General features: G+C 36.8%; 4 protein-coding genes and 1 pseudogene across 4 annotated transcripts in view; 2 read left to right on the top strand and 3 right to left on the bottom strand.

The window, feature by feature from the left end:
- Positions 1 to 24,557, bottom strand: part of LOC120356789 (paired box protein Pax-9-like) — a 25,192-nt gene extending 635 nt beyond the window's left edge. Inside the window, exons 1-3 of the mRNA XM_039453160.1 lie at positions 24,534 to 24,557; positions 17,352 to 18,021; positions 1 to 10,417 (exon numbers count right to left, since the gene is read on the bottom strand). The exon at positions 1 to 10,417 is cut by the window's left edge and continues 635 nt beyond it. Of these exons, the coding sequence (XP_039309094.1) occupies positions 9,927 to 10,417; positions 17,352 to 18,021; positions 24,534 to 24,557 (1,185 nt within the window). The 3' untranslated portion in view covers positions 1 to 9,926. The remainder of the gene's footprint in view (positions 10,418 to 17,351; positions 18,022 to 24,533) is intronic.
- Positions 24,558 to 47,221: 22,664 nt separating this feature from the next.
- LOC105194390 lies at positions 47,222 to 48,720 on the top strand. The gene is made up of 3 exons (XM_026139663.2): positions 47,222 to 47,331; positions 47,628 to 47,977; positions 48,074 to 48,720. Exons 1-3 carry the CDS (start codon positions 47,222 to 47,224, stop codon positions 48,718 to 48,720), a joined length of 1,107 nt encoding a protein of 368 aa, XP_025995448.2.
- A 473-nt stretch (positions 48,721 to 49,193) lies between these two features.
- LOC105194391 (neurofilament medium polypeptide-like) lies at positions 49,194 to 50,175 on the bottom strand (the record flags this gene model as incomplete). Its single annotated transcript, XM_026139664.1, has 2 exons — positions 49,194 to 49,799; positions 49,887 to 50,175. Coding segments are annotated over 2 exons (726 nt in total), but the record flags the coding sequence as incomplete, so codon positions are not given.
- LOC113002656 lies at positions 50,151 to 51,298 on the bottom strand (annotated as a pseudogene).
- A 17,749-nt stretch (positions 51,299 to 69,047) lies between these two features.
- Positions 69,048 to 70,499, top strand: LOC105194392. Its single transcript, XM_011159274.2, has one exon. It carries the CDS (start codon positions 69,048 to 69,050, stop codon positions 70,497 to 70,499), a length of 1,452 nt encoding a protein of 483 aa, XP_011157576.2.
- Positions 70,500 to 72,089: the final 1,590 nt, after the last annotated feature.

Here is a 72,089-nt window from a genome sequence, read left to right as displayed (position 1 = left end):
ATGTAACACAAGTGAGATTATTCTTTTATTAACTTTTAATGATTAAAATAGTGGAATACGTATTTTTTGGTATTACCGGTGTTACTTATTCAGTATCGCGCCTTTTAATCTTTTTTTGTTACCAGTAATTAACTACGCAAGTTTAGATACAATACGACTTTAATCCGAGATGATTGTACGTTTTTTTTTTACAGAAAAAATTATACAATACATTAAATACGATTATCACAGATTTTTTAAAATGTTTTTTGTACTTGTTAGAGATAAGCAGAATGAGATGAGACAACTATAAAGCGGAAAGGCCGCGTAGGAGAAAAAATGAGACAGAGTAAAACTTTATAAAAATTTATTTAAATATTAAATATTAATTCTAAATATAAAGTAACTATTTTGATCTAGATAAGTTTGTAATAAACAAAACAAAAATAAAAATAATAATTGCTCAAAAAGAAAAATTTACGAAGTCTTTTATAAGAAGAATGAGAATGAAGATTAGAAGTATTCCCCGAATAGAGAGAACAATAACGAGAACGAGAGAAAGGATAATAGTTTCAAGAATTATTTCGATTCGAGAATCGTTCAAAATGCAATTAAAAGAGAGAAAGAGAGAGAGAGAGAGAGAGAGAAAGAGGGAGAGCAAAGTGAAAGAGTAAAACCACGCAGAGCGAAAGCTAGTGAGTGAAGGAGAGTGAGACAGAAAGAGATAGAGACTTTGCTACTTGAGTCACATGACCGCTTGAACGATTCAAGATATCGTCACTTCTATCTCAAGATTAAACACGTGGCAAGAAATTATCTAAACGACTAGAACACTTTGAGAGATTGATAGTTATGTCTGACGGATCTTGCAGATCCTCAGACAAACTCTTCAAAAAGTGAATATTAGTAAAACCGTAAGATCTTCTAACGAACGTTTGCAGTAATTTGTTTGTAAGACCGTATAGTTCTTCAGACGAATGAGAAAGATGGCGACAGGTGTTTGTCAGACCCTCGTGTTTCGCAAACGAACTACTGACCTGGTGAAAGAATTGGAACAATTCTTTCTTTATTTTACTGCGGGAGATTTTCGTATATAGTTGAAATTTGCCACCTTCTATAGAGTCATGTAAGGATCTCTAATTCCTTTTGAATGAAACTTGCATGCACAATCAAGAATTTCACAGTAGAGAGAAGTTTGGATGCGATCCGCCAGCCATGAAAGTCATCGAGAGAGAGAGAGAAAGAGAGAGAGAGAGAGATTTTTGTGACGGCATGAGTCGCTAACCGAGAATTAGCACCACCCTCGTTGAGGCAACCGAAGCGCCTCTTTAGGCGTTAACAGATTGCTGAGCATGCTTTTTCCCGACGCAGCATCGAAACGCTTCTTTTTTAAACATTTCCGCCAGCCTTCATTAAAAATTGATTAAAGAATGAATTACAGAGAGGAGGTGGAAATTGGAAGTGGGCAGAACTTCACAAGAGGTCAAGTAAAAGTCCAGGTTTGAGTGCGGACTGTGACTGCGCGAACTTTTCCATCCTTGCCTGGATGACAAGTGAGAACTCGACCTAAAGGCCACTTAGACGGAGGATATCGCTCATCTACCACGAGAACAAGAGCGCCTTCAGGAAGTAGAGGATTTTCTTTATTCCATTTGTACATTGCTAGATAACGTTGTAGACACTCTTTAGACCAATAACGCCAGAAGCTTTCGAGCATTTGTCGAGTCAATTGCCAGCGAGAAAGATGTGAAACTTTGATGGTTTCAAGCAAAGGCTCAGGAATAGTGGACAATGAATGTCCAACTAGAAAGTGTGCAGGTGTTAGGACGTGTAAATCGTCCGGGTCATCCGTCATAGGACAGAGAGGACGAGAATTCAAAACAGCTTCTACCTGTGTCAGAAAAGTTGACATCTCTTCATAGGTTAGTAGGTGCGTTCCAATGACTCTTCTGATATGGTGTTTTACTGACTTCACTCCCGCTTCCTATTTTCCACCGAAATATGGAGCGGAGGGAGGGTTGAACTTCCATTGAGTACCGTTATTAGCGAGTAATGAAGCGAATTTACCGGCTTCCTTAAAGGCAGCGTTAAAAAGATTTTTGAGCTCGACATCAGCCCCCTTTAAATTTGTTCTGCAATCACTGGTAAGAGTTGCACAAATTCCTCATCTGGAAGTGAAGCGCTTAAACACAGCGAGGAAGGCTTCGGAAGTACAGTCCGTGACAAGCTCAAGATGAACTGCGGATGTTGACAGGCATACAAACAGGGAAATCCAAGTCTTGTATGTTCTTGAGTTTTTTCCTTTCCAATTCTTGATGTATAGTGGGCCAGCATAATCGACGCCTGAATTTAAAAATGGGCAAGACGGACTCACGAAGGAGTTGTCCCATAATTTGCTTAGCTCGGTTTTGCCTATATCGGGCACAACGAATACATTTTAAAATAAAGGATCGGACTGGTGCTCGTCCTCCAATTATCCAATAGGTATCTCGTATGAATGAGAAAGTACTTTGGATGCCTCCATGCATAGTGCGTTAATGAGCATCCGCAATTATTAAGGAAGTTAAGGGAGAGTGTCGAGGTAGAATTATCGGATGTTTGCTTTTAGATAGGAGAGAAGACGAGATTGAAGACGACCTCCTACTCGGAGAAGGCCATCTGAGTCTAAAAAAGGAGTGAGACGGATAAGATAATTAGAACGAGGAAAAGCGTGACCGAGAAATAGTATTTTATGTTCTTGATGGAACCATGATTGTTGAGTTTTGATCCAATAAGTTCGTGCCTTTTCTAATTTTTGATTAGTGAGAGGTGTGTTTGAGGCTGCTATTGGGGCCTTTCGGAAGTGAGAGATAACTCTGAGGCATAAAATTGTAATGCGCAGTAAAAGAGTAAGGCTGGAGTATTTAGATATGAGATCCTACTGTTCGGGATGGCTGACCTTTGAAATGTAAACTAGATTTGGACGTTCTTCAAAATTTTCCCTTTGAGGTACAATTAGCGGTGCTTGGGGCTATGTGGCAGAATCTTGAGTAAGCCAAGTTGGTCCGGACCACCAACTCGTGTGTTTAATCAATTCACTAGGTGAAAAGCCTCTTGTAGCAAAATCGGCTGGGTTGTCCACTCCGGAGACAAATTTCCACGTTGCCTGAGGTAAGGTCTTGTGAATATAGCAAACTCGATTGTGTACGAAATCTCTCCATCTAGATTATTAATCCACGTATAGGTAATAGCGGAATCGGTCCAAAGAAAAATAGAGTTTTCCTTAAGCTTCAAAATTTGTAAAACACTAGAGGTGAATTTGGTTAAAAGCACTGCTTCAGCGAGTTCCAGACGTGGGATAGTTATCCTTTTTAGAGGCGCAACCTTTGTTTTGGAACAGATTAATTGAGTAGTAACCTCTCTATGTTGATTAACGGACCGGAGATAGATGGCCGCGCACATAGCCTTTTCGGAAACGTCACAGAATCCGTAAATCTCAAGAGGATGCTCAGAATTGAAATAAATCCACCGTGCGAATTTTAACTTTGGTATGTCCTGAAGAAGTTCGACGAATTTAGTCCATTTCGTTACAATAGATGAAGGCAAAGGATCGTCCCAGCCAAGCTTGAAGGACGAGAGTTCCTAAATAAAGATTTTGGCTGTAATGATAACAGGAGAAAGTAATCCAAGTGGATCGAATATTCGGGCAATGGTTGATAAAATATTCCGTTTGGTTAAGACTGTTGGCATTGAGGCAGTAACGGAAAAATGGAAAGTATCTATAGAAGGATTCAAGTTCAGTTCTAAGACATGAATCACAGGAGAATTATCAAATTGTACGAGCATAGAATTAGCGTGTCTCTCAGGGGGAATCGATTGGAGAATTTCTGTGTGATTACTAATCCATTTTTGCAGTGGAAAGCCGCCAGCCTTGCATAAAGAGTCTACCTGTTTAACAACTTCTTGGATTTGAGCTATTGAATCAGCGCCGCCAAATATGTCATCTACATATCGTCCGTGAGTTAAAGGAGGAATGGCTAGCGGGAATTTTGCGCCTTTGTCTTCTATAAGTTGGGCAAAAGTGCGTAACGCTAAAAAGGGAGCGCAGCCGAGTCCATAAGTTACAGTTGTTAATTGGTAATCGATAATATCCTAATTTTGATTCATCCAGAGTGCGTCCTAGAATGCGTTGAAAGGTCCAGTCGTCTTGGTGCACTCGAATTTGCCGATACATTTTCTCAATGTCACAAAAGAAACTGTACCGGGATTGTCGGAAGTAGAACAGGACATCGAATACGTCTGTTTGTAGTTTCGCTCCAGTGTATAATACAAAAGGTCATTAAGAGAAATGTCAGTAGAAGTGCGACTGGAACCGTTAAAAACAATTCTTAGTTTAGTGGTTATACTACTCTCTTTAATGACTCCGTGATGAGGAAGATAATAAACCAGGTTAGGAACTGGTTGAGAAGCAGGAACCAATCTCATGTGATCCAGCTTTTCGTATTCTGATAGAAACTCAGAGTAAGCCTTTGAGAGAGAGTGGGATCATTAGACAATTTTTTAATAAGGTGAGTAAGGATCTTAAGCGCTCGAGTCCTTGAATTTCCTAATTCAGTTGGCGATCGTTTGAACGGAAGTCTAACGATGTACCTTCCTTGCGAATCACGTGAGTGTGTCCTTTTGTAATGTTGTTCACAGACTTGTACACTGATGGATAAGGATGAAGAAGTCAGTGGTGATATCTCTTCGAGTCTCCAAAAGAGATAGATTAAGAAGATTATGAAGTTCATTATCAACTGCAATATGATATTTGTGAACGGCTTTTCTTTCTGCGTAAGGACCAGTAGGGCCGGAGACAATCCATCCAAGTTTGGTGCGTTGGGCGATAGGTGAATTTTCGTCGCCTCGAGCGATGCCGTTCTCAAGTATGCGAGCGTGAACAGCGGCTCCTAAGATGATATCAATAGGTCCAGGAGTAGTATAAGTATTATCAGTTAAAGTCCTTGTAAATGTGGCTAGTTATGCTGATGAACTTGAACAGATGGCAGAGATGTAGTTAATTTTGGAAGGATGTGAGCTGAGACAGAAACTTCAGAATGATGATCATAATGAGCCCTTACTGTGAATTTAATTGAACCTTTAGTGTGGCAAGACTTAGCACTACCAACTCCGATTAAAAAATCGAGGAATGCTTTCTTGAAAGGTGAAGAATTTGTACTAGACGCTCTGGTATGAGTGAGATTTCAGAACCTGGATCAATCAATGCTCGAGTTTGGATGGTTTCTCCATTTTCCTTGGTAATTGATACTTGAGCGGTCGCTAACAATACGGTTTCGTTAAATGATTGATGTTCTCTTGCGGAATGAAGCACGTGATTTTCTTTTGAATTCGTTTTCGTAGCAGATGTTGCAGAAGCTGACGGTGTAGTTTTAGAAATCTTGTTTTGGTGAGTAGTAGTATGATGTTTTTGTCCGCATTTAGTACAGCGTTTGGTGACCCGACAAGCTGATACTCTGTGTTGACCGAGACAATTGTAACAGTTGTTTTTGTTTAATAAGAACAATTCGTTGCTGTACCGATTTCGCAGTATATTGCGGACAATTGCAAATGTAATGACTTTCGGAGCATAAAAAACAGGAACTTGGTTTAGAGGAGTGAGAATTTTTTACTTTTCCTCGGAAGTGAGATTTTGCCGTTGTCGGATATAATAAATTGGAAGATTTTCCGGTTCGAGATTTTTCAAAGGCTTGGAGAAAAAGAAGCCGTGAAATTAGAAATTCATTGAATTGAGTCCAGGTAGGCGGAACTTTTGACGAACCTAAATGGTGCTCCCAAGCCTTGACAGATTCAGAGTCAAGTCGTTGCACTGCAATGAAAACGAAAACATCGTCCCACGTATGAACAGGTCTCTTTAGTGTTTTGAGAGTGCGATAAATCTGCGTAATATTAGTGTATAGCTGCTTTATCTCAATAGCCGATTCCTTTGTCATACGTTTGAGTGTAAATAGAGAATGTAAAGCAGAATGTACAAAAAGGCGCTTGTTCTCGTAGAAAGAAACTAGTGCGTCTTTTGGAAATTATCAGCGGTGAGCACAATGTTTTTTAATAAGTGAGAGGCAGATCCAACTAAACTTGTTTTGAGATATTGCAGTTTCTCGACTGAGCTTAGTATAAGATTGGTTAAAATAAGAGAATTGAATAAGTCTTTGAAAGAGAGCTAATCGGAAGGTGAACTGTTGAACTTTGGGATATCGATGCGTGGAAAGCGAGCATGTTGAAAGAAAACTGGAATACTTGAATTTTGAGAAGCAGCCGGAAGTAAAGGTAGCTCAGTGAGGCTTTCAGAATCATGCTCGATCATTGAATTCATTTTCTCTACTGCTTCGAGATACAATTCATAAGTTGTTAAGTAAATGCTTTCAGAAAAATACGGATCTTGTCGAAGTTGCAATCTATCGTCTGTGTTTAATTTCGTAATTGCTATATTAATAGCATCGTTCATGACGGAAAATTTCTCCCAAGTCTCATGAAGCGCGATCAGACGAGCTCGTATGCGTTGAGGCGTTACATTTGATGGACCGATTTTTACGAGATTTTCAACTGAATTTGAAATAACGTCCTTTAAATTAAGTTGTTGCTCTAAACGAGCTTCTATGTGGCTGAGTCTCATCTTTAGGAGTGCGTGCCGAATCCGGCTCGAAGGACAAAATGTTAGAGATAAGCAGAATGAGATGAGACAACTATGAAGCGGAAAGGCCGCGTAGGAGAAAAAATGAAACAAAGTAAAACTTTATAAAAAATTTATTTAAATATTAAATATTAACTCTAAAAATAAAGTAACTATTTGGATCTAAATAAGTTTCTAATAAACAAAAAAGAAATAAAAATAATAATTGCTCAAAAAGAAAAATTTACAAAGTCTTTTATAAGAAGAATGAGAATGAACGTTAGAAGTTTTCCCTGAATAGAGAGAACGATAACGAGAACAAGTGAAAGGATAATAGTTTCAAGAATTATTTCGATTCGAGAATCGTTCAAAATGCAATTAAAAAAGAGAAAGAGAGAGACAGAGATAGAGAACGAAGTGAAAGAGTAAAACCACGCTTGAACGATTCAAGATATCGTCACTTCTCAAGATTAAACACGTGGCAAGAAATTATCTAAACGACTAGAACGCTTTGAGAGATTGATAGTTATGTCTGACGGATCTTGCAGATCCTCAGACAAACTCTTCAAAAAGTGAATATTAGTAAGACCGTAAGATCTTCTAACAAACGTTCGTATTTGCAGTAATTTGTCTGTAAAACCGTATGGTTCTTTAGACGAATGAGAAAGATGGCGACAGGTCGGACTCTCGTGGTTCGCAAACGAACTACTGACCTGGTGAAAGAATTAAAACAATTCTTTCTTTATCTTACTGCGGGAGGTTTTCGTAGATAGTTGAAATTTGCCACCTTCTATAGAGTCATTTGAGGATCTCTAATTCTTTTTAAATGAAACTTGCATGCACAATCGGGAATTTCACAGTAGAGAGAAGTTCAGATGCGATCCGCCAGCCATGAAAGCCATCGAGAGAGAGAGAGAGAGAGAGAGAGAGATTTTTGTGACGGTATGAGTCGCTAACCGAGAATTACCCCCACTCTCGTCGAGGCAACCGAAGCGCCTCCTTAGGCGTTAACAGATTGCTGAGCATGCTTTTTCCCGACGCAGCATCGAAGCGCTCCTGTTTTAAACAGTACTTTATGTGTATTATGAAAAGTATTTAAAAATTTAAGGATAATATTAAAGTGCAAGTATGTCTGTTCAGGATTCGACAAGAAGCGATGCTCCTCGCGATCTCTGTCTCCGCTGCCGGAGCACCGGACTGCTCCGCCAAGCGGCAGCATTTATCATCGTCGTTATCACGTGGCGCTATCAGTAGATCGCGCAGCTCGTTACCCGTTTGCACAGCCGATCGCCAGCCAATAAATCACTCCGTAATTTATGAAAGGGTGACGTCACGCCCAATTGTAACGTTCGGTTTGCGATGTTGAACGTAACAATAGCCGAAACCGGCGCAATTTTCATTGTTGTTTTCATTGTTCACGAAGACGGTCGTGTGGTGCCATCTTTCCATCTTGTAAGGTGATCGGCGGCGTACAGCCTCGGTGATGAGGCGCACGTGTGACAACATCGTGCGTTATAATTGAATGCGCGCCGAAGTGCCGAACGTGAGAGATTATGCTCCAAAATTCCGGAACCAAGCAAACTGCGCCATAGAAGCACGCAGTCAAGTGCTCGCGCGCGAGAGCAGCCACGCGGTCAATATTTCCGCCGTTTCGCGTTGAAGATCTCCATCGTGAGGATTAACAAGACCATTAAGCTAAACCGAAGATTTCTGATCGGTATGAAGCTGCACTCAATTGCTCAAGATCTCCGTTTCTTGCTCGCACGTGCTGTGTTCATGATCATCTCGATACAAGGCACACTGCGATTCTAGAAAAGCCGACATTTCCACCGGCCGGTTTTCAGAGTAATCATTCTTGCTCCGATTGAATCGCCATAATCGTGACCGATTGCAAGTGATAGTTTCTGTAACAGTGCCATCCGGAGTACACAAGTGCTCCGGCGAGTATATTGCATAATTCTGATTTTCGAGACTTCGTGGTGCGATTCTCGAGAGAAGGTGCGAAGTCGCATAGCGCGGTCGCCGAATTTCGCCCTTAAGGCTTTGATCTCTTTTTTTTCAAATGTGTTAGTGCACATTCCGCCTAAATTTGTTATTTAAAATCAAGTGCTCCGCAAGAAATAAAAGTCTGTAACTGTTTGAGTGTGAAATATAATCTGCAGTACCGATATCGAGGAAGTTTCGTTACTTTAGCATCCTCTTAAGTGTTTAAGTGGAGAAGGTCATTAATAACTTAAATATAAGAAATACACTTTTTAAATCGGAATTAGTGTATTATTCACTAAAAGATAGTGAATAATATAATTTCAGTATGTTTAGAAACATATCAATTAGTGATATATGCATTGTCTTTCATTGACAATACTTTTGGTCAATGTGAGCAACCCCTTCTTGATCGAAGTCACTGAGAAACAATAAATAGTGATTGATAATCACAATTATAAGTACAGCATTCAAATCAGTAAGATTTTACTAATTCACGTTTAGAGAGTAGGTTCTAAAGTGATAATACCTTATTTTTTGTAAACTATTCTGATAGCACAAAAAGATTTCCACAACTTTGCAGTGACATAACAGCGAAACGTTGAAATTATTGCATTTACATAATTGCTGTCAAATCAAAACTTTTACATGAATCACTCTAAAATTTTGTATAAAGTTTGAAAGATGGTAGTACACGATGGTAACACCAGTTTGTATCAGCAACACCGCCTGCCTTTAAACAAGGGTACTTATTGATTTGCCCTCGTGTATAATTATGTATTTAAAAATTATCCATGATTATACATATAATTATATATAAAAATTTTTTTCCGAGATGGAATAAGTGCATTTGTGTACAAGGGAATTATGTTGAAAAAGTGTAACTTTTTTAAAATAAATTACTATATTAATTATATTTGTCTATTTATTAAACTACTTTCGTAATTATAAGTACTAATTTGTATTACTTTTGCTGATCAATTATTTTGTTGAAAGAGTGAATGCAAAATTATGTTTATATTTCAGTTATTATATTAGCTGTTCAATCATAAAATCTATTTATAGATGAACAATAAAAAATCTAGTTAACTATAATTTTTTAAATAATTTATTCTTGTAAAATAACGATGATAATGACATATGTATAATTTATCATTTTTACTTAAACTACATTTTAATGCAAAAGCCTCATTCTAATACTCTCTACTACAATGCATATAATAAAAATATATTAAAAAAATTTCATTCTCATACACAACAAAAACATTGATTATTTGATTATCTATTATTTATAATTCATAAAATAATATTATATTATCTAATTGCAAGGGCTAGCTGGTTGACTTGCTGTTCCTGACTGCAACATAATGGACTGTACAGAGAGCGTAGATGATATGGTAGCTGCAGTCACAGCATCTGTATGATGATGATGATGATGATGATGATACAACGCTGATGCATAATACTGTTGATGATGCGTTAGATGAGGGTGATGATGATGAAGATAACCGCTCGATACTCTATGGTCATTATTATTTTCATTATTACTGTTGTTATTATTATTATTAACAGAATTGTCTTCATGACGGTTATGATGGTGATGATTGTTATTAATTGTGGAGCATAATGACGAAGTTGGTGAAGAAGATGATGACGAGTTCTGTACATTACAACTATTAGCTAGAATGTCATGTACAGTGTGAGGACTTGGCCACTGCAAAGCGTTGTTGGTCGCTGTTTGATGTCCACCACTATCATGAACAGCTGGAGGCGACGATGGTGGCATTTTACCCGCCGACGATGTCCCAACTAGAAATGCAATAATAATAAGTAGTTAGGATGAGTTTTTTAAAATTCCGATACAAGTGATATCTAACAAGGAAACACAGGGAAGTGTCCGCCTCAGATTTAAACAAGTTTTTAATATGTTGTAGTACAGATAAAAATAAGGGACACGTATTTTTTTATACATGCCCAATCTCAATTTTAGGGGGTGAAATACCCCTTTGCATAAAATCGGTTTTTTTCTTTCGAATCGTTAAAACTAGAAGAGATAGAAAAAAATGTTTTAAATAAAAGTTGAATGGCTCGAAGAGTACTTTATAACAATGAAAAAAAAGTTTTTTAATTGTTTTTATACTTTTCCCTATCACTTACCTATTTTTTTTTAATTTTTATTTCTCTTTATAAGCAAAATATAGCTTATTTTATTACAAATTCAACGGTATCTGATAAAGTTACAATGCAACATTCCCATTTTCCAAAAATAATTAAAAACTCCTCTATACGCATAGTATGCGCTCATGTCCACGTGTTCATGCGCTACGGAAGTGACTTCTTTCAATTTTGTCGTGTCTTTAATAAGTTGTACAGATAAAAATAAGGGACACGTATTTTTTTTTATACGTACCCTAATGCACTTTTAAGGGTAAAATACCTCTTTGAAGAAAATCGGTTTTTTTTTCGAAGCGTCTATCGTTGAAACTATAAGAGAGAGAAAAGAATGTTTTAATTGAAAGTTAAATGGCTCAAAAAGTACTTTATAACAGTGATAAAAAAATTTTAAAAAGTTTTTTTAATACTTTCCTCCACCACCTACCTATTTCTTTCAAAATTTTTATTTCTTATTATAGGCAAAATTAAGCTTATTTTATTACGAATTCAATGGTATATGACAAAGTTATGTTGCGACATTTACATAACACTTAAATGTATACATATTAAGGTCAATACAGCCGAGACGTAAAAATTAAATAAGAGATGCATCCAGAGACGCATCCAAAGTGCATGAGCCAAGTGATGTCGTTGTACATATTTCTACACTAATCAAATTTTGTATATAATAAACACATAAATTGAATTGTATAAATGCAGTATAAAAAGTGAAATTTCTAACTAATTTTTAAATTAGTTTTATGTAAGTTCTCTTGTTGTTAGTTGATGAGCTGGAATTAAATAGTAAAGGTATGGAATGTGTGAGTAATAATTTTTTGTAAACCAAGTCTCTTTGTCTGTAAAATGCTGAAGAGAACAAATGTCGAATCATGTAGACCAGTAAATAAATGTTTAACTTCTATTAATTATATTTATTATTTTGTACACAAAAAATTAATGTCTTACAGTCTTACAACACTGTAATTGTTGTCATTCTTCAGTTTGGTGTCATTTTATTTTGAAGTAACAAAAAGAAATATTTGCAATTAAAAACAAGTTATGAATAAATAATAATTTCTTTATTCATAATTTGTTTTCCGTGCATACTCTAACATATTATCAAAAAAATTTTACTAATTTTAGCGGTTTAAAAAAAGTCAATATTATTTTATTATTACTATTATTATTATAAAATTGTTATTTCAACATTTATTGTATTGTATTGATTTATTTTCGTGCTCTTTCGCGCAGTCAATGCCATATAAAACAAATCTATTTTATTGTGAAGTAATATCGAACGCACGGATGAGTAGGCGGTACTATGCGTTATGAAGTGGTTTTTAATTATTTTTGGAAAATGGAAAAGTCGCATCATAACTTTGTCATATACCATTAAATTCATAATAAAATAAGCTTTATTTTGCTTATAAAAAATTTTGAAAAAATAGGTAAGTGGTGGAGGAAAGTGTAAAAAAAATAAAAATAGAATTTTTTACCACTATTATAAAGTACTTTTTAAGTCATTTAGCTTTCAAATAGAACGTTTTTCCTTATCTCTTATATTGTAGTTTCAACGATACACGCTTTAAAAGAAAAAACCGATTTTCTTTGAAGGGATGTTTCATCCCCTAAAAGTACATTAGGACACGTATAACAAAATACATGTCCCTTATTTTGATCTATACAACATATTAAAGGCACATTGAAATTGAAGGGAGTCACTTTCGTAGCGCACAAACGCGCGGACGGGTGCGCGTACCATACGTATAGAGAAGTTTTTAATTATTTTTGGAAAATGGAAATGTCGCATCGTAACTTTATCAAATATTGTTGAATTCGTAATAAAATAAGCCATATTTTGATTATAAAAAAAAAGAAAAATTTTGAAAAAAGTAAGTGATGTGGAAAAGTATAAAAAAAAAATTTTTTTAATTTGTTGTTGTTGTTATAAAGTACTCTTCGAGCCATTCAACTTCTATTTAGAACATTGTTTTCTATCTCTTCTAGTTTCGACGATATACGCTTCGAAAGAAAAAAACCAATTTTCTGCAAAGGGTTGTTTTATCCCCTAAAATTGAAATTGGGCACTTATAAAAAAATACGTGTCTTTATTTTGATCTGTACAACATATTAAAGGCACGTTGACTTCGGAGGAAGTCACTTCCGTAGCACACAAACGCGCGAACGGGTGCGCGTATAGAGAGGTTTCTAATTATTTTTGGAAAATGGGAATATCGTATCGTAACTTATCAAACATTGTTGAATTTATAATAAAATAAGCTTTATTTTGCTTATAAAGAAAAATAAATATTAAAAAAAAAATAGGTAAGTAATGTGGGAAAGTATAAAAAGAAATTGAAAAAATATTTTTTGTTGTTGTTACAAAATACTCTTCGAGCCATTCAACTTTTATTTAGAACTATTTTCTCTAGCTCTTCAAGTTCTGACGATATACGCTTCGAAAGAAAAAAACCAATTTTCTGCAAAGGGGTGTTTCACCCCCTAAAATTGAAATTGGGCACGTATAAAAAAATACGTGTCCCTTATTTTTATCTGTACTATTACATATTAAAAGCTTGTTTAAATCTGAGGCGGACACTTCGATGACTTTCCTTGTCAATATGGCGTATATCATATAAATGCTGAATTGTTTTTTAATACTTTGTATAAGTTGTAAATTGTTGACAAATTATTTATCAATAATTTCATGTTATAGAATAATTAAGAAAACCAACTTTTATTGACTTTTGTTTTGTATTTTTCTTTTGGTCAATGATTCATGTGATTCCATATAATTATTTTTTATTTCAAAATAATTTCAAAAGTTGTTCAAAATAAAACATTTAAAGATGTCTTAAAACGTCCTAGGCTCGATTTTTTATTACTTGGTTAACTTATGGTTAAATTTGATGTTTTACCTAATAAACTTCATTTATGGCATCATTATAGGTAAAGCTCATCGAGAGGCGCGGTCGCATCTTGCGCTTATGTCCCTTTTCTCTGAATGAACGAAACGAGAAAGACCGAGCCTCTTTTACGCGAGTCAGCAAGTTTTACATATACGAGATTATCAGATCTCAGTAACGGCTAAACCAATCAAGTTTTGAGTAGTCTCAATTCGCTTTGGGACGAATTGTGTAATAAAAGTATATTTATTTTTTCTCTTCGTGCCCTACGAGCGGAGATATTGTAAATGCAAAGTCTAAATCTCAACTTTTTCATGTAAGATACGTCAGTTCAGTTAAATTTTTGGTACAGTGCGTTGCATTGATGCCTGAGGTACCGATTTTGGAGACCACGTTTCTTTCTTGATTATTTTTATGTTCATGATTAAATGCTGCAGGGATAGTTGACAGCAGCATTTGGCCATGAACGCAAAAATAACTAAGAAAGAAACGTGGTCCTTAAAATCGGTACCCCAGGCATCAATGCAACGCACTGTACTCGTCCTCAGAATTACGGGGACGTTACGACCATTACACAAAAACCGTATTAGAATTAATGCACGAGGACAACAACGCTGTCCCGGCGGCCGATTGTGATGCAACCTCGTGGTATATTGCAATCGACGGTTAGAAAAAATATCAGCAACGGGCGAACACGACCGAACATGTAGAAGGCCCCAAACGGACTGTCTGTCGTTCTCATTGTCTCAGGAATTCCCCCTTTCACATTTTTGACGCACTGGGGGGCTGGCATACATTAGCCGTGAGCGACTTGTGGTGCACTTGTCGTGTATGTGGTGTAGTACTTCTTGATCATCATGGCCGCCATGACAGATTTTCAAACCTGAATTATATTAACCTGGCGAGTCCGTGGCGGAGTGCGACATACCCCATCTGTTGTTTTCATTCGTATGTTTTTTATTTTTCATTGCGACATTTTAGCAACTTCGAGTAGCTAGATCTTAAGGCGATGCCACAGATATCTATCTAACAACTAGATCGCTACCTTCGGCTGAATAGCTGTGTCCGGCAGGATATCCGGATTCGGCCATCTTACCCAACAAGAAAATGGCGTCTACGCGTAGATTAGGTTAGTGCGTATGTGTTTGACAGGTTTGACAACTAAACCGGTTAACCGCTGAGCACCGTTGAGCATATTAATTGCGATTATCGAGTGTGTTTTTTCGATATCGTGCCATAATGACAAGCAAGAGTGGCATTAGAGCGGCATTGGAGCTGCCATTTTGTTGTAGGTAACATGGCTGAAACCGGATATCCTTCCTGCCTCAATACTGTCATATGCTAATGCCACAGGTTAGCGATCTAGTTTAGTATAGATATCTGTGGGCGATGCTGAACTGACGGTGGAACTCACTTAACGTCGATACTGCAGATTGCTGTAGATTTTTTTTCGGCGAACTGTGGGTCGCGCGTGAGGCGAAGAGTAAGGGGAATAGACTAGCGCACTTTGTCAAACGCACTCATCTGTCCTTGTTTTTTTTACTTTAGCGCCTCTAATGCAAGATCTCTGAACTACAATGAACCCAATTTCTGCTCTTTGCACCAATACACGTGCAAATTACATAAACAATTTTCAGACATCCATTTCTCTCATACTAGAGCTTCTAGGACCATTCTGCAAGCGTCGTATTGTTCTTTTATTTAATTCATACGCAATAAACTACTTATTTCATACATACAAAGTCTAAAACTTTTATATAGGGCACATGTTGTCACGAGTCGGCTGCAGAAGCCGATAATTAAATTATAATTTTTTAATTTACTTTTATTTTTCGTACTAAATTATAGTTTCCCGTGTATGTTTTTGTTACTACTTTAATTGCGGAGAAGGATTTTGCGATCTGTAAAGCCAGTTACGAGAAATGCCTGTCCAAAAATATGCACGTATAGAAACTGGTCCAGCATCGCCTTAATATTATTTGCTTTTTATTGAAATTGCTTCTTATATTATCCCTTTTTGTAATATATTGCAGTTATTTGACGTGATTATGGCGTAAACAAAATTTTATAGACATTATTGTGTTGGGATATGTCACACCCCGCAACATATTTAAAGTAATCTTTTTTCACTACATACTCGCCGGGTTAATATCTCGGTTCGCCTTTGGCGGGCTCGTTTGATTGGTCAATTATATTCAAGTAGGCAGTTTTTGAAATTTTAGACTTTTTGCTTCTATTGTATGTATGTTTGTATGTGTGTATGTTGTATGTATGTGTGTGTGTGTGTGTGTGCGTGCGTGCGTGCGTGCGTGCGTGCGTGCGTGCGTGCGTGCGTGCGTGCGTGCGTGCGTGCGTGCGTGCGTGCGTGCGTGCGTGCGTGCGTGCGTGTGTGTGTTATCAGGGAAAATGTGGTTCGCTTTTTTAAATCTGCCTCCAAGTCATAATTTTTTAACTCTAGCATTAATGTAAATGCATATTTTGAATAATTTGACGTTTGAAACAAGTGTCAAATGATTGAATGAAGATATAAAAATAATTTTAATGCCTGTTGTATGTACAATGCCTTTTCTGTAACATTAACACAAAAGGAAGTTTCTTATAACTTTCTAATGTTTTTCTTCATATTTTTTAGATAATTTTCTAACAATTTCAGCAAAAAACAAAAAACGTAAAAAAAATCGATTCCAAAGTAGGTTCCCCCTTTAATAAGTATGGTAAGTACCTTTTTAATCTTCTTTATTAAAGTTAATAAAGTTGTATGTAACTTTTACATTGTATATAGAATTTACTGAACTAGTTAAAGTAATACATGATATTAAATATGCACGCTATGTTACCAAAAAAATAAATGTTAATTCTAATTTAATTAAATGTGTATTGATAATTCTGTGTTACCTAATATTTAATAATGTTTCTGAGCCTCTTATAAAAGGTATTATCTTTTATAAAAGATAATTCATTTTTTAACACTGCGAACATATTTAATATCATGTATTATTTTACTAATTCAGTGAACTCTGTATACATTGTAAAAGTAACACTTGACTTTATTAGCTTTAATAAATAGGATTCAAAATGTACTTATTAATTAATCGATACAGTTACATATTTTTTAAACCAGAGAGAACACGCAGCGTTGAGGCCTCTACGACTTAACTTTTAAAATTAACTGTAAAACAGGCATTAGAATTATTTTTATATCTTTGTTCAGCTATTTGATACTTGTTTCGAACGTCAATTTATTCAAAATGTATATTTACATTAGCTAGAATTAAAAAATTATGACTTGAAGGCAGATCTGAGAAAGCAATTAGGTAAACATCAGGTTAAGTTTAATCATAAGTTAACCAGATGAAAAACCAGATCTTATAAATGTCACAATATTGTCTAGTAGTTTCATAAGATGTTTTATAAATACATAAGAAAACATAATGTTGCTCGAGGTATTTTTATGATACATAAATAATAAAACTGAATAATATTTCGAATTATCTTATGTGGATTCAACATTTAGACTAAATTAATCAGTCTTTCTCAATTAATAGGAAAGAAATTAATAAAAGTGAGTAAAACAATTTCTCAAATTCAATCTTTCGGAACATTTATTCAAAATTTTTATACTCAAATTATCACTTAAGTTAAATAAATTACTTAAATTGTTTAATCATATACAAAATACTAACCTTGATGATGATGATGTGTGATGGAAGGCGGCGCTGTTGGATGATAAGGTGTCGGTGTATACGGTACTGGACAGAGGGCTGCACCAGCCGCTGCGGCGGCTGCATAGAGATGGTGATGATGATGATGATGATGATGAGCTGAATGATGTGGATGATGATGCATAGTTGTCGTTGTGCCAACTTTATTTCTTAATATCCTTGATATACTGGATACTGATGGGACGTTATATTTGTCGCAAACGCCATCAGATAATAATCGATCTCTGATCTCCCAGGCAAAGATTCCTGGATCTTTTAATTTCAATTGCTTAATGTATTGCACGACTTTTGGTGTTGTCACACGTGGTTTGCTGCCACCAATCGCGCCCGGCAGAATACTACCCGTTTCATGATAGCGTGCTAGTATCTTACTAACACATCCGTGACTGACACGTAATTGTCGCGAGATATCGCATGGTCTGATACCCAATTGTGCAAGCTCGACTATTCTTAATCTGACAGCATTGGGCAGTGGTCTTCCATTAACGAATACACCGCCTAATTGATTTACTTCTCCATATTGTTGTTGATGTTGCTGTTGCTGTTGATGTAATTGTTGCGGTTGTGTTCCAATTTCAGTGGTGTTGTTTTCTGTAACATAATTGATATTCAACAATAATAAGATTGAGACCTATGAAAATGTCAGTCATAAAGAAGAGAGGTAATAAAAGTGATCCGCAACAGAGCTTGGTGCCCAAAAATAATTTCTGTGCCTATTGAGTTGGAATGAAAGTAATGCCGTATTTTCTCAGTACATATTTTGTTTTCTTAGAAAAAACGTTCATCTATAATAGAATAAATATATATTTTAATGTGATAGCTTACACTCCTAAGTGTCACTTAGTGTGCAAAATTTGTATGTAAAAACATTTGTGTTCATTTGAGATCGAGTAAAAAAATAGAGAAGCTGAGATCGAGAGAAAAATAGAAAAAAAACATAATATTTTTGTTTTATTTAATGTTGTTTTATTTCCGAAATGAAAAAAGAAACGTTAACTCAAACGAAAAAAATGCGTGCTGTGTATAGAGACAAAGTAAACATATGTATCAAAGATGGCTTGTGCAGATATGTGAATCATCTTGATATCTGGGTGCCGTATGATTTGTCTGAAAAAAATTCAATCGCACTTCCATCTACGATTCATTCTTTAAACACAACGAAGCAAAATTCAGATTTAAAATAAATCATAATGAGCAATAAAAATTAGTTATCCTTAACAACATAGTAATAAAACTTTGAGATCATTCAAAAAAGTCATTAAACACTTCAAAATCGGAGCTTTATTTTAAGAAAGTCGTGTTCTGTATTTAATGGAACTGAAAAGATGCTGTGTATTATGAACCCTGTATTCTTTCAAAGAATGTACTGCTACAAATAAGTACTGCGTTTAATTAGACAAACTGAAGAAAATCATTGCAGAAAAGTACTCAAAACTAATAAATAAAAAGAATGTTTTAACTGTTTTATTCCATTAGAAGACATAGGCCTCATATTTCATTATAGTCAGAAAAAATATTGCAACTCGACAAAAATATTCAATCGCAGTATATTCACTGGACCTTGCTCTTTTGGATTACTATTTGTTGAACAACCCATTACGTTATTTTTAAATATGAACATATTTTCTTCAATTTTAATTTAAAACTTACATTACTTTCCTTACAATCTAATAATTTCTTCCTAATATAGCGGATCTTGTTTTATAAACTTTAAAAGCTCTTTAACCTATTCTTTAATCCATCCTTTTACGTCAGATATATAAATAATATAGCAGCTCCCACACATCTACTTGGATGAACTTTTGGATGAAAAATTGAATTCTTTCCACTCCAAACAAAAAGAAAGATGTTAAAAATAGGACATTTCTTATTCTGATGTGAATATGATATCTAATTTATTTGTTGGAAAATGTTTGTGGGATTCTTTCTAAAAGCAGAAAATATAAATAATTTGTCCACCGGATCCAGGGAAAATTGTAAAAGATCGGGATTTATTAAACGTAATTAAAAATAAAAATTAAATGTAAAATAAACATTATCTTTAATTTAAAACATAATTTAAATACAATATACGGAACGTTTCAACTGCAATAACAAGGGAACCTCTCAAAGTATCACACCCCGATTTTAATAAAACTTTATACATATTATATTTAGGTAACATAATTAGATGATTTTAGAAACTATCAGTTGTGGCCCAAATTCGGTTTCAAGGGGTGAAATCTCTTATGTGTATAGTGGTTTTCAGTTTTTTTTCGTTATATCTCGGAAATTATTGGAGATATCATTTGTATAAATGTTTTATACAAAAGATTTACAATAAAATTACCTCTATTCAGTCACGTTAATAACATTTTTAAGAAATAATTATTTTTAAAAAATTTTTTAAATAATTTTTTAAAAAAATATTCTAAAAAAATATTATTGACATGAATAAATAGAAATAATTTTATTGTAAAACTTTTGTATAAAACATTTTTTTATATTTTGAATGGTTATCGAGACATAGAGGGAAAAGCTAAAAATCGCTTTACACATGAGGACTGATTTCACCTCTTAAAACTGTATATTGGCAGCAACTGATATTTTCTAAAATCATCTAATTATGTTACCTAAATGTATGTAAAGTTTCATTAAAATTGGGTTGTGGCACTTTGTTTTTAGGCGATAAAACTTTTAGAATTTTTTAAAAAAGTATAAATTATAAACAAAATAATAAACCGCTATCATTTCTACGCCATCTTTGAGGTAAAATGGCATGGCGCACTTTTTTATAGTGGTTTCTCTTGTAGGCCTAATCCACTTTCTATTCCATTCTCTATTTTTTAATGCACGAATTTCAAATTCTATTTTCACTCTTTTGAAATATATTATTATTACATAAAAATTCACTCAACTTTTATACGACAAAATATTTTTGATGCTATAATGATACAAAATACATATAAAAGATGATTTCACTTCTTGAAACCAAATTTGGGACGCAACTGATAGTTTCTAAAATCATCTAATTATGTTACCTAAATGTGTGTAAGGTTTTATTAAAATCGGGGTGTGACACTTCGAAAGGTTCCCTTGTAAGCCATCTAAACAATATGACACATAAACCAAATATTCGAAGAAAACCGTTATTGAAATATTATTAAATGATAAAATAAAACAAACTATTAATAATAAGAATCGCAATTAACGAAGGATCAGAAAAAATAAATATTTAAAATGAAGTTAAATAAAACCGCTACAAATGATAAGCTAAAGAAACTTATTCTTTTATAATTAAACTTGCACGATTGATTGTTGGGGACTTTTAAGTACGTAAGAAAGATTTCCATCTAAGAATCATTATTCCTTCTTTATTGTTTTTTTCACAACTCTCTACTCATTAGCCAAATTTTTACAAAAGATTATTAGTAAAAGTATAGATGTACAATTTTTTATTTGTATTTCTAATTCACGTGTCCGAATTTCTGAGATGCTGTGCGATCTTTACTGGTCGACATAACAAAATAAATAAATTAATACGAAACTATCATTTTATTTTGTCAGAGATGCGGTTGTTAGGAATATTGTGGAGGATGAGCAAATTATCAAAAAATATTTTGTTATTCTTTACATCTGGAATATCTCTGAGATAGTAGCATTTTTGATAAATAAAAATATTTTCATGATTGATTTTACATGACAAAATCAATAATGTTATTAAGGTACATAGGAACTAACACTGTTGTTTACAAAATCTTCTATAAGGATTGTCGCCTCACATGTAGGGCAAACAAAGTAACAACTGAGAACTAGAGTGAAAGAGCATATCAATAATATCAAACTTGATTTATCTAGACTTTCCATGATAACTAATTATAGAATTGCTTCAGATCATTCATTTCCCAGCAAAAAGTAAGTTACATGTAATACAAATGTTAATTATAATTTCCCATTCAACCATGTAACTGTTATATAACAAGTACGTTATATAATAATTATATTGTTGAGTGGCAAATTACAAGTAACATTTGTATTGCAGGTGGTTTAGTGTTTGCTGAGTTGATTGAAACATTATAAAAATTCTTGACTCTGAGTCGAATTATTAATTATAAATTATTTATTATTAATTATTAATAATAATAATTTATTATTAATTATTAATAATAGATAATTAATAATTAATTAACTATAAATGATTAATTTTGGAAATGATACATATAAAACAGCAAACGTATGGAATAAATTCACATAAAGACACGAGTCTGAAACTTCTGGCTGACTCTTATCTTTGTTTACTTGACTCGATTACAAAATATCAATAATTAATGATACATAATAGGGTCACTCGTTTGTCACCTCTCTGCCTCATTTGTTCTTTGTCTGTACTAACAACAAGTTCATTTTGGCTGATAGTGGAATTTTATTGATCAATTTTGATTGAGAATCTATGTAAATTAATTTATTGGTTTAAATAGTTAACATTATTATTATTAACTGTGTTATAAAGATTTTTTCTTTTTCCGTTTTTTTTTTTATTATTATATTGATCTTGAATGTTACGGAAATTTGCCTCAAAAATGTACTCTACTTCACATCGAGTGATCTTTATATAATTTATTTTGATATATTATAATTTTCTGAATCTCTTCATTGAGAAACTTGTCCTTACATTTCATCATGTGCTCCAATTTTGACGTTCGTGAATAATTCAAGGATCGATGTTTGCTGTTTGCCATCAACAAGAAAGCGTTTCCGACGGTAAATTATGCGAGCATAATTGTAGAAGAATAGGTTTCATTACCTTTATAATTTAGTAGTTCGTTTTATCACTTAATTTATAATATTTCAATTATTAAAAACAGAGGTTGATTTATGAGCCACAAAATCGTAGTTTAGAACAATAAAAATTATTTTTAATTCAAGGTTCCTTCCGTATATTTTATTTATGTCATATTGATTGTTTATATTGCTGAAAAAGGTTTCATACAGCCAAAACGTTCCATATGTTTAAATTATGTTTTGAATTAGAGATAATTTTTATTATTACCAATTATAATTTTGTGGCTCATAAATTGACCACAATTATCATGCTTTAATTATGTATGTTTTATCTTTTCAACAACATATATTGAACTGATCTATCAGTGGTATACATGTATTTATACAAAGTATATCAGTTCCTATACGCAGAAGTCAAGCAACGTTGATAGCGGTTCTGACTTGGATGGGTAACCGCGCTTGGAAATTTCCGAAAAAAATTCCTGAGAAAAACTGTAAAGCTGGCATCTCCAACATTGAAAAAAATTAGGAATACGGTATAATTCTAATATAACATTAGCTTTACAGAGGTGAGAAAAAAGATTCCCAAATACTTTTCGCCTTAGAGAACATTTTCATTTTTTTTTTTTATTTAATGTTAATTATACATTTTTCATAATAACAAATAATAAAAGGCCAAAACAAGCTAAATTGGTTAGGTTTTATAAATATCATAATAATTTCTTTTAGTGTTGATAACATATTGTTGAGGAAACGTTTTAACCTCTCACTTGGTCTTCATCAGCCGTCCATAATTACAAAAATAAATGTTTAAATGTTCCTACATAATATGTCATTCGTGATTGTTTGCTCGTATGGTCATAATTAATCATGAATTCTACATAATATGGAGCACTTACATATGACGTTCATGTAAATCAAAATTTAAAATATACTCGTTATGCATTGTCTGTTAATGTAAAATTATACATAGCTATATAGTTCGTTGACGTGCGAGAACAGTCTAAGTCCATGTTATTAAAATAATTGTCAGATGGTTAAAAAGGTAGTTGTCAGGTGTGAGAAGGAAAATACCATAAAAATTCTTTCTAGATATATTCGCTTTCGATTGTTCAAATAAAAAACATTCACTAAAGGTTATCAAAAATTTTTTAAGAATGAATAAATTGAACACTTACAGATTGATTATAGCATGGATGGAATACTGTACTCGTTCGCCAATGCATATCTATACGGATCGATAACCTATACGAGTGAGAGAATTTAACAGATATAGGCAAGCTAAACGTGGTAAAATTTATAGGACATAAACAATATTTGCTGTTTTTCTTATATTATGTTTTCCTTTTTTTGAATCTTTCTTAGCAAATCTATCAAGTAAATTAAAGTTGAATTCGTTTAGCAGCTCTGTATCATTTTTCAAATTAAAGCCATTACTCTGCTCTTTTATATAATATGTATCACTTTCGAGAGCATTCTTTTATAGTATTTTAATTACATGCCTACAATTTCTGCGTTATCCTAATCTATTGTAATGTAAAATATGTTCCGACATGACACAGTGTCTCGACGAATTTAATCTAACTTTTAATCTAACTCGACAAATTCTTTATAATATTGAAATAAATACTTTTTAATAGTAAAATATTTATTCCATTAATTTTAATGTACAAATATATATTTTTTGTTACATAGAATGTTAAAAAAGTTTTACTTTGTTCATTGATATACTATGCACGTTTAATTTTGCATAATTCGAAATGTGTACAGCCATAAAAGTTCTATAAAAAAAGACACTCGAGCGTATGTATAAATATTCATACATGATAATATATTCAAGTTTAAGAAGAATGAAATATGTGTAATTATATTTCAAAATGTACCTTGAAAAAAGGTCGAAATGTTCGAATGTAAAAATTTGAATATAAGAAATGTCGACTATTGTGTAATAGCATATCAGCATCACTAAAAACAGGTTACTAAACAAATAATTCTATTATTAGAATTTGTCACTTAATAACAGAGATAATACGAGTAGCCATAATATCTACACACGTCTCATGATATCACCTTTTCTTCTATTAATTTAATACTAATACTGATACTGATACTAATAGTCATCCTAAAATTAATTCATGTATTGCACAATACATTTCAGTCTTGCACAAGAAAAAATTAAAACAGGTACAGTCAGTTTTGGGAAACATAATAGTACTTATTGAATTGATATATTTGGTTGAAAACATTAATTATGCATATGTAATGTACAAATGCATGTATATGCTTCCTATAGAAATAATTTCTTAATAAAAATATTTATTAACTGCGTATTTATGTATTTATATATGACAACCTCAATGTCAAGAGGTACTCTTGTGGTACCTTCACCCCTTGTAATGTCACCATGTTTGAGCGCGCGAAATGTTAGCTCTGTGATTCGTAAACTTTAATCGCAAGTAATTTGAAAACCTTTATACCCTCAACATTTTTGTATTTTAGGATTGTTTTTCTTAGAATGTTCTAAAGAATCTGCTTTTAAGATGAAATATGATCTTTTTGAGATACCCTATATATAATTATGGATTATTTTTATATAAGATTATATATAATTATATATAATGATTGCATATAATTTTATGTAATTATTGTATATAATTATGATTATATAACAATGATTACATAAAATGCGAAATTATGTCTAGGGTGTCTCGTCCGGATGGACAATAAAGTAGTTATGCCTCTGCGTGCGCTACGCCCAACAGTTTTAGATCTGCCTAAAAATTTCAAAAAACGGCAGAGAGGTCACGTGACTCTGCGCCATGCACCGATACCGGCGCCGCTCTTGGCGCTAATTTCATTCTGTTTCTGTTGCGTAACAACCGACAGTACGAGCATCAAGTTTTCAGTTCTATTTAATAGATTTACTACTTCCCGGCACAGGATGCCGAAGGAGAAACATCCTCATCGTCGCAGGAGTCACTCAGACTATCCCCCCTATAAGAAAAAGCATAGGGATATGGAAAAGTCGTGAGCTCGAGAAATGGAGGTTAGGTCGCCTACGCCGCGCTCGCGAGAGACTGCGCGACACTCTTGCCAGCGATCATCTTTGTCCGGATCTTCGAAGTACACACCCCTTCGGCAGGAAACATTCGGTAAAATCCTGAAACCCTGAGAGAGATCCTGGATTTTATGAAACGCCATACCACGCAGGACGAGACAGGCACGAAGGAAACAGGTTTCCCCCCTCCCGTGCCCCAACCTGTAGGCGTGGTTATCCCTCCCTCAGAGGAAAGCATTCCTCAAGAGCTTGAGTACGCAATAGATGAGCAAACGGCTTGCGGAAGCCGGGGCGTTGGACCAGGTATATTTTCTCGTTAAGGCAAAGAGAAAATATAGCCGATTGTTTCATCTAAACCTTATTTACTTTTCTTTCCTCTTTCTAGAAGCTCAGGTGCCTGACAGGCACAGAGTTGTCTTTTCCATCCCGGAAGAACCTCAGGAGGCAACCAACCTGGAGGAAAGTGAAATAACTTCCTTGGTTAGTGAATTGTTTGGCGAAGAGCAGGGCTCGACAGATAATTCAGAATGGAATCCTATCATCCTTACGTCTACAAAATCTGAGACTCGCTTAGGGCTCAAAGAAGAGCTGCGTCAACGCTTACTGTCAAAATATGAGCTTAAGGGCGATTTTCTGAGTCTAGGCCCGCCAAAAGTCAACAACAAGCTAAAGGCAGCAATCGGCAAGCAACAGTCTCTTTTAAAAAGAGACGAGTATCAAGTCAACAGGCAAGTCCAGCTTGGAGCTTGCTTGAATGCTCTGGGTTCCAGTACAACCGACCATTTGAAACTTCATCAAGCTGCTTTCCAGGACAATCAGTTGAAAAATGTGATTTCTGAGTTAGCAGAGGGACTTCACCTTATGGCGGATTTACAGTTTCGTCTATCCCTAGCCAGACAGGCGTATATAAAACCGTGTCTGACTTTTGTTGGTAAATTGGCAGCCGATTCATCCAAAGTCAACGACTGGCTTTTTGGAGCTAATTTCGCAGAAGACTTGAAGGCAGTTCAAGCATGTGAGAAGACAGGCCGGTTAATATCAAGGTCTACCTTTGCCCAACCAAAGACAGTTAAAGCTAGTAATCAACCAATGCGGCAACACGCTCTTCAGCAGAAGCCGTCAAACTCCAAAGCCCCTGTGCAACGGATCTCATCTTCGGCTCGCCAGACAGGGGCGAAGCGATCAACGAGCCACAGGCGAACTCGCCGTTCCAGATCCCGGTCCCGAACGCGCCGCTAGTACAAGTAAAGTCGGCAGGACGTCTGTCCTTGTTCTTTCATAAATGGAAGGAGATAACAAAAGACCCCGAGGTTCTTCGAGCCATTTAAGGTTACCACATTCCGTTTGCTTACCCCCCACCACCCCACGCGTATTTGCAGGAACCTAACTTCTCACCTGCTATGGCGGAATCATGCGACAAGGAAATTTCTCGACTAGTAGATAAAGGAGCTATAGTGGCTACGTCTCCATCTGAAAATCAATTTTTATCCAGTTTTTTCCTAATTAAAAAATCGTCAGGAAGTATGAGATTTATACTGAATCTTAAGGATCTCAATACCTTCCTTGGTCCACAGCATTTTCAGCTAGAAGACTGGCTGGCGTACAGTAGTTCAACTTATGATCCAGGAGTCCTGGATGAGTACAATTGATTTAGAAAACGCTTATCTGCTAGTCCCTGTAGCTCAAGAATATCGTCATTTTCTCCGTTTCAAATGGCGGAAGACAACCTACGAATTTACGTGTCTTCCTTTCGGCTTATCTACAGCCCCTTTCATTTTTATAAAAATTCTACGTCCAGTAGTTGCTCATTTAAGGGCAAGAGGATACTGTTTAGTCATTTATTTGGATGATCTCGTGATCATAGACGCCTCAAAGAAAGACTGTATAGATAATCTAGACGCCTCAATTGAATTGTTGTCTTCGCTGAGACTCCTTATTGACTACTCTAAGTCTCAACTGTCACCCACACAAAAGTGCAAATATCTAGGCTCCATCTTTGACTCAGTGCATCAATCTGTGGCGATCCCCCCAGAGCGCCGCACAAATTAATACAATTTGATATTAAGTTTTTCAAAGAAAAGAGAATGTACAATTTGAGATTTCGCACGCATGTTTGGATCATTAATTTCTGTTTGTCCGGCGGTCCAATATAGAATATATTTCATACCAGAGCTTTTGAGAGAATTAAGTTTCTAGCTTTATCTAATTCTAATGACAACTACTCAGCCAGGATGCACATTCCAAATCACTTAAATAAAGAATTTGATTGATGGATGAAGATATTCTCAGTTCCAGAACAGGCGAACTTTATCCGATCAGACGTAGCGACCTTAGAAATCTTCTCCGATGCATCCTTATCAGGATGGGAAGCTTCTTGTGGTACTAGTCGTACCCATGAATGGTGGTCAGAGAAGGACAAAACTTTTCACATAAACTTTCTAGAGTTTAAAGCCGTTTATTACGCTCTTCCTCTTTCGCATCGGATTAGCGAGATTGCCAGATCCTCCTCAGAGTAGATAACACGACAGCCATCGCAAATATAAATCGTTTTGGGTCCATCCAGTACTTGCACTTTTTATCAATGACGAGACAGATCTGGTCTTGGTGCAAAAGTCGGAATATCATGATTTTTGCCTCATACATTGCTTCCGTTGATATCGTCACAGCTGATCGAGAATCCAGATTGATTAGTATAGATACAGAATGGTCCCTTTCAGAGGATGCCTTCCTTCGGATACTTTCCGAATTTGGCCCTTTCGATATTGACCTCTTTGCCTCAATCATCAAAGCAAAATGTACAAGTTACATATCCTGGTTTCCGGATCCAGGCGCTATTGCGATTGATGCGTTTACATTATCAGGGTCAAATGTCAAATTCTTCGCTTTTCCCTCGTTCATTCTTTTGCCTCGTATACTTAGGAAAATTCTAAACGATCGAGCAGTAGGAGTTGTTGTCGTTCCCTGGTGGCCTTCTCAAGCGTGGTTTCTATTATTCCGCCGCCTTCTGATAAGAGATCCTCTAATTCTCAATCCAGCTTATAATCTCCTCTCTTCACCTTTTAGGCAGTTCCACCTAGCATGGAGGACACTTTCCCTGGCAGCAGGGCTCTTATCAGGCAGGCATTCACGGCCCGAGGAGTGCCACCACGATAGATACCACTATGGCATCTTTATCAAAATCAACTATTAAACAATATACAAAAACTCTTCGCTGGTGGTTGTTCTGTAAAGCGGCATCTGCCTCTATATGGTCACCAACCCCGACGCAGCTCCGTCAATTCTTAGCGCAGGAACTAAACCAAGCAAACTCTTACTCGGTAGTTAACAACACCCGATCCGCAATATCTCTGATCTCAGATAACGAGATCGGAAACTGTAAGTTGATTAAGCGATTCTGTAAAGGAGTAGGGGTTCTTAAACCTCCTCGTCCTTGATACGATTACGTGTGAGACCCGGCCCTAGTCCTAGAAAAACTCGCGACTTTATACCCATATGACACAGTACCTCTAGACGCAATCATAAAGAAGTTAGCCCTCCTCCTCGCTCTGGGTACAGGCCACAGAGTACAGACGCTCACGTCAATCAAAGTTTCACAAATCTCTATCGAAGATAAACTCATAATCAGGGTGCCAGATAGAATAAAAACATCTGCACCAGGACGGTCTCAACCCTTATTCATTTTCTCTCCATTTAGAGATAATGAGGGCTTGTGCATTTTTACTCTAATGAAGACCTATTTAGAAGTTACAAAAAGCCTTCGAGCACCTTCCTGTGACAAGTTATTTATCTCCTGGTCAAGGCCACACAAAGCAGTAGGCCATCAGATAGTCGATGGATAAGATTGAGCATAGAAGAGTGTGGAGTGAGGTCTGACTTCTTTTCCGCACATCACACACGTCATGTTTCCACCTCATCTGCGGCACAGAAAGGTGTATCTTTAGAGACTATTAAACACGCGGCAGGATGGACAGGTCAATCGCGAGTGTTCGCCTCTTTTTACAACCGTCCTCTAATAGACCCTAAAGAGTTTTCAAAGACAGTGTTAGCTTGATGAATTACGCCATTGTTTTCTATGCGTTGCATTATATTATTTTAAGAACTTACATGTTATTTAAGTCTTTTTATAAATTAAGGTTTTGGACCAGTAGGAGTTTTTTATAACAAGAACATAGTATTACGGTTTTTTATAACAAGAACATAATATTACGGTTTAATAAAGTGCAAATCACCAGGATCTAAACAATTATTGTCCATCCGGACAAGACACCCTAGGCATAATTGATGAATCAAACGAACTTACCAAGTGAAGTTCGATTTGAATTATGCCGGGTGTCTCGTCCGGATGGTCTTCCCACCCTGCAACTAGGAACTCTTTCTCCCACCCGGTAGATTATTTTTAGGTGATTTGCAATTCTGAACTAATGAAGTTAGCGCCAGGAGTGGCGCCGGTATCGGTGCATGGCGCAGAGTCACGAGTCACGTGACCTCTCTGCCGTTTTTTGAAATTTTTAGGCAGATCTAAAACTGTTAGGCGTAGCGCACGCAGAGGCATAACTACATTATTGTCCATCCGGACGAGACACCCGGCATAATTCAAATCGAACTTCACTTGGTAAGTTCGTTTGATTCATCAATTATACGTAATTATGTACGATTGTATATAATTATATTATTTATAATTTAATATATATAACTATATAATTTTGATTATATATGAAAAATTGTTTACCCGGTAGATCTGTTTGAATTGTTTGAAATCTCCAAAAATGGTTGTACTTATAAAATAAAATAAATATATATTGGAAAGAGAGCAAGATAGTATCAAAAGTGCCAATAATGTAAACAAATCTATTTTTGTAAAAAGTTTTAAAAATTTGTCGTGCGATTCATAAAATATTAAGCTTATTTAACGAGAGTGCCTTCTCTGTTTTCATAAATTGCAGATGCGATGGTGTGCCCGATTAGACATTGCCAATTTACATATTGCCAGCAGTTAGATCGTGAAATTAAAGATATGTAAAAGAATAATGCGAAAATTTCATCATTATCCTTGTCTTAATGCATGTCGAAACTCGTACTTACAGCTTCGATTCATTCACTGTTACGATAGCGTAACATTCGCGAAAAGAAATATGTATCTATAAACTGGCGTCTACGTCTTTTGCGAATAGATAAAAAAATTGTTAGAGATTCACTGAGTTGCTGTTGCTGCCATAAAGTCTCTTTCTAGCACAAATTTGGTACCGGCAGATTTTTACGTGTCGAGAGAAAGATTGTAAGCCGATGGAATCATCGCTTCCTCAAACACTACAGTTGACACTTTCATATTTATTTTTTACCCTACTATCTATATTTTGTTCTTAATTAAATTCACCTTCTACTTGCTTTTCACACTACCTTTACAAATATTCTAACTTGTCTATTATGATCACATCATTTGCCGCTCGTCACTCGCCGCGTCTCGTTCCGTCGCGTTAAAGGCATTTTTAATATTAAAAACATCTTTAAGATATTATCTTTTGGATATCTTTAAAATTTTTTATAAATTTTTTATTTTCTTTAGAGTGAGGGGATTTTAGAGATGTAAGTTAGCATTGGTATTATTGAATTTGATTTTTAATTTTAATTATATTTCATTTTCGAGAGCTGTGATTGAAACTGAAAGTAATGGCGCGCAGTTCGATATGAATTAAAACATGTGAAATATTATTTCAACACCAAGATCTTGCTATAACCATCTGGGCCTATCTTTATTTGAGTTTTTTTATTACTTCCAACAAATATTTTATACATATATTATACACATAAAAAAAAATTTTTTAATTTAACATAAATTTTTATTCAACATATTGTTAACAAATTATTAAAGCAGACTAAACATTTTATAAAGATTTTATAAATATGTGTAAGATATTTATATAATATTTTTAAAATTAAATATTGATGAGTATTCATCATTATTTATCATAGAGAAGAAAAGGGTAATATAGCACCCATTTTCATTTTATTGAATAATTTTGTTTATAATTAGTATTTTCTATTGAAACTTGAACGATTACATTCATCAGAATGTTGTTTGACAGATTCTAGACTCAAAATAATGAAATATTATTTAAGACGTGATTTATAAAAATTTAATGCTCTGCATAATCGGTGAAAGAAAAAAGTGGTTATAATATGGCTATCTATAAAAATAATTAAAAAAATTAGTTTAATTTAAAAGAAACACAATACCTTGTTACAAAATTATATATTTTTAATTTTCCATTGTTTAGAATTTTTCTGATTTAGAATTTTCCTGGGTTTAGAAGCTTTAGAAATATCATTAGAAATTTTTCTCTCTTTCTCATTGAAAATATCATTTTATCTCTATTTAACATTAAACAACAAATATAAAATGATGTCTCTAATATTTCTAAACACCGCTCTTTAAAATGACAATCAAGTTATCGAAAAAATATAAAAATTTCGCTTAAAGAACCATATTAAAAAAATTCCATGTTATTATTTTAACTTTGTATAACTCGAAATGTATACGGCCGATAAAAAGTTAAATAACAAAATAACAGTGGAGTGTATGTATCTTCGTGTGATAAAACACTCAAAGAATAATGAGGAAGTGTATGTAATTAAAGGTTAAAAGTGTACCTTGAAAAAGTTTAAAAGTGCTCAAAAGAAATGCCTTATAACAATTGTCAGTCATTATGTATTGTCATATTAGCATCACTAAAAAACGGCGGGCTACTAAACGAATAACTCCATAAGCAATTGTTAGAATACGTTATCTAATAATGAAAATAATAGGGGTAGCCATATTGTCGACAGTAGCCATAATACCCTCTTCTCCACTACATATTTTGTGCTGTTTGAGATGTAATTTAATAAATGTCTTCTTGGCATATATAATCGTGAAAAACGCATTTTTCGAAAATTGATTTTACCATTATTTGTTTTCCTTCAGACTACATAACTTTTCAGACTATACAACTTTTATTTCAAACATTTTCTATGATCATACAAGCTATTCAAAGCAGTTAAGTGGGACATTTTATTCTCAAATAGCTAAAAAGACAGAATGTTAACAGAGTCTGCTGGAAAATTTTTAAGACAGAAAGACATTTTATACAGAACCTGTAATATTTGATGTGTGATGTTCGAAAATTATCGCTAGAAATTTGACAATTTACTGGAATTCTATGCCAACGAATTAATAAAAATCGAACAAATTTTGCTCATGTAATTTGACGACAAAGTGGCAATAGAAATCGAGCAGATCTATCGAGTGCAATGTTATTTATGTATTTTCACCAGAAATTGAGCAAAATCTGCGATGCCATTGAATAGAATAACACAGACCTGCAAAATTGAGTATTAAAATATATGCTTAGTATAAAAATATTTGCTGGTTTTAATAAGAAATTGACGTTTCAAAAATAATTTTAAATTGTTTTATCAAATCACAATTTAGAAAAGAATGGTCAAAAAATCGAAAAATAATGATTTTGAAGATCTCTTTGACATTGTAACACCGCTAAATTTTTTTGAAATTTTGTTAATGCTATGCAAAATTAATATAATCAATTTTTGATATTTATTAGAGAACAATATGTGAAAATACAGTAATATTACGTTATTATTTTAGTGGAAAAAGTTTTCATTGGTATTATCATTGGCGCATTAAATGCTTATTAGTATTATATTACTTATTACTAAATTAACTTTTAATTTAATAACGTGATATTACTATCTCTTGTTCAACTTAAAACTGTGTTTTAAAATCGAACATTTATTCGATGTTCAGTTTCGTAAACTTGAAAAGATACATAAAAGATCAAAAAATAATATAACAAAAAGACCGGGCATAAAAAATCAATAACGCGGATATCTGTGCGCTAATAAATTATTTAATATTAATAAATTAATAAATTAATTAAATATTTTTCTTAAAAATATAATTGTTTTGTTCACTATGAATTAAATATTTCGATTCCATTTTGAGCTATTTTTAGATTCACATGGTAAAATTTGACGCACTATCTTTTGCATCTCACAGAATAAAAATTGTTCAAGCAATTGTTCTTACATGATGATTTACAGTACGTTATCAAATAGGGGTATCACAGGGTGCAGTCAAAGTATCACTGCAAATAATTTGAAGCGTTTGGAGTGCGGTCAATGTCACGCTTCAAAGCATTTCAGTATAACTATGACGTCATAAATACGTCATAACATTTTGCTTCCAGCTTGCTTCCAACGCTGCTACCGAAGAGGTACCCTTAATAAAAAAAATTGATAATTTTTAAAAAACGAACTTACCAAGTAAAGTTCGATTTGAATTATGCCGGGTGTCTCGTCCGGATGGATAATAATGTAGTCACGTCTCTGCGTGCGTTACGCCAACAGTTTTAGATCTGCCTGAAAAATTTTTAGGAAGGTAGAGAGGTCACGTGTCACATGGCTCTGCACCATGCGTCGACCACGCGACACCGCTCCTAGCGCTAACTTCATTGGTAGTTTAGAACTGCAAATCACCTAAAAATGTTTTACTGGATGGGAGAAACGGTTTCTAACGGTAAGGTGGAAAGTCCGTCCGGACGAGACACCCGCCATAATTCAAATCAAACTTCACTTGGTAAGTTCGTTTGATTTATCAATTATGTCTAGGGTGTCTTGTTCGAATGGATAATAATGTAGATGTTTAGATCTTGGTGATTTGCAATTTATTAAATCATATTTCCCTGTTATAAATACTTTTGTAAACCTAATGGTGCAAAATCTTTATTGTTAAGATGATTTGAATATCACACAAGTTCTTATAGTTATTGAATGAATTGCGTAAGAGCCGATGAGATAATCTTATTGGGCTAACACCGTATTTAAAAATTCCTTGGAATTTATCAGAGGGCAGTTGTAAAAAATGGCAAAAACGCGATAGCCTGACCGTCCTGCCGCGCGTTTAATAATTTCTAAAGATAGGCCCTCCTCTGCCTCTGATGAAGTGGAAACATGACGAGTGCTATGCATTGAAAAGGAATCACAGACCTCATTCTACACTCCTCTAAGCTCGATCTTGACTAACTGTCTGATGATCTACTTCCTTATGCGGCATTGACCAGGAGATGAATAACTTGATACAAGAAGATGTACGAAGGTCTTTTGTAGCTTCTAAAAATGTCTTCATTAAATTAAAAACGCACAGGTCTTCATTATCTTTAAATGGAGAAAAGGTGAACAGCGGATGACATTGTTCTAGTGCAGACGTTTTGATTCTGTTTGGCATCCTGATTATGAGTTTTTCATTAATGGAAATTTGCAAAGTTCTAATTGATGTGAGCATGTGTATTCGGTAGCCTGTACCCAGAACAAGGACTAATTTCTTCAAGATTACATCTAAAGATAGTGTGTGTACTGAATGGATTTAAGACGATTTATACATGCAATAATTGTCGAAGTACCTACTCTGAGGAAAAACTGACAATCTCGCTGATCTGATGCAAAGCACCGAAAGGGCATAAGAAACAGCTTTAAGCTCTAAAAAATTTAAGTGGAAAGTTTTGTCCTCCTCTGACCACTATCCATGGGTACGGCAAGTGCCTCACAAAGGTCCCCAACCTAATCGAAAAGATGCATCAGAGAAGATTTCTTGGGTCACTACTATTGATCAGATGTTTTACTTACTCTGGTTCTGAAAAAATATTGATCCACCAATCAAGTTCTTTATTTAAGTAATCTGGAATATATATATATATATATATATATATATATATATATATATCATGGCTAAGTAAATGTCGTCGGAATTTGAATAAAACCAGAAATTTTGCTCTTTCAAATTCTCTAGTATATAAGAGACCGTATTAGACCGCAAGGCAAATCACAATCAGTGATCTGAGCATGCGTTGCAAAATTTCAAATTTTACATTTTCGTTTCATGGAAAAACTCGATATTAATTTATAAAGATTCCTGGGGCGCTCTAGAGGAATCGTCATTGATTGATGCACTGAATCAACGATGAAACAGGTATTTGCACTTTTATGAAAGTTGAGATTTAAAGCAGTTAAAAGAATCCAAACAAAGTTAGCAATTTAATTGAGGCATCTAAATTATCTAGACAATCTTTCTGTGAAATGCCCATGATCCGAAAGTCATCTAAATAAATTACCGAACAGTAGTTATTTTGTTCTTAAATACGCAACTGGATGTAGAATTTTTAAGAATGAATGAAACTAAGGATAAGCCAAAAAGCAGAGGTGTGAATTCGTAAGTAGTTCTCCGCCATTGAAAACGGAGAAAATGACGCAATTCCTAAGCTATAGGAACTAGTAGTTAAGCGTCCTCTAAGTCAATTGTACTCATCTAGAAGTTCGGGATCATGAGTTGGATTACAATGCGCCATTTTTCTAGCTGGAAGTGCTTACTTTAACGGCACGTTCAGGACTGGGATCTGGAACAGCAGCAACCTCGGCTGTGGCTTGTTGGTCACTTTACTCCTGTCCGGCGAGCGGAAGATAACGATCGTTACTGACCATGTGGATCTGTGAACGTACTAGGCGATACACGTACTTGTAGCACCGACCTAGGATGACGCATGTAGGTGCACTGACTGATAAGCGGCAGAATTCTTGCCTTATCCTAATAAGCGAGCATATTCGCGGACACGTGCGAGGATATGCACAGTACAATGTACACTGTGGACGAAAGTACAAGTATGATGGGCAAGAGGATGCTGTTGTTAAGTGCGGGTGCTTCGGGCAAGATACAACAACAGAGTGGCGAACGCATGGATAAGAACGGTGGCAGTAGATACATCAGCACCCTGGACAATGACTCTGGTAGGAAATGTCCGAGAATATAAGCGTCGTGGAAAAAGTGGAAACACCTCAACGTGCCGATTGTGGTCAACAGCAGATAAACGGCTAGGAAGTACGACTGCGTAAGTAGATTCATTGCCTTATTGAAACACACGATCTTATAGATCGAGTATAAAGCCATGAGCGTGAATATAAACGCCGCAAAGTATATGTGTAGCGACCGAACAATCCGCCACGTGGATTCGAGCAGATGTGTGTCGATGTGCGATATCAAACGATTATCGTCCTCGTCGATATACACTGGTTGCTTTGGCGTGCTGGCGATTGGGGCTGCGGATATGGCAGCCTTTCCTCCTGCACTATCTTGATCTTGCCAGGCTTCAGGCTGTGTTCTTCTTGCTGGCCGGTTGTTAAGACAGAAAGTACATTTGGCAGCAACGGACTCTTCGTAGCAAAGGCTGCTTTCGTAGCGATTCTGCTTTCAGCAGAAAGTCGGGAATCTTCGTTCTGCCGTTACTGCCTTTACTGGCGGATAAGATCCTAGAAATACTGGGGGAATGAAGGGTCACGAACAAAGGATCATTCGTGCCGTTCTATCAATTGGTCTTACTGGATTCAGCAGGCCTGTGCTGTCTACTGTCGAGCAGGTTTGTCTGTTTCCTCAAATGAGAATGATGCCTCTCCGGCATCTGAAATAAATCCGGCGGTTGGTTAGGTATGGCTGGTTACTAACCTTAATCGTTTTTGTTTGGGCAGAGGCAGACTTCGATATGTTGCCCAACTTTTTCATACGCTTGGACTGCTTTTAATTTTTCTGCGAAGTTAGTTCCGAAGAGCCAGTTCTCGATTTTGGAGAAATCCGCTGCCGATTTGTCAATAAAGGTTAGACACAGTTTTACATACGTTTGCCTGGCTAAGGATAATCGAAATTGTAGATCCGCCAGGTGGAGTCCCTTAAAATGACATTTTTTAACTGGTCGTTCTGAGGGGTAATTTGATGAAGCCTCAGAAGATTGGTTATGCTGGAACGCCAGACGTTCAAGCAGGCTTCTAGCTGGATTTGTCTGTTGAATTGATATGCATCTCTTTTTGGAAGAGATTGTTGCTTACTTTTAGCTCATTATATAGACACCGGGGCATATTCCGCGGATTCCAGCAGGAAACGAGGTAGACGTGGGCGGCAGTGCGGCAGCGGCGGAGAATCCACTCCGCGTGATGCAGAGCTACAAGCTCGCAGATTCTGAATAGAAAATGCTGTACAATGAAGATCTTATCAGTTCTGCGTAATTACCTCCCACGTCAGAAGTCGTCCACAAAAGGTGTTACATCTGCGGCGGATAGCCGTCTTATCTATGTAATTTTCACAGGCCTAGGCGCTTGTGTACGCGTGCGCGTGCTACATAGTGCACGGCTACATGGTGTACATAACCTTTAGTAACTAGAGAGGCTATCTCACCTTCCTCGAGGCTAGCTGTCTCCTGAGGATTTTCTGAGAAAAAAAAACAACTCTATGATTATTAGGCACCAGAGTTTTTAGAAAGAGAACAAAAAAGCTATTGAGATTTAAATGAAACAATCATTCTTAGATTTAAAATGTTAAAGAAATATTTTCCTCGTCTCATTTATTGTTTGCGTTTATCGGTATCTATTTCAGTTTTGGATATAGAGTTGTATATTCTATTTATAATTAACTCAGTAAACATCATCTAACATCGGTGTTATAATTTCACATTCAAGAATCCCACATAGCATAAAATATTATTGCAATATTGCAATATATCAGAAATATTAGATATTACAGTAAAATATTGCAGAAATATTACCGGTATATTACAGTTTAATGAACAACATTAAACTATAATAATAATATTGTTACAACATATTGTTGCAATATAACATCCTAAATAGCAAGGTGATGTCAAATGGCGTTTCAATTATGTCTTACTGATGTTAACGATCATTACGACATTATTAAGATATCACAAAATTATACGTATACATACATATAGGGTAAAGACAGTTTTATAGAATGCCCGTTTTAACAATAATATTACTTCAATATAAATGTATTATTAAATTTCTAATTTATATATAAGGTTACATATTTATATTTATACATGATTTTTTTATAATGTAATTGTATATTTGTTGTAATTGTATATTTCTTTGTACAAAATTTTATAAACTTTTACGTATATGTTTTAGCAGAACCGTATTTCTATATATTTGAGAATGAAAGTAAAAATTAAAAAAATTTTAAGTGATATTTACTTAATTTAGAAATGTTTCAATAAATTATATTTAGATTTATAAATTTTTGATTTATAACAATATTATTTTAATGTGTTAATTGTATGAAAGTTTTTTCTATGTTTAATGTTATATCAATGTTATTTTCTTCTATGTCTAATATTAGAGGAAAGGAGGAGGTTGTGGAATATCATTTTGTTTTTTGACAATAACTCAGTAAATATTAACGCGACACATTCTAACCAATGTCAATTTATTAGCCATAAAGTTCTACTAAAGACCTTATAGGTAGGAGTTCATCAGGTATATAAAACGAACATAATTTACAATTTATTGAAGAGCGAAAAAAGAATGCGTCTGTGAAATAGCAGGGGAGATCGTAAAATACTAACAATTAATGTTATAAAAAGTACTTTTATTTATAAAAAGAATATAAATTTGTGATTTTTCATAAATTTTACCCATAAACAAGTGTTATAAAACAAGGTTTTACAAACATTTCATAAAATATTTTTTATTAAAGAAACTTTCTTTAAATAATTTCTTTGCTTAAAAATGTTTTAAATAAAACTTAAAGCTTTTTAAAGTAATTTCTTTGCTTCTAATAAACATATTATAACATCTACAATAAGATTATTGTAACGTCGCAAGAGAAATGCATGTGGCAGACAACCATATTCCATAATCACAGATCGCATATAACATAACTTTATTTGTCAAATTCATACGCACATAATGATACACATTAAATTCAATAATATTATTTGAAATTTACATTTGAAGCGTTCAAGTTAGACTAAAATTAAAAAATTAATATGTAACATACTTTTGAAAATTATATAGAGAGTATACCTATAAAAATTTCTGCTATCTGCAAAATTAAAATTCAGCTTTTATAAAAACACAGCAAACACTAATGACCAGTAACCATCCTACAATTTTGAAATAGACTATAACAAAATAATTTTAACTCTTGCTTTTAAAATTCAACGCGAATTATACGAAATATTATGATAAATATTCCATCACCCCAGATATATTCCTCAACCGCCATCCTTCTTCTACATATTATAATTTTTTAAATGATATTAAAATAACAATTCAATAAAAATAAAAGTCATAAAAATAATTTATTTATTTCGCAATATTATATAAATATCACATAAATATCATATAATATTACAATAATACAACTGCAATGTATCACAACAATATTACTGTGATTTATTTTTGCGGACAATGTAGTATTACTGTTAACCTTTTAGTTTTTGCGGACAATGTAGTATTACTGTTAACCTTTTAGTAATATTTCAACAATATTTGTGTTATAGTAATATTACAATGGAAAACTGTTACTGCAACATTACTATAATATTACGTTCTATGTGAGTTGTTACGTACATGCGATATATTTATATTGTTAACTGTAGTGATGGACTAAACCGATTATTTTTATTATTCGGTTACAACAGTTATTTTTATTTCCAAAACAGTTATTTAAACAATTATTCGATTAGGGCCTCTTTCACCAATCTAACCGATCGGTTAGTCCATTGAAATTGACCGCATTTGTTATTTCACACAATAGGCAATGCGATTGGTCAATTCCATTGGACTAACCTCTCTGTTAGCTCTAATCGAGATTGGTGAAAGAGGTCCTTAAGGGCCTCGCACATGAAATGCATAACATAACATAAGCACAACATAAGACCAATGGACCAATGAGCATTCAGCATAAAATCGCCGTATTGATTTACATAAGATTTTCATTGGTCCACAAGCCTTATGTTATGTTTATGCAGATAAATGCCAATGATCGATTATTCTCCTCATATTCAACTATGATTAGTCAATTTCTTAAGGCTTAAAGCTTACTACATCTATTGTAGAGTGGGACTTATAGTCTTGGTTTACAATCGGTGTAGTAAGCCTTAAGCCGTTAAAAGTTGGTTTATGCAGACTGTAATTGCTAACTTATGCCGGAATCTGTAAGAATTTGACCAATCATAGTCGGTTATTTTTTTATGCATCGATTATGATTGATCGATCAATTTCTTATAGATTTCGGCATAAGTTAACGATTACGGCCTGCATAAACCAACCTTAATTGTAGACCGGGACTTAAGGCACATTTACAATGGGGATTCGTAACCGTAAAAGCGCTTCCATAAGAGTTGAATTATTTGAACTCTTATTAAAGTGCTCTTACGGTAACAAAACGAATCAAACGAGGTTAGGTTTTGAGTGATATAACAATGCATCCTATAGATCGATGTTTAAAACTATAATTGAGAAATGTATATACATTTATACGACAAAAGCCATTACGATTACAAAGATAAAATAAAATATTTTTTTTGTTAAAGGCTTTTCCACTAATTTTAATAGTTTGTTAAATTGTAGAACAGTCATTTTAATAAATTTGACAAAATTGTTCAGAATCATTTGTTTTTATAACATTAAAAAGAGTATAGTAATAGACCCTTTTCTTTTCGTTGCAATAAAGGGACCGATACTTTTTTTATTAATTTTTTCTTTTTACGTAATAATTGAACAATGATTTCAATTAAATTGAGAGATACAAGTATTTTTTTACAACGCTGAATATCCATAATTCATATAGTGAAGTTTTTACACTTTGTAACAGCTCTGCGCTTTTATGGTTGGAATCGATTTAAACAAATTCATAATACGAATTTAACAATTCTTTACGTAGTGTTATGTTAAACATTATGTGCTGCCATTGGTCTAGCACGCATTTGGGGATTTCGACCCATCGGCGTTTCCGCCCCCGCGCCTAAGCCCCCTACCCTCACCGGTGGAGGTAGAGGAGGCGTTAACCACCCACCTCCGCACAACCACGGACTTAGACGAGGGTGAACCTCCGGAGAAGGCAACTGTTAACTCCTCCGGCGTTGGGCCCAGCAACACAGGGACCTCGCAACCCGGTCCAGCGGCAACTCGCGATAAACACCCCTCTAATATTGAGAGGCGGCTTCCAGCACGGGGAATCTATTTCGCTCCAGCGCGCATTGCGACTCGCCCCATGCCACTGTCCATCTCCGCCAGAAAGCCGACCCAATATTCAGCAGGAACTTCTCGAAGACTACCGACTATTGTGAGGGACGTGAAAGTAAAACTGATCATAACTAGGGACCGGGACGGGAACATCCGTCTTACCTGTAGCCCCCATATGATTCTGTAATTGCGAAAATATATATATATATTTAGTTTAATTACTACACGCTCTGTCATTCACCTAACCCCACGCCAAGCTCGAGCACGCACGCTACTCCTCCAGTAGCGCTAATAAACGCTACTACATTTTCCAAACCTACTAATAATATATCTTCCTACAATACCTCCTACTTCCCATACAAGGAATTTGTCGCGTATCCGGCCGTGTTATCACACGATTCGGAGCCGCGACTGGTGACAGCTGCCTTAAAACCAAAAGTAACCAACGAACCAGACCTACGTCCCGGGATCGCAACCCTCGCGAATCCGCGGACACAACAACAATATTTATTATAATATTTATAATAAATATTTATGATCTGTTGAATATAAAATCATAAAAATATTTATCAAATATTTTGAAAATTATTTTTATAATATTCACATAATTATTATAAATATTTTATAACTATTGTGTGCTGTGATGCAATCAACGGTTGCAAAAATATTTTCCGCTATTGAAAAAATACGCCCGAACACATTGACAGTCCCAACAGATTCTACACGCCTAGTCAAAATGTAAACTTTAAACATATTTCCCGCAAAAATGACGCAAACGCTCACGCCGACCCAACTTCGAAGCAAGGTCACCGTGAGCGCGCGACGTCATAAATTCATTACGTCATTTCGCTTACAGAAAACGCTCAGGAAGTGAATCGGACCAACCGGGAGCGCGCTGATAGCGCTGTGAACATGAATCGGACCGCAGCACGAACTCTTTGTTGTTCACTACTTGACCTGAGTTCTCCTACGATACAAAGCTTGTTTTCTATTCCTGCACTAGACTGCACTGGAACGTTCCTTCTTGCTTTCACTAACTTTTAAATATATAGCTATTTCATTTTAAGTGCACACTAATTCAGGGAGTTCAGGAACAGAAAACAAACGGATATATACCCAAGCAGAACAACAAGTCAAAATGACATCAAAGTGATTTACAATTGTATCAAAATGACATCAAAATGAATCGTAATTGATTGAAAAGTGACTTTTAATGATCATTTTGCAGTAACTTTGACATCATTTTGACGTCGTGATGACTCCTTGTTCAGCTTGGGTAACCTCTTATTTTTTTCATCTAAATAAAACACATTTTGTTCATCAGCATTCCAAACAAATACTGTGTGCTCTGCCTTCAAATCCCATTACAATAGACCAATAAGAATCTGGGGGGCTATTATGGTTTCTGAAACGAGGTGAAAATTACAAAAGTGAGCATATTCACTAGTTGTTGATCAATGGAGTTATAAATATTCTAGTAAATTTGCTCACTTTGGTAAGTTTCACCTCGTTTTAAGAACCGTAATAGCCCCCCCTTGTGTAAATCAATATGGCGACTTTATGCTAAATGTTCATTGGCTCGTCGGTCTTATGTTATGTTTATGTTCTGGCTGCGTTCCGAAAATCACTACCAGTATTAAAAAGCTATAATATATGTGACGTAAACTATAGACTTTCAGTGCTTACAATAAATTTCGGAACACAACCTCTGTTATGCATTTCATGTGTTATAAGCGGAAAGCATACACTCTTGTATAGCTGCATAACCATATGCATAAGAAAATTGATTAGTCCATTAGCGCATGCATAAGGAAATGGACCAATCAACTTCTTTATGCATATGGTTATGCAGCTATGCAAAAGTGTGTGCCAAAGCCTAAAGGACCTCGCACATGAAATGCATAACAGAGCATAAGGCCTCTGGACCAATGGGAAGCTTATGTAAATCAATATGGCGACTTTATGCTGGATGCTTATTGGTTCATTGGTCTTATGCTGTGCTAATGTTATGTTATGCATTTCATGTGCGAGACCCTTGAAGAACCTCTAGGATAGAGAATTGTTAACTGGGGTCACGTGACCAATTCTGTGATTGGCTGGCGAAAATGTGCAAATTTTGCATTGCGACGTTAATGCGTTGGCCGGCACGCATCAAGCGGAATCACCAGTGGTTCCGCGCGACGAAGCCTGTCAACGCATTAACGTCGTAATGTAAAATCTACACATTTCCGCCAGCCAATCACAGAGTCGGTCACGTGACCCCCCTTGGCAATTCTCTCTCCGAGGTTCTCTGCCAGATCCTATAGGCTTTACCCTCACTCCTCAAAAACCCGAGAATTGCCCAGAGAATCGTCTAGAGATCGTATGTCTATGGTAAGGAAGAGATCGTTTCAGATCGCGAAAGACGCCAACGGATAGCAGAGAAACGAAGCAGTTATTAAAATTGTCAAGTGTTATTATGTAACGGTACGCGATTTCCCCCGGTGCGGTGCGGGAATTTCGGGATCGGACCGGATACGGCTCGTCGGTTGGTCAGGTGTTCAAATTAATTATACCCAGTTGATTAAAGTGACAATAAACACGGTTTATTATAGAAACATAAATGTAGTTGTCAACACAGTGTAATGAAAAAGTGTTAGCTCGCGTTTAAGAACGCCGCAATGAAACGGGCGCGTAATATTATATACAAATGAATAGCAAAAGAAGAACTAAAGAGTAGCAGAGTGTCGCAGCTCGCAGGTGTGGCGACGGATACGCGAGAATACTAAAGGTGCCTTTTCATGCGATGCTGAAACGCTCATTTTCTAGCGTCAAGAAATAACCTAATTTATGCGAGAAAACAATATTAGATATATCTTTGTTGTGTATCACTGTGTATTACTAAAGTTCATCATGTATAATTATAAATATCATGCATGGATGACAGAATGTGCAAATTTAATTAGAAAAGAAAATCGGAAAAGGAACGTAACTCATGCAGCTATTTTATCAGTAATAGCAGCAGTAATGAAAAAAAGGAAAAAGAGATCGTATACTCCAAAACGATACTGGATTGAACCTGTATTTAGAGAAAGAAATTTACATGGATTTTACGATAAGATATTTCCTGTGTTGCAACTTGAAGATTTACGATTCAGAAATTATTTTAGAATGTCTTCAACTCAATTCGAAGAACTTTTGAGTATTATTGGTCCTCATATTTACAAGAAATCTGATATACGAGAAGCTGTGAGTCCTGGAGAGAGATTAGCAATAACATGGAGGTAAAGAAAGAAAGTTTTTTGTCCAAAAAATAAGTGATGGCTTTTCTACATTGGCAAATACATATAAAAAAATGAAGTATGTTACTGGAAAGTTGGTTAGAAACGAACATTTTAGCGTCAACCATAGATAAAATTACATAGAGTGAACACGAACAAAACGAGCGTCGAGCGTTTCAGCGTCGTATGAAAAGGTACCTTTAGAGTTACGCGGGAAGTACTAAGGGTGCCGTCACATGGGGCGTAACTTGCGTAACGTAATTTACGTATTCTAGTAACTTACTAAAATATGTTACGCCATTTAAGGGGGGATTCTAGTGTAACGGGTCAAAAAAATCGAATTTTTTTTTTGCATAAATTAAAAGTATAACATCTTAAAAATACGCTCCTACAGTTTTAAAGTGGAATTCGCAAAAATAAAGAAATTATAGCTCTGTTTAGTGAGACGCGTCAGAGTTCCAAACAGCAGGCAGTCGACCGGTAGGTACAAGAGCCTAACGGATCGATATTTAGGGTCGGCTATTGTTATGTTTGAAGATCTGTCCAAAGATGAATTATTACAAAGATGTTTAGGTGGATACACTCAAAATTGTAACGAAAGTTTTAACGTATGCATTTGGCGTCTAGCTCCGAAACATCTCCACTGTGGTTCGAAGACTATAGAAATTGCTGCTTATCTGGCTACCGCAATATTTAATGAAGGTTTTTTTCCAATATTAAAAATGATGGAAACAATGGGCATTATTATTGGACAACAGAGCAAAACATTTGCCGAATATCATAATGACAAGCGACTATTGAATGCACACCGGCGTAGCTTAGAAAGCACTAAAGAGGCTCGTACAGCCAGAAGAATGGAGAAAACGGTATTATAAGACTTTTTTGAAGAAGAAGAAGGTTTAATGTATGGGGCCGGAATAGCAGAATAAACGTTCAAGTCGATTTTTCAGCGGTAAGTATCGTGAAACTTTATCTAAAACTTTAAACGCGTTTTTCTCAAAACCATGTTTTTCAAGTTGGCGGGCGTGATAACTTGAGAACTAATAAACCGATCAACTTTGGTCAAGTTTTGTTCAATTCGTTATAAATTTCTTTAGGTACTATACCTATCATTTTATTTTTATTGCACTTATTTATAACATTTTTTGATCAATATATGATCAAATTTATATTAAAAATAAAAACATTTTTTTTAAAACGCTACAACTTTTTTAATTTATTATTTTTTCTTTGTTAGGGATGTATAATACCAGCGAAAAATATCTAACTTTAAGAAAATATTTCGCTTTTTGCTTTCAGATAACCGGGAGGAACATTACAACGCCCGCCAATGGACGGGAAATTTCAGAGAGGGGTCCAGATTATTTATTATATATTGAAATTAAATAATGCAAACTGAAAATAATTAAAATTTTTTGATATCGTAAGAAGGTCTTTTTTTATCCCAAAAAGTTTTATTTGGCTATCATTAATAGTTTTCTAGAAAATAAATCTTAAAAATCGCTTATTTTTTGGCCTGTTACACTAGAATCCCCCCTTAAAAGCCTTCTTTCACATAAAGCGTATTTTGCGGATTTTCAAGAAATGCGTATCTACTGCAACCAATTGCTGATTAGGGTTTCTCTTGTACTCTCTAACAGAAATGCTAAACAAATTTACGATTGGTTTTTGTAATTTACGCGTCTCGGAAAGTACGCCTCATGTGGAACTGATACTCTGCACACTAGTATGTGTGAATCATCTATGAGCGAATCTAACCTGTGCGGGCATATATTCCTGTTCCTTATAATTTTCAAAAATTTATATATTTAAAACAAAATAAATATATGTTAAGCATTTAAGAAAAAGAAAGCATTTTATATGCAAGAAATTCAAGCAACACGAACATATCTATTAATGTACAACTATAACCTTAAAATTTTGTATCAACATATCGCAAGAAGGTTAGATGACAGAATGTTATTACAGAAGCTATTATAAATAATAAATTTGATATAAAACTATTTCTTAATTTATCCTGATATCATTATCTATCTTTCAATTTTGTTCTGCTTATTTAAGTAATACATGTGTTACCAATACATGTATTACTACATGTATACAGCATTTCTTACGCAGGAAATTGGATTCGATGTAACGATAATAACGTAAAAAGCGTAAAGTAACTAGGCGGAAGCTAATGTTCTAGTAAAACGATATCATTGGTCGGCGCAAGTTACGCTTACGCAAGTTACGCCCCATGTGACAGCACCCTAAAGGACCAATCCGTCTACAATAGGATTGGTCGTAGGGAGTAAAGTAGTAGGACGTAAGCAGTAGCGTAATTTCTACGACCACGTGTGTTCACAATGCGACGTTGTAACGATATAAGGCCGGCCAATGAAAACAAATTGTTTGAAATCACATGCAAAACAGTGATGTATTTTGAGTAGTTTATTTTTGTGATTAGTATAATTATGGATTGGAGAAAAATTGGATTGTTTCTTTTATTTTGCCTATCTTGGCAAAATTTATTGTTATTACAATGGCAAGCTATAAGAAAAAGAAGAACGAAGCAACGGCGCTGATGGGTTCGGCCTGTGAACAGATTACGAAATGCTCAAGGATTTTATCATAATCTTGTTCAAGAATTGATTCAGAGTAACCACGAGGAATTCTTTGAATTATATAGAATGTGGCCTGAACAGTTCAATTTATTAGTAAATTTGCTTCATCCTCATATTAAGAAAAACAGCATTCGGACACCTCTTCCTTCAGAACTGCGCTTAGCTGTCACTTTGTTGTAAGTAAAATTGTTGCAATTTAAATACATAAAAATGTTATTTGTAAAGTTATATTTTGTACTGAATTTAATTTATGTACTGAATTTAATATTAATATTAATAACAGTAATCATAACTTAGTCTACTATTAGCATCATTGTAATCATGTCTTACGTTATATAAGTTTATATAAGTTACAAACAATTCTAACACACACGCACGCACGCACGCACGCACGCACGCACGCACGCACGCACGCACGCACGCACACACACATTTTATTATTTCCTTTAAAATATCATAATGATTATTGCAGATATTTATCTCAGGGTGATAGCGCTAAATTAAAACATGCAGAATTTAGAATAGGCAAGTCAACTGTTCACAAAATAGTAAATGAGACTTGTCAGGCGATTTGGATAGCGCTACAACCTATTGTTTTGAAACCTCCCAGTAAAGAAGATTGGAAATCCTTCAGCGAAGAATTTATGAGAAAGTGGGAATTTTCAAATTGTCTGGGAGCAATAGATGGGCGTCATATGAGAATTCAGGCACCACTCAATTCTGGATCGACATTCTACAACTATAAACAATTTTTCAGCATAATACTGCTTGCCATCTGCGATGCATCATATAAGTTTACTTGGGTTGACATCGGGCAATATGGTGAGTATATATTAATTTACCCTTCTCAATTTTTTTTTATTACACAAGTTTGTCATACATCTTATCTACAATTGTTATTCTATGATTCATTTTCAGGTTCTATAAGTGATGGTGGAGTGTGGGCTAACACTGACTTTGCAAATGATATCGCTGCAGGTAATTTACCCTTGCCAGATCCCACACCACTTCCAGAAACAAATATTCCTTTTTCCTTTGTGTTTATTGGTGATGAAGCTTTTCCACTTTCAACATATATGATGCGGCTCTATCCTCGTAAAAATCTGACTGATGACATGAGGATTTTTAATTATCGCTTATCACGTGCACGGCGTACGATAGAGAATGCCTTTGGAATTTTGACTGCACGATGGCGTATCTTGCACAAACCTCTTTGCATGTCAATAACCAACTGTGAAAATGTGTTGAAGGCTCTCGTCTGTCTACATAATTTTATTATGTATGGAGAAAAACAAGAGAATATGAACAATCGTCAATATTGTACAACAGATTTAATTGTTACCGAGGAGCGTGATGGCAGCATTAGAGAAGGACAGTGGAGACGGCACTTTTCCTCACATTTTGCTGAACTCGGTCGATTAGGTGCTAACCGTGCAGATTCTGTAGCGAAAGAAATGAGAAATATCCTTAAAGAATACTTTATTTCTCCAGTTGGTGAAGCTCAAGCTTCATGGCAATACGAATACACGTTCAGAGGGGCTATTATTAATCCTTCTGTAATATAATTTCTTATACATATAATATACAGAAAAAATTTGTTATTGCTGAATTTATTTTGATTTTATAATTTGAAATAACTTTATTATATATTTAAAACAGTTTTTTTTGTTTACAGAATTAAGATTTTGCTGAGTATCTAAAAATTAGCTGGATACAAACCTGAAAATAATTTTATTGGATCTTCAAAATAGTTATGATTAATTTTAAGCAATAAATAATAGGCAATGCTACAAAACGTTTTAAAAACTCTAGCAGCTTTAATGTTCCTACATAATTGTTTTGATGGTCCAACAAAATTATTTTCAGATCTGTATCTACCTAAACTTGTATTTTAGCAAAATTGTTCTATTTCTGTGTACATGTGTAAGAAATATAAATATATAAACATTTCAGTATAATGTATGTACATAAGTATAATATTAACATGTATTATTATTAAATAGTATTATTAGACATTAACATGAATTATTAGACAATATTATTTTAACAAAATTGTTTTATTCCTGTGTACATGTAAAAGAAACTTTTAATATAATGTACATAAGTATATTAACATGTATTATTAGACAGTAATGATACAAGTATAAATCATATAAAAGTAAGATATATGTATATTATCGCTGAATTAGATATAATAAACTTAAAAATTATTTCTGAATGTATTTTGATTTTATAAGTTGAAGTACTTCCATCATGCATTCAAGACGTTTTTCTTCGAGTACGGAATTAAGAGCATATCCAATGGCAGCCAAGACTGGATCATTAACAGATGAAACTGAAGAAGGAGTAGAACATTTGTTTGATGTCATCAAAGAGTTTCCAAATTTTGTAGTGAGAGCTGTTGATTGCTTGTTGATAGCTTGCATAAGCAGATCATCGTCTTTCCTTTTGCGTTTAGCAAAGTTATCAGGCTCGGGAATAATTCTTTTCGTTGATGAGGATATCCTTCGCATCGTTTTTAACACGTTTTTGGATGCTGATGCAGAACATTCCTCCACATTAAGGCTACTAGATGAAGATGTGGGCGAATGTAAAGCTTCATTTTCTTTATTTTCCTCAGCCGAGTATGCTGATGCACTGTTGTCTGTAAATAAAAAAAAAGATTAATAAAAACTATGTATTTCTCAATTCACTTACATACAACATTTGTATATATTAATAAATCACTTACCGCTAATTACTGATTCTAAATCACTCGTGGACCATATACTAGATGGAGACAAAAGCACTGATGCTTGTGGAGATGATGCTTGTGAAGATGGTACTTGTGGAGATGGTGTTCGTGAATATGGTGCTTGTACAGACAGTATTTGAGGAGACGTTGCTCGTGGAGACAGTACTTGCAAAGATGGTGCTCGTGGAGACAGTACTTGTGGAAACACTATTTGTGAAGACAGTAATCGTGGAGAGGTTACTTCTGGTGACAGTGCTCGTGGAGATAGTACTTGTGCAGACAATATTTAAGGAAATACTGCTTGTGGAGACGGTGTTGATCTTGCTGATAATGAAGGTGATGATAATGACGAAGGTAAAATAAATATTGGAGAAGAGGAAGTTTCTTCAATGGTCTTTTTCATTTTGTTTGAGCTATAATTACTGGTAGTCCTGAAACACCGTAATACATACCATTACCAAATATCACAATATCAATTATTAGGCTAATTTAATTTGTAAATAACAATTATATACCTTCGAGGCGTGATGTGATCCACTAAGAATAAACAAAGATTGTAAAATTGCCATTTTGGTACGTATAAAGGCTTTGTTTCTTGCCCAGATCTTCCTTTCAGAGATGCTACAACTTTTCGTCTTTCCTTACCAAATCGCTGGCGAATACTGTATTTTGGCGGCATCTTTCCCTATTGATAACAGAAATAAAAACTTGTAGTAATAATTTAACTTAACCTTACCGTGACAGGTAAACATATTGAGTGATTTAATTATATACATCTTACCTGACACTTGTTTCGACAAGTTAAAACCAATATTCTCCCAAGCTAGATCTTTACAAAAATCTTTGCCAGCATATTCTTTCCAGTTTTTTGTATATAAAGCGGGATTTGCCTTGACAAAAGCAATCAACTCCTGCTTTAGTAGTGTATCTTGTTCATTATCATCGTCGTTCTCTATCTCATCAATTATATTTTCTTCAAATGGTTCTTCAGACATTGCACTATTTATTAAAAAATGACTCAATTTAAAAATGATTAAATAAACGCGCACAATAACCCCAAACAAAAGTGACGCAAGGCAACGCAAGACGCTTGCCGTAGGCTGTAAGCAGTATCGAAATGAAAATGATTCATTTCGCTTACGGCTACTGCTACGACCTTAAAAACCGGAATTACGTCACTTACAACCTACTGTTACGGCTTAAAACTCTCCATTGTAGACGGACCTTAACATTTAATCATGATAACAGCTTAAGGCTAATTCAAACACATAATAATTTGCGGTTACATGAGCGTACTATAAATCGGAGATAAGTTATGCGGACGATTGGTCCGTTCGGTCGGGAAAACCGCGGAACGTGGCGTGATTGGCTTGCGTTATCGCGTGGGCGCGTGCGTTGTGAACGCGGTCTGTCGCCGGTATGTTCGTCTCCGAGCCAAAAAGGGCGCTTGATCGACAGGGCTCGGGTGCCCTGCCGATTAACAGGTTACTAATTACGACCCGGTGTCCCGTGGCGGTCAAAGGTACTCGAGGACGATGGCGATTGGACGAGAATGCTCGTCGAGGATATCGTAGTCGTCTGGTCAAGACTACTCGGCCGAGGATAGCGACGGGAATGCCCGTCGAGGAGCAGGAGATCGACGAGTATGCTCGATTCGGGAGCGATCGAGAATGCTTTTAGGCCTTTAGGCCAGGTCAGCCAATCCGCGCACTCGGTCGACCAAGCCGGAGTGGGAGCGTTGTGGAATGCTACGGTCGGCGCGCGTGTCGCCGCGTGGTCGCACGGCGAAGTTCGGCTATGCGCGCACGTGGTCTCTCGCTACGCTCTGTGATCGTTCTGTGGACGGAACGGAGGCGCGTGGTCGGTGGAGGGGCGTATCGTTACAATTAAAATTGTCAAAGATGGAAGAAGAAGACGACGACATGTAAGTACAAAAGATAAGTTATAATTATTTTTTATAGGTTATATTATAATTATTTTTTATTTATAAATTATAAAACCATCTTATATTTTCAGATTGTTGATGAAAATAAACGAAAATCGTAAATTTTCGATAGCGGCCTTATAAAAAGAAATACATTATTTACGGCACATGCTTGCAACCAAAGTTGACGATCAGTAATGTTCCCCCGGGGTCGCCGCAGCCGCCGACTGTTCCTGGGTCCGCGGAGCTACAGCAGCCGCCAACTGTTGCCGGGGCCGCGGGGCCACAGCAGTCGCCAACTGTTGCCGGAGTTGCGGGGCCACAGCAGCTGCCGATTGTTATCAAACCCGCGGGGCCATCAAAGCCGTCGGCTGTTGCCGGGCTCGCGGTGCCATTATCTACATTAGAGACGCAATTGAGTGCAAATAATAACAAACTTAAGTATCATATAAGTATTACAAATATATATTATTATAAACAAAAAAATTACAATATTATAAACAAAATATTATTATTACAGCGAGGCGATGGCAGAAGAGCCGATATGGAAAGGGCAAGGGAGGAGAAAGAGGAAGAGGAAAAGGAAACAAATACGTTGTAACGACCGCATTTCGCGCATGGGCGGTTGGCGGTACGGGAACGGGCGCGAAAGATCGCCTGAAAGAATTAGACGTCGTTTGGTGGTGTGTGAAATAAAGAGCGTTTATTCTTTACAGCAGAGACGCGATGAGACCAACAGACGTCCCGTGTACATATAGTCGGTGCGGTACAGTAATGTTGGCGGTGTGTTTACACACGCTTACGAAAACGCAGTCGGACGGTAGTTAATTGCGTGATTTGAACTAGAAAACGGAGAACGCGCGGACGGACGGGACAATGAATTTCGTGGACAAAAATACGGAACTCTATTTACAAAACTCTATATACAGCGTAACTGCGAGGCGAGACGCGGTTCGCAGAACGGCTTCGGGTGATTTTCTTGAAAGCCAGGCGGCCTTGTTATTGTGGCCGTGAGACTATAACGCGTGACGCGGCGCGGGGTGCGGTAAGACGGGGCGCGGCGCGTACACGGATCCGTATAATCGTCGGTTTCGCGCGGCCCGTCGCGAGGCGGTTAATACTATGGCAGCAGCCGCCGGAAGACACTACCCCACGCCAAGTGCGCTTGGTGGAGGCACGGAGCACCGTACCCCCTTACGCGAGGTAGCGTCAAACTCGGGAGGTTGAGGGGATCGCTCTGCACCAAGTGTCTTGGCAGGGCTCAAGTTTGACTTGAGCCCGTTGCGGCGAGTCGGGAAGCGGAGTCGGAATCGGAGTCGGTTACGAGCCAAATGCCTTGGCAGAGACCGAGGCGCTCGATCTCAGTGCAACCTAAGGAGCTTCTGCTTGGCGGACCGGTCAGAAACGGACAAGGTGCTGGCGCTCGGCGGACGCTGCCTTATATACCCGAGAATCGAGGTGAGGGGACATACGCGCGCACGTATATATGTATACGAGGTGTGATCAAAAAGTAAGGTGACTTTTCATTTTTATAAAAAAATATTCATTTATTCATCCAAAATTATGTTATCCCCTTCAAAATAATCCCCCTCTGATACAATGCATTTGTGCCAGCGCTTTTTCCAGTCGTCAAAACATTTCTGAAATGCACTTTTGGGTATTGCCTTGAGCTCCTCAAGCGATGCAGCCTTAATCTCCTCAATCGTCGCAAATCTTCGTCCTTTCATAGGCCTTTTCAATTTTGGGAAGAGGAAAAAGTCGCAGGGGGCCAAGTCTGGTGAATACGGTGGCTGAGGCATGATGATAGTATTGTTTTTGGTCAAAAAAGTACTCACTAGTAACGACGTGTGCGCAGGTGCATTATCATGGTGTAGAATCCATGAATTTTCTTTCCACACTTCCGGACGTTTTTTTCTTATTGATTCACGCAAACGCCGCATAACCTCAAGGTAATACTCCTTGTTTACCGTACGACCTTGTGGTAGGAATTCTTGATGCACAACGCCATGGTAATCAAAGAAAACTGTGAGCAAAACCTTCACATTCGAACGAACTTAGCGTGCCTTTTTCGGTCGTGGCTCTCTTGGGCTCTTCCACTGGGATGATTGGGCTTTGGTTTCGACGTCATAATCATATACCCATGTTTCGTCATCAGTTATAACCCTTTTGAACAGATCAGGATCATCATTGACGTCGTTCAACATGTCTTGGGCGATGTTCATGCGACGCTGCTTCTGATCAAAATTAAGCAGTTTTGGAACGAATTTCGCTAACACACGTGTCATACCCAAAACATCCGTTAAAATTGATTGGCATGAGCCAAACGATATGTTAAGATCATCAGCTATTTCTCTAATCGTGATTCGACGATTTTTCAACACAATTTCTTTCATTTCCTGAACATTTTCGTCGGTTTTTGACGTGCTGGGGCGTCCAGAGCGAGGTTCATCGTTAACATTTTCTCGACCCTCTTGGAATAACTTATACCATTTATAAACATTTTTTTTGCTCGAAGTTGACACCGTACGCCACTGTCAACATTTCAAGAATTTGTGAACACTTAATACCATTTTTTACACAAAAATTAATAAAAACTCTCTGCTCCATTATTTTCAACAGCAAAAAATCGCCGAGCACGCAAACACGAGTCTAACCTTTGTGCCTCTCACATAAAAACAACACATGCTATATAGTCAAAACTGTGAACATATGATCATGACGAGTGTACGAACACAAAAAAAAAAATTTTGAAATTAGAGTGTACAGAGCGCGCGAAATTCAAAAAGTCACCTTACTTTTTGATCACACCTCGTATAGCATATACAAAAATGTAAATTTTTGAGCGATTGTATTAAATTTTCTTATTATTGATATTATTTAAATTGCATACCGAAATACCATATACAAAAGTGTTCGGACTTAATAAAGAGCCAGAAAACATTTTTGTAAGTTATTTTTCTATACAATTTTAAATAAAAGTAACAAAAATTAATAACGTAACTCAAGAATTTACAACATTAACATATTTTTTTTGTATACCCCGCTGATTGGTTATATTTAAAAAATGCAATGCAACATATTTTCCCGTCCCACTTGGCAGACTGCGGACTGTCGGATAGAAATATCCAGTGTGGTTAAAAAATATGATGCAAAGCACCCCAAGCAGAACAGGGAGTCATCAAGACGTCAAAATGATGTCAAAGTGACTGCAAAATGATCATTAAAAGTCACTTTTCAATCAATTACGCTTCATTTTAATGTCATTTTGACACAATTGTGAATCACTTTGATGTCATTTTGACTTGTTCTGCTTGGGCACTTTAAGATACACGGCATCAAATCTCATACATCACCATTCACACATAATAAAAAATGATTAATACAAATAATGCATAACATACATTAACATACATACATAAATACATTGAATAATATTTAACAATTTAAAATCGCATACACTGCCATTCGCGCATAACAGAAAATGATTAATACAAATAATGCATAATGTATATGTAATATACATCGACATACATACATACATACAGACATACATTGAACAATATTTAACAATATCAAATCTCATACACCACCATTCACGCATAACAAAAAATGATTAAAAATGCAAATTACAATTAAAGAGACTCTCAAGATTTAAAACAAAAAATATTGTCAAGGCTAATGAGAGTCAGCGCTGTTATCGGTGCGCAACAAGAAAGTTTATTCTGTATATCAATTACAAACAATGTAAGTTTCGACTCTCTTTGAAGTCATTATCAACATAATATAAGATTCAACTAATATAATAATTGTCCGGCCATCGTCGTTCAGGTATTCGGCTGAGTCACTCACGATTTGCACGAGTCGTGGTGTAGCTTTTTCACCGTGTATGATAGAGGAGATGGCAAGGTCTCTCTATAACTATATGCGAAATTCAGCATAAACTCTAAAACGACTGATAAAAATAATTTAAAGCAGTGACTCACCACCAGATCACGACGAAGACCAACGAAGCCATGGATAAAAAGTTTTTTGTAGCAACTTGCAGTCACTATGCTAGCACATTTACAAATGCTGTGTTTCGATGTTTCTGACAACGCTGCTTACAAGTGACTGAGCGTTAACCGTGGATATACGAAACATTGAAACAAATAAGAGAGTATATATAGTCAATATTCAAGAAGGGGGGGGGGAAACTAAAGACAGGCAAATAATCTCCGCCGTTGAGAAATACACAGATTACATGAAGAGAACAAGTTTATAGTTAAATAATAAAATAAGTTAAATAAATTAGGACAATGACCATTAGAAAGAAATTGATATAAATAAATTTTTTCAATGTGAGACCACTGCAGTCCGTCCCAAGATTCGTCCAAAATCAAAATATCATTAAAGAAAAAAACCTATATAAATTATGTCGATATAAAAATAGAGGAATCGAATCACCCGACGCAACTGCAAGATTCATAATTTTTTAAGCAATGAAAGATATGCATGATTCAATTATTCAGTGTCCGATTGTAGATTCAAAGTATTTTTTTGCATCTGGATATGGAGCATTTCAGACACTAAGCGCCTGCCCAAATATCTCTCTGAATCCAAGATTTGAACATTATTCCAATCGAATTCGTAATTACAATTAATCCTGTGTTCTGTGATTACTGAGTGAGGCGTGTTATTCCGATTGATGTTATTACGGTGTTTCGCTGTTCTTGTTTTTAGTTTTCTGCCTGTCTGGCCAACGTACGATGCATCACAGTCTTTACACGCAATTTTATATACAACATTTTTGTAAAAAATGATTAATACAAATAATATATAACATACTTATATAGTAGATATAAGATAGATATAAATATTTAATTAAATATAAAAGAAAATAATCAAAAGAAGTAGATATGAACTAAGTAATCAAAGAAAATAGATATAAACTAAATTAATATACTATTACTATTTTTACTGTTATTATTATTGTTATTACTACCAATTAGTGATAAAAATGATAGATAATTATATTGATAAATATCCTTGTTTTCATTGCCCGTTCTTGATCACTCTCACTCATATAAGTTTGCTTAGGCTCGGTTGGGGCGTACTCCCACTCCGTATCACGTGATCTATTTTAGTTCAACTACATCCAAGTTCAGAGACAGATGACACTACTGTATACATTCTCCCTTTCTAGAATAGGAGTTTGTGCCCCCTGTAAGGCACGGAGAAAAAAAATAAGAACACATATAATATGCAATTTTCCTCAAGCTATCGATTGAGACTACTCGGAACTTAATCGGTTCAGCTGTTACTGAGATTTGATAATCTCGTATGTGAAGAACTCGCTGACTAGCGTAAGGGTCGGTTCGCTTCGCTTGCACGTTGGCGCGCGATGCGACCACGCCTCATGATACTGTAACATAAAAATTTCAAATGATCATAGAAATTTATATAAATTGTTCAAAATATAAATCAGTATAATACTGTATACATATGTATAGAGGAAGGAGGGGTAAGACGGGGTAGTTTATCATTAAAATAAAATTTTAAAGTATTATAAACTTTATTTATTAAAAACCATAAACAAGCATTTCTTCCCGACAGGTGGAGTAAGATGAGTATATGTTTTACGCATATTGTCTGTCAATTTAACTATGTCTAATATGCAGAGACTAACATACATTTTTGTCAGCTTCTAATTGTTTTTTAATATTATTTTCAATATTAAGTTTCGTAACAATATGTTATTTTTATAAATTTACGCATTTGTATAATATATAATTTTTTTGTTATATAACTATTCTTGTCTTTTTTTCTCTAGAATCTCCAGTTATAGGGTTTAAGTTTAAGCTTAGGAAGATAAGTTTTTTATTTATTTATTTTTATTTTATTTTTTTTAGTTATTAAGTTATTCAGTTGTTATACCAAGTTGTTACTGTGTGTGTTAATACAAGGGTGCTGTACGCCTACAAAAATCGGGTGCTGTGCGCCTATAAAAATCGGGTGCGGTGCGCCTGCAAAGAACAGGTGCTGTGCGCATATAAAAATCAGGTGCTGTGCGCCTGCAAACTACTGTGGTACAATTATTCTAATTTACTATTTTTGCGGACATTCAAATATCACTATAGTGTTCACTAAACGCTCACTGATTTTGTTATTAAGTTATATTTTCTGTTAACTTTGTTTAAAAAGTTCTCAATATGTATGACAAAGTAAAATTGTACGACATTCTCAGGAATGACGATTACAAAACGGTAAATGAAGAAGGCAAGATTTTTCCACCATCTCATGTCGTTTATGATTTGATAGCTGATGAATATGAACAAGATTTGTCACAGATGGGTATAACTCCTAAACATATTTATACAATTTTGAAAAATGATAGAAATGGCATGTATACCGCAGTGTAAAAGCGTTTAACATAAACAAAATATTTTAGAAAAGTCAAAAGACAGTTCTTTCAATGTGACCGATCAAAGTAACATTTTCTCTTCCGAAATTATAAAACATTTTAAATTAATAATTTTCGTAGAGAAGTGGGAAAAAATAAAGCCTACTGGACGTACAAATGGACGCAATAATAGAAAATATATGACGTTACAAGCCGGAAAATGGACAAATGTGTTTGCTGACAAAATATGGCAGCAAATAAAATTACCGTGCGCATTCTCATTTAAACGCGCCAAAGTCTATTGTAATAGCGATGCTAAATGCTATGTCAAATTTAAAGGAATGTGTAACGAATGTGGCGCGCAACTTGTAGATATATTATATAATAAACCTCTAAAAAAGAGCGATGTAGTATTTGACTGTAAACTTGCTGGTTTTAGGACGGACATTATTCATAAAAAGAAAAGACAATTAAAAGGATCACTTCGTGAAAAAATTGCGAGTGAATTATTAGACGAAAATAAGGCTGCCAATGCGTGGCGCAATAAAGAAGCAAATAAAATAATGACATTTGGTGATGACATTCCACCAATTTTGTACGATTCAACGGTCTTACGAAAAGCTAAGCAAATGGAATCGGACAAGCGCTTAGAATTGCAAAATAGCAATCCTATAAAAAATTTACAGATTGCTAAATGTATGAAATTTTATCGTACGATATGTTGTGCCCCGGTGATGGCTCTGGGGACAGGTAGGTATATCGGTAGGTATATCGGGATCTTTTCAGCGCTTTAGAAGTTAGGACTCGTAGGAAGGGCCGCTTGGTGATCGAAAATAAAACAGTAGCTCGTTCCAACGTTAAGATAATGTATTTTCTTCAGTATTGCCCTTGTTACACTTGTAGTATGATTATATATGTCGCTCGTTTGCTTGCTTTTCCCGGACGGCCCGGTATATATAGGTCGGCTGTTATCTCCGGATTGTGTTACAGCTCGACGTGTAAGTCACGCACGGCGAGTAACACACCGGACAGCTGTTTGTCAAACTCTTCCGTCGCTTTCCGATTTTGTCGCGATATTTATACGGAAATTCGTCGTTTTGTTCGGCCAATCGTGTTCCTTGCGGCATGCAGCTCCCACGCTCAGCCGAAATCCGAATACCGGAAAGCGACTCAGCATTAGCTGGCGCAGCGCGATGGTGTTGCGGGCTGGAAGCCCGACAGACCATCAGCGTCTTTCGATATTTCTAGCGTATGCGGAATTCGAGTCGCTAGCAATAGGAATCTTAATTTCCTGTTGCTATGCGTGTAATTATCGTAGTTGTACAGGGTACAACAGATACATAATATAGGAATAGATCCATTTTTCTGTATGTATTGGACTCAAGAGCAATTGCTTATGTATTAAAAAGCTTATAAGCAAGACGTCAATTGCTTTTTCGCTATAGACGCTATCGGAAGTATAGGGAAGAAACTACGTCTCCCCAATGACGAAACATCGCCACATTAATTTTTGTACGAAGCTGTATGCGTTTCTAGTCTGGGTAATTTCCCTTGGGTAGTTTCCAAATGATTCCTACAAAGCAAAATGCATCCACAATAAGTTACTTTTAAACCTGAAATTGTTAGAGATGGTGCTCCAACACCTCGGGCTGTAGTAACAGATTTTAGCAAAGCAATTTTAGTCGCAATTGCACGTGTATGTGCAGACTGTGCTAATTTAAATAATTATATGCAGATCTATTACAACATAATTAATAATAATCATTTTGGTAACATTCCGCCATGTTACATTCGATTAGATGTTATCCACTTCATAGCTATGATTGCTAGGTGGGATTGCCTGAAAGGACGGGCACGTAAAATAAGGCAATTTTTTTATAAGATTAGGGCAATTATAACAAATGAATAATTTCATTGAGGCATGTGATTTTATAAAATCGATAATAATAAAGTGGCATTAAGTGAGGAAAAAGGATCTCAGGAAGAAACCGGAATACCATTACAATCGGAAAATCATTTGAGAAGTGTTAATGATATTATTAAAGGTGTAACAATTGATATAGAAAATGATAATGACGGTCCTGATGATGCAGAAAATGATACTTATGACTGGGACGAAATTGTTACAGAAGGCTGATCAACCTGGGCTAATAATATATTTCTTGAAGCTCAAGAAATTGCCCATAAATAATGGGACCGTTGTAAATACGTATTACAATATTGAAGCTGCAAAAAAAAAAATAAAAAGTCTTTTATCCTTATATACCTTTATGGTATAATGAGGCCACATTTTAAAGACAGTAAGCAAATTGCTACATCATCTCATGTTGAAGCTGAATTTGCCGAACTAAAAACTAGAGCGTTAAAAAATCAATTACCTATGAGAATTGACAAATTCATTTTTCGTCATATTGAGTATCTAGATGGAAAATTAAAATGAACATGTGGTGAATCTGAAAAGATAATTGGAAATGAAAATATTTCAAGTCCAGTAAAAAATGAAAATGATGAAAACGTTGAGTTGAACAAAATGGGTTTGAATGAAATGGAAGAGAGTGCATTGAAATTAACGTGTGTTGAATCCGAGAAGATAATCGGAAATTAAAATATTTCAAGTCCAGTAAAAAATGACAATGATGAAAACGTTGAGTTGAACAAGATGGATATGAATGAAATGGAAGAAGGTGCAGAAAATGAAAAGACTGCTTCTCTGAATGAAATTGAAAATTGGCGATGTAAAATGAAAGCAAAAACATCTGCAAGCAATCGTGTTTCAAAACGATTAAAACCAAATTACCTGACTCCGTGTACCGATTGGGATTTCATAGAAACAGATACAGCAATAGGAATCCACTTTTAAAAAATGGCAGCTTATGCAACGCAACAATAATTAATAAACAGCATATTGTTGTGCGAGAAACGTGTGCATTTGACTCCATGTTCCAAATCGTCACAAGTGGCATGGGAATGCACAGTGTATATAAAACCAATGACTACATTAATAAATAGTAATGTTTTCATAAAATTTATAACAGACGTATTAACACGTGGTAAAATTACTGTAAATGATTATAGTACTCGGGCAATGATTCTATACAATTTACCAACGGTTTCTAAAAAATTATCTACTCGTGCTATTTCTTCTATAAACGCCAACTGTAATGCTGCACATCTTGCAGACCATTTATTTGAAAATGTACATAGTCACACGACATCTTATGATTGTAACACCTGTGCTCATAATTACAAAAGAACATCATCGACATGCAACATAAATGTGGACTATTAAAGAACGGCTTAAATAATACGCAACAAGCGATTGACGATGATGTTATTGGCCAAAAAGTCACAACGTGCAATATTTGCAAAAGTCTAGTAAATCGTACAATAACTTACGACTCACATTTAATTATTGATACATGTGTCTTAAGCGATCATAATTATATAAAGTCACAAAATATCCCACAACGCACTTATCTATTAGACGATGTAACAAAGATTGTTACAGTAAATGATGATAAATACTGTTTGGCAGGCATCGTATCGTATATTAAGTACGGCAGGGGCTTTGACAATGAACACTACGTTGCCTTCACATATACAGGACTAAATTAGTTCAAATATGACGATTTGAAGAAAAAACGGTATATTACGGACACAAACGAAGAAATATGCCCGCATGTAATACTTTAGGTTAAAAAAACATAAATATGTATCTATGAAAAGTACAAAACAATTCTGGCGCATTGAATATTGAAGATCAGAAATTTTCAAAGTCCTATTGGTCGAAAATTTTTTCGCGTTTTTTGCTAGTTTCTTTAAAGTTCTGGTAGCTCCCCCGAGAGTTCTAACTTTTATCATAATAGATCGAATCGCCAAAGTCGAAAGCACAAACGTTCTACCACGTCAAAGTTTGAAAATTTTTTAGTCAAAAATTTTTTCGCGAATTTTGCTAATTTCTCGGGAGTTCTGGTAGCCCCCCCAAAAGTTCTAACTTTTATCATTAAGGATCGAGTCGCTAAAGTCGATAACAAAAAAGTTCTACCACGTCAAAGTTTGAAAATTTCTAGGTCGAAAACTTTTTCGCAAATTTTGCTAATGTCTCGGGAGTTCTGGTAACCCCCCCCCCCAAGAGTTCTAACTTTTATCATAATAGATCGAATCCCTAAAGTCAAAAGTAAAAAAGTTCTACTACGTCAAAGTTTGAAAATTTTTTAGTCAAAAATTTTTTCGCGAATTTTGCTAATTTCTCGGGAGTTCTGGTAGCCCCCCCCAAGAGTTATAACTTTTATCATTAAGGATCGAGTCGCTAAAATCAATAACAAAAAAGTTCTGGCGTTTTGAATTATGAATGTCGGAATTTTTCTAAGTCCCATTGGTCAAAAATATTTTTGCAAATTTTGATTCTTTGGGGTACTCCCAAAACTTAAAACTCGTGGCAAAACATCGATTTCCGGAAAAAAAAAAATTAAAATTTTTTGGGAATTTCTGCAATTTCGTGAAAGTTCTGATAGGCCCCTAAAGAGTTGTATCAATTATGTTTCATGAAAAATTGTCCTAAAGTTAATAACAAAAAAGTTACAGCTCTTTGAAATTGGAGATTTGTGAAGTTGGCCCCTGCAACCGCGGGAAAATTTTCCCGTGGTCACGCTAAAAAGGCTACCAAGGGAAGGGGAGCCCCTCGTAGAGATTCACCCAAGGCCGGAAATGGAACTCGGAAGCGAAAACAAGCCGAAGGAGGTCTCACCGGACCAAACGGAGATACCTGTGCAACCGGAGATGACCCACGCAAAGGCCACAACCGCCACAGTAACCGTCAGTGATGACAAACACACCGCAACGGACCACAACAAGGAGGCGGACTCAGCGGCTGTCACATCAACAAACGGGCATGTATCGGACCAAAATACCTGCTCCGCATACAAACTATCAACACGCGAACAAGATAAAGAAGACACAGCGAACGAATTATAGGTACATAAGATACCCTAAACATAAGATTTAATTTCATTATTAATTTTGTTATATTCATGAATATTTTGTTTTATTCAAACCCTTTTAATTTTACGTTATTTATCTCCATGAGAGACAATAGCAGATTAAAACAGCCACAAAGTAATAAGTAACTATTCTTTGTCAGATTAAAATAATAGGTTAAGATATCTTTTAATATATTATGTTATAGTTTAAGTACAATAAATATTACAAAGCCTGTGCACTCATCCAGCGCCATTTAAAGTAAAAATTATAACACAAATTATAATTAACCTATATACACCACAATTCAACTTGTGGATTTGCCGCGCTTTGTAATAACGCCGCCGCCATGTTGGCGGAATGATACATGGCGACAGCCGAAAATAGGGGCCTCGAGGAGAGACGCCAAACGTCGCCATTTTAAGAGTTAGTTGGTCACGAACCACGTTCCAAGACACATCGGTGTCATCGCACATCGGTGCGAATGATGCAACATTGCATCATCGCGAACATAACGCGTAGTCGCGTTACAGTTAAGAACATTGATTAGATGTGATTCGGGAAAATGTACACGCGAAATCAGACAATGTAAATAACAATTTATTTTATATATAAACAGTGTGTGCAATAAATATATTACTCGTGTGAACTTGCCATGAATCTTTCGCGTACCCAACACGAGAAGTCCCGTTCCTAGACGCGCATCTAAAACAATAAGTGTACAGACATTAAACGCAGTGTACAATTAAAAACAATTTAATTTACCTGTGTACCGACGAACATTACGCAGCGGCGTAATCTATCCCACGACGACCGTTGACAGGAAGAACGAGCCTGGCCAATCACGTACGAGGATTGCTGAAACAGAAAGAAAGGACAATTACGTATCCCACCTTGGTAATTACAGGGTTAAATTACCTGGCGACCGTGAAATTCACGCAGGATTCATCTTAAAGGTAGGTGAAACAACCTGTAAAGTGAAAATTCGGAAATTAGCATTTGTTCGTCCGGTCACCCCCCCCCCCCAAATCGTCAAAAAATGTTTTATCGCTTTATTCAACAAAACTCTTTTTTTAATCAATCGAGAACTCTAGAACTCTTCGGGGAGCAACCAGAACTGTGCTTTTTTTCAAATTTTGAAAAAGTGGGGCCAACTTCAGAGGTCACATAATTTGTCTTCTATTTTGAGCACAAACCGTTTCGCCTTACTAGAATCCATGCAAGGCGAGGATTCTTGTGTTCAAGATATCACATACGCAGGAGCTGTCAGTGGCAGAAAAAACCAAGCTGCTAACGTGGGTGGCGGAGAGGGCCACATGCGCTTATTTAATAGAGTTCAAGAAATATTTTCATCTTTAACGGAAGTAACCCATTCAAGGAACATTAGCACTACAGGCACTTCCGGTAACGATAATCCTGCACGAGCCGCAGCTGGCAAAACGCGTGGCTGGTCTAAAACGCACAACGATGCGCTCATTAACAGCAATGGCAGAATCCCTAACTCAGATAACAGGGGATTAGCTTTAAGAAGCGAGGACACTCTTGTCCATTACGAACGATTACTCACAACTAACCCCACAGACACAAAGCTCTCCTTGCTGGGCAGCGTTCCAAGATTTCGCACGCAGCAACATTCTCCCGTTTCTTGTTAGGGGAGATATCTCGGGAGCAACTGAAGCTTTCAATAAATTTTGTTACAACTCAAACTTTGTTAAAAATGTGCACACTTTCGAAAAAGGCCGATTCAGACAAGTAATACTGCCTAATTCTACAAACCCAAATTTGCGTTCAAATTCAAATAGTAATTATAACCGTAGTTCTCAATAATCTCTTAATACAGTGTTTATGGTATAGCAAGCATGTTCATTAAAGATATTTGTAATTCTAATCACAAAGGTTTAATTATTGCGCAATGAAATTGTCAAGGAATTAAAAGTAAACTGTCTATAATTCAGGACGTCATAAACTATTCGGACATTTTCTGTTTCCAAAAAACGATTATACATATTACTAAACACACAACTTCAAATTAAAATGTACAATATTATTAGAGAGGATGTCGCCTCTAAGGGGAAAAGAGGAATTGCCATAGCAATTAAAAACAACCTTCTATTCTCAATCGTAAACTTAAAACAATATAAATATCATTCAATTGAAATTCAGGGCATCACAGTTGAACTAAACACTGAAAAACTATTGGTCATTAACCTATACAGACACCCTTCAAGTTACACCCCTGAACACATACTTCATAATATCTTCGAATTAGCGAATAATATTTCTTTTCTCCTCTTAGTCGGAGACTTCAACGCTTATCATGACAGAAGGTGTTGGCCCTCTAGGGACAGCGCCGGAAACAGATTAGCAAGCATCCTGGACAAGGCCAATTTCGTAGTTCTCAACCAGAACAGACCCACTCGGATCAGGGGGCCAGGACAAAATGACAGCACGATAGACTTGGCCATCGCGTTATCGGAGCTGTGCTCCTCGCACGCAGAGGAGGATAGCTGGGGCGGCGACCACCGTCTGGTGGTGACCGTGATGGGGCACAGGCCGTAAGGTCTGGAAAATTCTCATGTAAGATAAACTTAAATAGCGACCAGTTAAACGCACTTAATTCTTTACTCGCACATTTTGACATTTGTGAAGACTATAATGACAAACCAGACGCATTAAAAAAATTTGACTGATGTATAACTTCTTCCTTAACAAAAACCTCAAGCCACAAACGGTTAATAAAAAGCAGTCCCGCGCCCCTCCTCCGAGGTGGTACGAGGAGTGCTGGACTGCAATAGAAGAAAGTCAGCGCTTAGACGTTACATACTGTATCCACTAAAAGAACATTATACGCTCTATTTGGTTACTAAAAGGTCGTGTTCTAAGACTTTATTCCAAGAGGAAAAAAAAGTTGGAAATAAGTCTGTGCCTCTTTTAATAATAAAACTCCATCGGCCTATGTTTGGGCCATTGCTAAAAAATTTAAGAAAAGAAATATGAATAATAATAATGCTGTTCAGGATTCAGAGTCAACAATGCGATAGCAGAGCGATACAATTGACAAGTTGTGCCCTCCGTCGTGCACACCTCTGTATGAATGTCTTCCTCAAAAATCTTTTCTGTCGGAAAATCGTATGACCCCACAAAACTCCAATAACCCACTAAATCTATTAGAAAAAGAGTTAAGAGTAGAGGAAGTACATTGTGCTATTGCCTTCATAAAACACAAATCAGCACCTGGTCTGGACAGATTGATAACAATGTTATTAAAGCCTTTCCCCCTCAACATGTAGCTATTCTTACAGAACTGTACAATGATCTTTTTCGAGAAGGTGAATTTTCAGAAGACTGGAATTCGGCCCTTATTTTTATTTCTAAGCCTCAGGGCACTGGGGTGCGTTTGATCGCTCTGCTTTCGTGTTTGCTGAAAGTCATAGAAAAAGTTATCTATTACAGATTACATTGGTATGTAGAAACTCGCGATCTGCTTCCTGACTTTCAGCTCGGTTTCAGACCACTTAAGTCGTGCGCTGACGCTCTGGTGGCTCTAGTTAGTTTTATTCGCGCTAATTTTCTAACTAAAAAGTACGTACTCTGCGCCTTTATAGATGTTAAAGGCATTCGACAATGTTTGTCCGAATATTTGATTGAGTGATTTGGAGGAAATGGGTTTTCCACCGCGTATTAGACAATTTATTGTAAATCTGCTTGCAAAAAGGAAACTATTTTTTGTGATTAGGGGACAGCTTCGTGGGTCGATGCAGGCCAAAAAAGGCACTCCGCAGGGATCCATCTTGAGCCCTTTTTCACCCTCAACAGAATTAATAAATATCTTTATTATAGAGGCTTAGACATATTCGCTGAAAAGTCCCAAATCATGGTTTTCGAAAGACATAAAAAAGCTTCCCAGCTTCGAGCTATAAAGATCTTGCAAAATCCCAAGGGTTTTCTCGATCAAATTTCTGGGCTTCCATTTAGACAGATGCCTCAAAGGAAAGGAAGCGTTTTGCTTACTTGTTACAAAAAGGGCCTAAAATAGTGGAGCTCACAGCTTCTCTTACTAGTGTGAAGCGTGCATTCCCAAGCCCTTCTTACTATATATAGAACCATGTTCCGCAGTGTAATTGAATACGGTTGTCATATTTTTTCATATCAAAACAACTCATCGATTTTTCGCAAAATCCAAAAATTGCAATTCCGCGCGATTAGATTGACCTTGGGATTTCGCAACTCCACTCCCATAAACGTTATGTTAAGTAAGACGCGCAAGCCTACCCTCAGGATTAAAGTTGAAATGATCTTCCGTAAATAGGTATATTCATAAATGCTTAGCTACTTCCAGCAGTGTCGCTCTCGAGAGCTTGTTCGAACTTATGTTTAAATCGGTCTCGTGATGGCCCTCGCGGGTGTTGACGCAATGTGATTTCTGCCCAGTGCTCTGAAGGTCAACGTGAAGAAATTCGTAAAACGCGGGTAAACGGCGGGAGTAACTATGACTCTCTTAAGGCATTTTCTGTCATCTTAATGCACCAAAAGAAACACGGACCACAGACGCCACTGGTGTGTTCTACAGGTAAACAGACTTGCCACTCTCCTTTACCCTTAAAACACCGTGACGGTCTCCTGATTCCGGGTTTCCGGGCTAATGAAAAGGGAGACACGACGAATGTAGCATTCGAGTGGAAGAGGGTCATTTGAGCCTGACCTTCGACCGGTGACTCGTCTCCGGTGAGAAGGGGACCCGGAGTACCTCCTCACGATCCTCGGAGGGCCTGGCACGCCAGACGTTGGGTCGTCGAGACGTAGGTCTCCATTCGGGTTCCCCCGATCTAATACGAGTACTGCGGGGGTGGGGACCCCACCGAGTTGGCTACCGGTGCCCCACCATTGGTGTCGGACTCGCAGGGGCAATGGCTCCGCTGACACTTGGGCGTCTTGTGTCCATTCATGGTGCGTGCATCCCGCCCTTAAGCTAGGAGACGACCCCCGCCCCGCCGCCATACGGTGGCCTCTGCCTACCAGCGGTCGGGGTGCCTTGCCTCCTAGGGCAACATCACGGGAGTAATGAGATGTGTCATGAAAAGTTGCGTGTTGAAACTGCGAGTCCCACTCCTTTGACGGGTGTGATTGTCCTGGAGTACGTAATACGCAAGTGTATGGGCTCTGTAAGGGGGAAATCCCAGGTTTGCACTTGGATTGAGGGGGTTGGAGTAATCGCGTTTTGAACCGCCTGACGCCGCTGGGTGTGTTCACTGGCAGGGGCTGACCGCCCCCCCCCAGACCCCCCGGTGCGGTCGTAACTATGACTCTCTTAAGGGTCAGCCTCCTCAGCTCTTGATACCCACTCAGTGGATTCTTTGGGCTGGGGATCTAGGCCCCCTTATTGAGAGTCGTAGTCAGGTCATGATGCGCAATACACAGCCTCTCATGTCCAAGTCGCACAGCTACCTCCACGTGGTACTCCTGGTAACGTCCTCGGACGGCCAAATGCTGTTGTGGCGTCTTTTCCCGGGCTTGGCTGCGGTTCGGGCCGACCTAGTCGGCGCCAGGCGGGATTGTTCCGCTCAGCCACCATTTCCGCGTCCCCACCTGGGTCGCGGGCCCGCCGAGCGGGTGCCAGCGGTACCATTCCGCACCGGGAAATACGCGGACTGGGGTTAGCTGCTCCTGTCCGCCCGCTTTAATACTGCTTTCAATAAACAAGGACAAGCCTCGGACAATGGGCGTAGAGGTCTCAGGCGTCCAATGAACTAGGGTGAGACCAAAGTTGACGACCAGGCTATTTAAATGGAGTATGAGATAAAAGTTCCCTTCGCAAGGAGAAGTTGCCGCAAGTGTGTGGAGAGCGGCAAAGGGAACTTTGTGGCGCTCACTATTAACGATGAAGTCAGGCACGCCGAGGAGCCATAAGAATGAGGTGGTGGTCTATGTGTGCGAGACATGTGGGAAAAGGTACCCAAGAAAACATCCGGCACTATGCCATGTACGAAAGTGCACTGCCCCAAGACCACCACCTGTTAACGGGCACGAGTGCCTAGTTGAGAATTGCGGCAGGGTGTTCGCTACAAAATCTGGCTTCTCGCAGCACGAGAGACACGAACACCCAGTAGTGAGAAATGCGGTCCGGGCAGGCGGGATCGCAAGAGGTGACGTTCAGTCACCTCGTAGAAGAGCGTTAAGAGTTTTCACAGAGGCGGAAGAAGACCTGATGTTGCGGCTCGAACTCAGGTTCAGAAACGAGAGAAACGTGGCCAGTCTAATGACCGAGTTTCTCCCAGGCAAAACTAACAAGCAGATCAGAGACAAACGAAACATTGCTGCTTACAAAAGGCGCCTCGAGGAACTTTTTGCTGTGAACATTGAAGAGGAAGCCGAGCCAGAAGAAGTAGAAGAGGATATAGCAGAGGAAGAAATTAAAGAGGAAGTGGATGAAGAGGAGAATGATGTGCCCGAGGAGGCAGATGAGTTGCTTATCCCTCCCGGGGATCCGCCACATCAAAGCGAGGAAGGGCAGCCTCGTGAAGAAAACGGTGCTGAGGAGCGACAGCCCGTTGAAGAGGCCTCGGACTCTCTGCCGGAAACAGCCTGGAGAGAGGGAATAGCAAGAAAAGCGTTGGAAGTAGAGCCCCCAAACGCTATTCCATCCGAGGCCGCAGCTTGCGTCCAGCTGCTCAGAGGGGTCCTGGCGCGGATAGTCTGTGGAGATCCGCCAACGCACGAAGAATATGATACACTAGACAAGGCAATCGAGGACTTCTTCCGCGCCAACGCAGACAACCCTAAGGGGAAGAAGCGCAGCAAGGAAGAAGTCAAAAAGAAAACTAAGAAAAGCTACAAGCATGCCAGGACCCAGGAGTTGTACAGGCAAAATCCAGGCCTTTTGGTCAAATATGTAAGGGAGGGTATTGACTGGACCAAGGAGGCTAAGCCCAATCTCGGTTCAGAAGATATCAAAAGCCTGTACGACTATGGGGTACGACTATGGGGTACAAAGACCCACATTAAAACTCCCAAATTCGGGGAACCGGGTCCGCCGCTGGAGTTGGGACGCGTGCTCTCTCCTATCACATCAAAAGATGTGAGGGATAGGATCACGCGGACCAAGGCCACGGTGGCCGCGGGGCTTGACGGCCTAACCAAACGAGACGTGAGCCCATTGGCGAGGGCAGAAATCTTGCGACTGTGGTTCAACATAATTATGGCAAGAACATGGCAGCCAAAAACGTGGAGGTTAAATAGAACCGCTTTGTTGCCCAAAGACGGCCTTGACCACACAAAAGTTACAAACTATCGGCCGATCACAATCAGCTCTATTCTGTCACGATTATACTAGGGGATCGTTGACCAGAAGCTGAGGAAACGCATAATAATGACGCCCCGCCAAAAGGGCTTTACGTCGGAAGCAGGCTGTTTCAACAACGTGCACATCCTGAGTGAGTTGCTGCGGCACTCCAAGATAACAGAAGGCCTGGTCGCAGTGCAATTGGACGTCTCCAAAGCTTTTGACACGATACCACATGAAGCTATTGGAGCGGCACTGCGGAAAAAGGGGCTTCCCGAGCTAGTGGTGCAGCTCGTGAAAGACTCCTATAAGGATGTGCACACAGTAATAAATAATAAAACAGATAAAATACAAATAAAACTCCAACGCGGGGTCAAGCAGGGAGACCCCTTATCACCATTACTATTTAACTTGGTCATGGAGCCAATGCTCACAGCGTTGGAGAGTCAGCCGGGTTATAACATCGGAGCCGAAGTGAGCGTCTCAGCGCTAGCATTTGCAGATGACATTATACTAACGGCGAAGACCGCGCCACAAGCTAGCAATCTGTTCAGGGTGGCGGAGATGTACCTAAGGGGGCTAGGTATGAGTATCTCCGCCAAGAAATGTTCGTCGTTCAGGATCCAAACGACCAAAGACTCCTGGTACCTGGCAGATCCCGCGCTGACACTCATAAGTGGAGACGGTATCCTGTACGCGGATGCGGGTACCACATTGAAATACCTGGGCGTGAGAATATCTCCTTGGGCAGGAATTGATATAAAGGGTCTAAAGGACAGTCTCTGCATAGCGATCAGGGATATCAAAAAACTGGCGCTGAAACCACCCCAGAAGGTTCATTTGATCTCCACATACCTAGTCCCGCACTACCTGTACCAGTTGGTACTGGCAACCACGCCGGTAACCTATCTTAGGCAACTAGACCAGGAGCTACGGGTAGCGATAAAGGACATTTACCACTTGCTGCAGGTAACAGCCGATGGATTAATATACTGCAGCAAGAGAGACGGGGGACTAGGTTTCCCCAAGCTGGAGACTTTGGTGGTGAGTTCCAGCTTGCGGGCTGGACTAAAGTTTACTGAGTCTACGGACCCGGTGATGCGAGCTCTGACGGAAGCTGCAGGCATGGTGAACCGTCTCAGGAGTCTGGCAGCTTCCGTCTGTATCAACTGGCTAATTGATATGCAAGCGATAAAAAGATACAAGGCCGCGGCAAGAAAACGAGAGCTCGCATCATGGGCAGCTCTGGTGTCGCAAGGTAAATCGGTGCAGTCTCTCACCGATGACAAAATTGGCAATGCCTGGCTCTACAATTCAACGCTCTTGAAGCCGGGCCGATTTATAATGGCCCTAAAAATGCGCACCAACACCACCGCTAACAGAATAACGTTAGCTAGAGCTGGCCCGGTGGCGGACGTGAGGTGCTGCAAATGCAAGAGTCAGCCAGAAACTCTCGCACACATCCTGGGGCAGTGCACATATACCAAGGAAGACACGATCCGCCGCCACGACGAAATTGTCAAACTAATCGTCGACAAAATGACACTAAGAGACAAAGAGGTAGCGGTAACGAGGGAAACACACTATAAAATGCCCTCGGGCGGGATTCTCAAACCTGATCTGGTAGTACAGAGAGGGGTC

The sequence above is a fragment of the Solenopsis invicta genome, chromosome 8 (genome assembly GCF_016802725.1).
Source record: "Solenopsis invicta isolate M01_SB chromosome 8, UNIL_Sinv_3.0, whole genome shotgun sequence".
NCBI classification, from domain to species: domain Eukaryota; kingdom Metazoa; phylum Arthropoda; class Insecta; order Hymenoptera; family Formicidae; genus Solenopsis; species Solenopsis invicta.
This window is presented reverse-complemented; position numbering and strand designations above follow the sequence as displayed.

What these genes read in the sequence shown, in the direction of transcription:
- LOC105194390 (XM_026139663.2), top strand. Translation starts at nt 47,222, where the DNA reads ATGTGGCCTGAACAGTTCAATTTATTAGTAAATTTGCTTCATCCTCAT. An exon ending in CGCTTAGCTGTCACTTTGTT is followed by an intron (nt 47,332 to 47,627) that starts GTAAGTAAAATT and finishes TGATTATTGCAG; the next exon opens with ATATTTATCTCAGGGTGATA. An exon ending in GGTTGACATCGGGCAATATG is followed by an intron (nt 47,978 to 48,073) that starts GTGAGTATATAT and finishes ATTCATTTTCAG; the next exon opens with GTTCTATAAGTGATGGTGGA.
- LOC105194392 (XM_011159274.2), top strand. Translation starts at nt 69,048, where the DNA reads ATGAAGTCAGGCACGCCGAGGAGCCATAAGAATGAGGTGGTGGTCTAT.